The sequence below is a fragment of the Aulonocara sp. 'chitande type north' Nkhata Bay genome, linkage group LG6 (genome assembly GCF_057382095.1).
Source record: "Aulonocara sp. 'chitande type north' Nkhata Bay isolate Kocher_YH1m ecotype deep benthic linkage group LG6, A_spYH_male_GT1.1, whole genome shotgun sequence".
Lineage (NCBI taxonomy): Eukaryota > Metazoa > Chordata > Actinopteri > Cichliformes > Cichlidae > Aulonocara > Aulonocara sp. 'chitande type north' Nkhata Bay.
This window is the reverse complement of record NC_141349.1, coordinates 11,366,702-11,426,432: the sequence shown is the minus strand read 5'-3', so window position 1 is coordinate 11,426,432 and position 59,731 is coordinate 11,366,702. Positions and strand designations below refer to the sequence as shown.

The window sequence follows — 59,731 nt, the reverse complement described above, 5'->3', positions numbered from 1 at the left end:
TTCTCCAGAAGCCTGGTAATGAACAAATCACTTGATTCAGGTGTGCTGATCCAGAGTGATATCTAAAACCTGCAGGACACCGGCCTTGAGGCCTGGAGTTCCCCTTTATGGAGATCTGCAAACATAAATGAAAATGCAGTAAAGCTTCAAAGTCAATGTTTTTATTCTCCAATGCAGCCTGAACTCTCTTTGGCAAAAGCTATCTTCTCATTTCGTTGGGTAGTCTTCAGGAATAGTTGTCCAGGCTTCTTGAAAGACATTTAAAGCTTTTCTTTGGATGTTGGCTGCCTGTTGTTGCATCTCTATCAAGATACTATATCAGCAGTGTGTTTGGGATCATTGTCATGCTGAACAGTGAAGCCAGTGCCAATCTACACTCTCCTTTGCATAGTGGATCAAATTAGACGATACATTTCTGTGTTTATAATCATCTCTGACAAACCATGACAGAGACTCCATCATGTTTTATAGATGGATGCAGATGCACCGCTGTACCTCTCTCCTGACCTGCTCTGTACATATTGACAGATAAACCAAAAATTTCAAATTTGGATTCATCACTCCATGAGACTTGCTGCCACTGATTTTCAGTCCAGGTTTTGGTGTAATTTTCTCCAGGTTTCTTAGAAAGCGCTTCTTCACAGCTTCCCTTCCACTGAGCCTGTTTCTGACGAGGCTTCAGTGAACAGTAGATGCACATCTCAGGTGCTGTTTTAGGTCTTTGCTAGATTTTTCCTTTTTCTTACAAAAATGACTTTCAGATACTGTACTCAATCCATCCATCCATTCTCTTCCACTTATCTGGAGCCTATCCTAGATGCCATAGGGCGAGGCGCAGAGTACATCTGGACATGTTTGCCAGTCAGTTTGCTCTCTGCTGTAAATACTTTTTTTTGACCGGCCACTTCTCTTGTCCTCAACTTGGAGTTTTCTCAAATATTTTTAAGGACTCACCACATAACGTGCTGAAATGTGGCAGGTTTTGACTGACAGCTCTTTCTTTTTCACAGTGTAGTGTGAAAATACCGTTGTATGTCTGTCAAACTGTTACCTTTAGCATTTTTCATAGATTCACCTGGAGAAATGGGAAAAAGTGATTCTTTTTTGCAATATTTTTCTAGCAATAAAGTTCCTAAAGCTACAATTTCAAGTTGGTCATGTGTAAACAAATGTGAAAAAGCAATCAATGTCCAAATAAACCCTGTGAACAATCTTCAGAAAGCCTGGAGTGCCAAAGACCACGTTAGAAAAGTGTCTCCTTGGAAACAAAACAAAATCAAAGAGAATTTTGCACATCTCTGAGTTTTTGATGAATTTGCTTAAATGAAAAGAAATTCAGTCTTTAAAACATCTGTATTTAAAATATTGAAATCCATTTTTCACATTTTCTCATAAAACCTCCCAAAATTTTTATGAAATAAACTCATTTCTGCACAAGTATTTTTCAAAAATGTGCATCCATGTGCCTTATTTGTAAACACCAAATTGAGACTAATGCAGCCACCTTCTTTCCTCTCTTTCCATCTCTCATTGCACTTTTTTCTCCTTTTTAACACACATTTTATACATTTCTTTTTGGCCACGTCCCCAAAGATTTCCACTATCCCATCTCCTGCTTTTCTTTCCCCCTGCCCTTCACCTCTTTCCCTTCTGCCTCTCGTTGCCCAAGGCTGATCCAGGGTGTCCTGTTCCTCTCGTTCTCATCACAAGCTTCCAGTTTGCATGAATGACTCTGCGTTACCTGCTGCAACCTGGCCTACTTTGAAAGTTCCTCCTCTGCTCTGTTCCAGCGCCACGAGCAAAGTCACAGGCAGACAGAGGGAGGCGGTGGGCTGGTGAATTAGCAATGTGGAGGGAGGAAGAGAGCGAAGAAGAGAGGAGAAAGGAAATAAAATGACACAAAACCTGGGTGAACTTCTCCCCAGAGCCGATGTAAGGAGCTTCATGCAGCAGCGACAAAGAAAAAAGAAAGGCAGAGGAAAGTTTCTTATCCACATCTGTTTGTCCATCTGTTCTTCTTTTTGACCTCTTCTTCGTGTTTTGGGGAGTAAAAAGGGCATAACATTATTATCATTGTTATCATTTACAGGGGAAACATCCAGAGTCCAATCATTTAAATAAACCATACTCTGTTTCATTTTCAGACATTCACACATTAAACCATCATTAAGATCACAGGAAGTCCTGCACGCTGAATTAAAATGGGTCGAAAACTGTGTGGAATCTGCTGCAGATCCCCAAAGTTTGCCTGAATTTAATATTTTAATCTCATCAGTGTTTTCTAACTTTACAGATGATGGGTGACTCATAACCTATAAAAAGCCTCGCATCCGCAGTCGGGGCTGTGGGTCAAAAAGCTAATCACCGGAGAACATGTATGCCATCCATCCTTAAGCCACGGGTGCTTTTTGAATAATCAGATAAGTGCAGGGATGGGCGTGATGAAGGGAAAAAAGGGAGAGACGGGCTAATTGCTGTGGATCTTCAGTCCTCTGAGGTATTGTCTCGGCAGACCCTGCTGTTAGTGAGGTGAAACTTCTCTCTCCTCTCATCTCCTGGGTGAAGGAGGAAGGTCCCAGGGTGGCTCTCTCTCTGCAGAAGTCATCATTAACGGTGCAGAGGAGAACAGAAAGAGAGCATTTTGGCCCCTCTTTCTCTTTCTTAATTTTCCACTCTTACTTCTGATTTCCTGTTGGAGTGTGTTTGTTTTTGCGGTGTGGTGGCGTGTTGGCGAGTCCTCGAGAGTGTGGATGATACTGACAAAACAGCACGCTCGTCCAAGAACACGAGCCTACACGGAGATTACGGTGCCTCATCCGCTGTCACCTGTTCATCCTTCGCTTTAATCACAGTTATTGTGCAGGAATGCGAGCATTTAAAAAGAAAGAAAGAAAACAGCCCGTCCTTTAAAGTTGCATAGCGGGTTATTTTGGGCTCCCTCGGTTCCATGAAATTCATTTTCGATTCATTTTCTGCATGAACAATGTTAGGTGACTAGCAGCTGGAGCGCATCCAAAGCTTGGCTGGGTACAAAGCTGTCCCCGCTGATTTATCAGCACAAATAATCAGCAGCTTTGCTAGAAAAATATCTAAGACACGGCTTAAGCAAAAGTACTAAGATGTGCACCGAGTACAAACATCAAAGAATCACAAGGCTAAAAATTCCTTATTAATGGAGGTATATGTATCTGGCAATCATTAGCAACGTGCAACTGTGAAGTGTTTAGGAAACACTACATTTCCATGATTCGCAGTTTTTGGCCGGCTTTGTCTTTACAGCAAGTGCAAACATGCAACACAAGACGGGAATAAATACAGTGGGGACAAATACATCTCAGATGTGTGGTGTTGTTTCTGTAGCGAGCGCCTGAATGCAAACCATTACAAATGATGGACGAGACATGGTGTAAATCAAAATACACAGTTTATTATTGCCATATTTTTGTGTCACCCCATAGGAAGAAGATCCTGGGGTTTGACTCCACCATCTGGCCCTTCTGTATGGAGTTTGCATGTTCTCCCTGTGTCTCCTGGGTTCTCTCTCTGAGTACTCTGACTTCCTCCCACAGTCCAAAGATATGCAATTAATGGGGTTAGGTTAACTGTTGATTCTAAATTGGTCATAGATGGTTGAAGGTCTTTGTGCGTTAGTCCTGCAACAGACTAGCGACCTGTCCAGGGTGTACCCACCTCTCACCCTATGGCAGCTGTAGGTTCCAGCCACCCTGAACTGGATAAGAAGATGGATGGCTATAAGGATGGAGGTTTGAGTTTTGGCCTTTGTTGATAGATTTCCTCTTTATTTCGATGCACAATGGGTGCAAACGAGACCCTTAATTGGAACAGCTGAAGAAAATGGATGGATTGATATTCTTACCGGTATGTCAGCAGTTGCATTAAGTAGAAAGATGCAAAGACAGCCAGTGATGAAGGTTGAGCAACATGACTGATATCAGTTTAACTGACCGACTGACCAACTTTGGGTCGATGCTGAATAAAGTTGTAAATGTTACATTGTTCCTCATTATTCCACAATGCTGAGTGGATTTGTAGAGGTTTAAGGGGAGATGAAAGACAAGAGTGAGAAATCACACCTTAGACAGCCTGGATTTGTCCACCTCGTGTGGTCTGCAATGAAACTGCAAAGACATGTTTCGCAGATTTTTCGTAGCTGCATATAGAAATCTTTAGCTGAAGTCCACGTTTACCCGCTTCTTCTTCTTCTTCCTCTCTCTGCTTCTTCCTCTGTCTCTCTCTGGAAGTTAAAGGGCCAGCGGAGGCTGATTAGAATGCAGAGGACGAAGGCTCTGCTGCAAATTGAAAACATATTGATTCTCCTCATGCTTCCGGGGAGAGAGAGACAGAGGGAGAGAGACAGAGGGAGATGGGAGCAAAGGGAGAGAAAAGAAGGATAAAAGCTGGTGAAGAAACGGAGGGAGCAAGACATGCTCCCACACCACCCCCCACCCCACCATGCCTGTAGCAACTTGTGTGTCTGGTGTCTATCTTTCTCACACTCCCTCTCTGTTTCACACTCAAACAAATATGAACTGTTTCACATGGGCTACCAAGATAACATCTCACACAGGCTGAGGTCTCTGTCGCTATGGCAATCAGGTCAGGGCAAGCAGTCGTACATGACTGCATGTGTGTGTTTGCGTGTGTTTGCGTGTCTTCTACATGCGAGCGCGCGCTGTCATGTCCAGCTGTGTTGGCGAGAGGCCGCGGGATGCCAATGAGAGAGGACAGCACACAACACGTACAGATGTGCTGACTGCACAGTTTCTATGGGAACCAGCCCCCACCCACCCCTCCCCTTCCCACTACCACCAACATATCCCTCCTCCTTCCATCGCTCCTCATTGCTCCTGCAAGAGCTTGACAAGCTCCTCTAATGCCTCTCGCTTCGTCTTTATGCGAGTCCAAGCATTCCTGGTGGAGCTCTCACATCAGCTACAGCTCAATCTGTCTCCCCCGCTTCCCCCCAAGTGTGCATGTCAAGTGCGTGTGCATGGGTAAGAGCCTGCGTGTGTGGATATTCAGTGGACACGTGCGACAGGCTTGTCTTCTTCTTTAATCAAGAATGGGGGTGAAGGCAGGCGAAGTGTGAAGTAGGTGGTGAATATTATCAAAGAGACTGGCCCTTCTGTCATCCGCACAGAAACAACGCACAAGCACAAATAACACACACATGGAGCAAACACAATTTGTGTGCACAATCGCAGACATTGCTGGCACCCTGTTGACAGGGCTTGATTTATTGTGCGTGTGTGTGTGTGTTATAACTACCAGAGCTGATCATAAACAATACCGCTGTCTGCTGAATAAAAGCTGCCATCATATGGCTGCCTGCTGCCATTGCATGTCTGATCGTTTCACACAAGTCTAGATTTCGGAATATTTGTGTGTGTGTATGTTACATACATGAGCAGCTGCTTAGAATTTCATGTTTCCGTCTGATGTTTTAAAAAAAGACACAAATCATGAAAAATTGGAAATTTTACAGCAAAGTAAAATAAATTACACCTTCCCAAAAAATTACATCTAAATTAAAGGTAATGAAAAAACTGCACATAAAAATGACATATGCTTTATGTGTGATTAAAAAATAGAAATGTCATTGACTTAAACATGCTTTTTGCCAATTTCAGATAATCTGGCAGGTTTTTTTTTTGTTTGTTTGTTTGTTTGCCAAATCCCAAAGTTAAGTTATTGAAGTTTAAGTCCAGGTATTTTTTAAAATAAAAAGTCCATATGTGATTGCCTTTTGCAGTTTCCTGATTGACTGACTTTTGTTGCGGGGCACTTCCTGTACTTTAGCGTTTTAGCATGATATGCACTTAAGCAAACAATGCAAAACCATGGAACTATAAAATGAGCTTAGTGTAAATTTAGCTCTATGAGGATTTTTGACAAATACACAATTTTTGCAGTGTTGAATCTACACATCACCACAGTGGATTTTAAATGAAACAATCAATTGCAGATTGCAGATGTTCAGCATTAATTCAAGGGTCTAACAAAAGTATTGCTTTAAGAGTTTAGGAATTACATCTGCTTTTTGAAACCAGGTTTTCAGAGGTTCAGATGCAACTGGCCAAACGAACATAATTTTAAATGTGATTGTTTTTTATATATACTTAAATAAAAATCAATCAATCAAACATCATCACATGCTGTGTTTCCTACCTTGTGATGCTCTGCCAGGCCTTGACATATTTGAGGGTCTCTCTGCTTCTCTTCTGTCTTCAGTGTGTGAATGTGTGTGTGAATGGGTGGATGACAGGTTGTGTAAAGCGCTTTGGGGTCCTTAGGGACTAGAAAAGCGCTATACAAATACAGGCCATTTACCATTTACCATTCAGTGACTGTAACTCTGTTGGGTTGAGACCAAGTGACTGACTTAAGATAAGATAAGAGATAAGATAGAACTTTATTAATCCCTCGGGTGGGTTCCTCTGGGAAATTCGACTTCCAAAAAGCACAGCAACGACCGAAGTTACAGTTACAGAATTGTTATATATATATATATATATACACACACACACACACACACACACACACACACACACACACACACACATATATAAATACAGAGACAAATATAAATAAAATATACAAAGGGGATAAATAGAATAAATAGGAATAAAAAATAAAAATACAAGTGAATTGCACATTTCAAGTATTGAGTCTATTGCACTGTTGACTATTTACAAAAAGTATTGCACAAGGTATTGTACAGTGAGGTGAAGAGGCACTACAGCTTAGTTGTTCCCCCCTCCTTTGTCCTCCTGTTTCCCCTCCCTCTCCCCTCCAGAGAGGAGTTAAACAGTTTGATGGCGTGTGGGACAAAGGAGTTTTTAAGTCTGTTAGTTCTTGTCTTGGGGAGAAGCAACCTGTCACTGAACAGACTCTTCTGATTGTTTATGGCCGTGTGCAGAGGATGCCCAGCATTGTTCATAATGTCCATCAGTTTCTTTAATGTCCTTTTCTCTGCCACTGTCACCAGAGTGTCCAGCTTCATGCCGACCACAGAGCTAGCCTTCCTGATCAGTTTTGACACTGAAGAATACTCAGTTTCTTTGCCTTAAAAAACTCTTCTATTGCTTTTGCAGTATTCTTTGGGTCATTATCCATTTGAACTGTGAAACAGCATCTACATGAATCTGAGCAGAGTATAGCCCTGTTCATAAAGCTACTTCTGTGAGCAGTCAAATCATCAATAAACACTATTATTTCATGGAACAAAACCTGAACAGCCATCATCTGACAGTTAAACTGCTTGCCATGCAACAGTCATGTGGATATAATACATACATATTCAAGGTCAGGTACAACTATTAAATACAATATATTTAATATATATGGGGAATATTATAAGCTACAAGATTTGTTTTAGTTGTTGTTAAGTGTGTTTTCTGTCAGACGTAGGGGCTGTTGTGGCTCATTTGGCTGAGCACGTGGCCTACCTATGAGAAGGTTTCTTCCAGTGCATTCACTGGGGTAAATGCTTGTGTGTGAGTGTTAGATAAAACCAATGTGTGTGTAAATGATGAAATTAAACTTATAAGATAGTAGAAATTATAGAAAAGTAACTAATTAGAAATTATTATTTATTTATTTTCCCGAAATTCAGAAAAAAAAATTAATAAATGCAGAAATGTGAATTTGAATTCCAATTCCGTCTAGTCCGCTGTCACGCAACATGCATGTCAGGGGCTTTTATTTTGAAAGGTAGGGACAGGAAGGTTTACAGGAGGTTTCCTGTAGGGGTTGGGCAGTGACAGACTGCGGTTAGAAGGTAAGTTGCAAGGAATTTACATTATAGCAACACTTTGCAATCCAGCTGAACAACTTATCAGAGCGTTTTAGTGAGTCTGTTAGTCTTTAGTGTTGCTCTTTCACACACTCACGAGCTTCTGCCGACGCCCAGCAGCTAACAGCTAACTGTGGTTACTAGCAGTGCAATGCTAAACACAACTCACCTGCAAGTTCAAACCCTAAGCATGCAACCCGGCTGCAGCATTTCTACAGCCCGTTCTCTTAAATTATGGTCTGCTTTGTTGAGTGGAGCGTGTTGAATGCAAAAGTGGGGAAGTTAACAGAGACTTTCATGGTGTTTGCATGGTGTGACAAGCTGCTTCAAGTACTAACCCTTATGTAACTCTGTTTAGACACATTACAACAAAGGGGGGAAAAGCCTAAGCTTCGTGTGTCTCACCTGCTCAGGCAATGCGCATTGGTTTGCCCACAGCAGAGACACTACAGGGTGGATCCTTAAAAGCTTTGCTTTTGGTGAGTGTGCGATTTCCTCTAACACTTGGCTCATCAAGTTAGGTAAAATGAAAAAAGAAAACATGCTTTGCTCTAACGTTTATTCATTTCTCTTGTCAGACAGTGCTCCTGAGCCTGTTTATGTTCCAGCTGCTGAGGACCGTGGGACTGAGGGCCTTCTCCATGGCTTCTGAGACGTACACATCAGGCACACACTCTGCTGCCTTTGTCACCTGTCCTAATGACACAGTTGCTAGAGATTTAGCCAGGTGATTCAAATGGCACAATAACAGTTCTGTTTATAATATATGCACACTAGACACTTTGTTAGGTACACCTTACAACTACTCGGTTGGACCTGTTTTTTTGGCAATAATTGAACAAGCTGCTGGAAACATTCTTCAGAGATTTTGGCCTGTGTTGACGAGATGGTTGCTGCAGAACATTCATGCAAATTTCCTGGTCCACCACTTTCCAAAGGTGTTCTACTGGATCGATAGCTTGTGAATGTGGAGGCCTCTTGTGTACATTGAACTCACCGTCACCTGTTCAGTAAAACCATCTTGAGATGATTTGAGGTTTGTGATGCAGTTTGTTGCCATCAGGTGTCATGAAGGGTCTGAAATGGTCAGCTGCAATATTCAGGCAGGCTGTGATGTTTAAACCATTTCTTTTTGAAGCTAAGTGCTCCAGAGTATATCCCCCACACTATTAGACCACCACTAGTCTGAACCATTGATACAAGGCAGGATGGATCCTTGCACAAATGTGCACGTTCAAGTAAAAACTCTCTGTCTTCATTAGCTGGATACAAGGACCATGAGATGTTTTTCATCTGTGCTCATTTCATTCTTTTATTCTTTCTCACAGGGGTATTGTGGAAAAGAAGCTAGCAGCTTGTGTCAACATTGTCCCAGCGATCAAATCTATGTATGTTTCACATTAGCTATTCTTTAGTATCATGTTGCACTGAGCTTTCTTTGCCAGTGTTGTTTTTTGTAAATTATAGACTATATTTATACTGTTCTAACTAGCAGAAGTCTTCCTGACTCTGAAGCTAGTACTTAATAACCAAAAATAATTGTGTGCTGTTCCTTCAGATATGAATGGCAGGGGAAGATTGAGGAGGACAATGAGGTGCTTCTGGTGAGTGCTTTCTGGGTATATATTGCTTAGATGCAGCTAAAATCCATTTGTATGTCTTGGGGGCAAAATGTAATGCAAGACTGTTATTATTTCAGATCCTATTATTGATATAGTTTAATTTATTAGTGAAATATTTAAAAGAAAAAATTCCTAATTTACAGAAGTATTTAGACCCTTTGATGTGATACTCCAAGTTGTTGTCCGATTTCTAAAGTCTTGAGTGCTCCCCACAGCAAGCAGCATCAGTAATTGTGAGATGGAAGACGTTAAGAACCACAGAGACTCTTCCAAGAGTGAAATCAGTCACAAAATCATGTTGGTACTTGGTTACAGGGGCGATCAAGACTCTGTCCCTCCAACAGAGTTTCAGAAGACCTCAGGAGAGAATTGTGAAACCTTTTGAAAGGTGGCTCAACTGAGCTCCAACAGTTAGTTGTTGTTGTTTTTTTTGGTTGAGTAGTTCAATGGAAAACAATATAAGTAAATGCTATTATCTAAACTTCAACCAAATGATTTGTAAGAGCAAAACCAAAAAAGACAAACTCTAATATTTTTTGCATTTAAGTCCAAATTCTGTTACCGGTGAACACAAAGCACTGATTATTGGCTACGGTATCATCCCTGCGATGTAGCATGGTGGTGGTAGCATCATGCTCCGGGAATACTTCACAGCAAACAGGGATGGGAAATGTATCACAATCGGGGGGAGAATGAAAGCTACTAAATAAACAGAGGTCCTTGAAGTAAACCTGCTGCAGAATGGGACGTGAAGGAGGGCAATGGTTCAAAAAAGTAGTGCGAGACACTTCTAGAGTAACTTGAGGACAGAAAATTGAACCTGGAAATAAGATTATTCTATAGAAGAGCTATAGTTTTTAAGCTTAGGTTGTGACTAAATGACTGTCAATATGAGCTGTTAGTAGATAGACTCAGTCCTACTTTCTGTAGTCACTGTTAGAGGGAACAGCACTGATAACCATTCTCAGCTGTGGGCAACATTTCAGTATTTAATATAAAGGCAAGTTTCAGGATAGATCCCATTATTTGTCTGCTTACTGTGACATATTAGGTCATGGTCTCTTAGAACATGGCAAACTATATTTTAAACTGTTCAGCATGAGCTTTCTCCTTCATGAAGTTGATTAAATGGAAAGGTAGTATGTCTGAAGTCCTGTTTGACACAGTGTCTTTCCAAATCTAGATGATCAAAACAAGAAGTTCCAAGGTACCCGCTCTTGCTGAATATGTCCGGTAAGTTTGTTTTAATATTCAACACATAAAACAGATTGCACTAGAACATTGCGTTCATCATTTGCTCCATTATGTCATGATTCATGCAGTCGCAGTTTTAAGTACTGGCTTTTCTCTGTTTATTTGACTCATAATGGATTGTCCTCCACAGCTCTAACCATCCCTATGAGGTGGCTGAGGTCATCAGCCTGCCTATTGACCAGGGTAACCCGCCTTACCTTAAGTGGATTGGAGACATTGTTCCTGAGTAAAGGTGGACAGTTAGATTAGTGGAAGAATTTTGGGATAATTGATGGATGTAAAAAAAATTATATAATACAAAAGTTCATTCTTTTCAAACACACCCCCGTTACAAAAAAAACCTGTCCAGATTTGTAATTATTATTACAAACTGCATTAAATGTTGGGATTAAAAACATGTTCTGAAATATTTGCAATGCTTCTTTCTCCTAGCAATGAGCTGAGGCTTGTAAATAACTGCCTTCCCTCTAGTATGTGGACCTCTAGAGGGCAGCAATGTTTTGTCCTTTTTCAAAGTTAAACTGGTGCAGAATTTAACTTTGTCTCGGTGAACCCTGAAATGTTTAATGTGAACAGACATCTGTTACATCTGTTATGTCTTTAATTAATTTTGCATTGTGAAATAAAGCCAACGGTTTTTCATTGGTTTTAAGCATTTTTTTGGTGAGCACGTTATGACGGCGTGACACTTACATACATGCTACATACATATGTTAGGCACATACTATATACATGTCCATATGTTGTGAAGTAGGTTACATGACTTTTTTTTCATACAATACCTTTTCTTTCTTTCTTTTTTTAAACATTCTAGTTGGTTACAGTAAACATTTATTTAGCCTACTGTCACTACTTGGCTTTAATACTTCACCATAGCATTAAAAACATCACTGATAATACAAAGTTTTGATAGTGGAAAAAAGACTTAAACAAGACGTAAAACACCAAGATCACAATAAATGACAAAACGTCCTAATTTTTCAATGTGACTCAGTTTCTTTACACTGACTAACACTGTGTAATGCTGAAAACTATGCTGCTCATTATGCTAAAGTTAAAGGAACACTTTAATCAAAGTACAAAATAAGGTTTTAAACTTGTGGGCTATTGATCTGGTTAGTTAAGCAACAGAGGGGGTTGTTCATCAGTTTCAGCTGCTTTGGTGTTAATAAAATTAACAACAGGTGCACTAGAGGGGTAACAATGAGGCAGGCACAAAAACAGGAATCTTGTCTTTGCGGACTGTTTTTCACTGGTTTTGCACCTGGAAAGTGTCAGTGTCACTACTGGTAGCATGAGGTGATACCAGGACCTAACAGAGATGCAGTCCAGCTCCTTCATGATGGCACAGTGGGTGTGGGGAGACATAACCATGGAGGGATGCACAGACCTCTACAGACTAAGCAACAGCACCCTGACTGCCTTTAGGTATCAGGATGAAATCCTTGGACCCACTGTCAGCCCCCACGCTGCTGCAGTAGGACCTGGGTTCCTCTTGCAGTGAGAGTATGCAGGCAGTTTCCTGACAGAATTAATACTCTTGACTGGTCCTATGCTTGGCAGAGCCTTTGAATTCAGTCCTCTGTAGGCTGATAATTTCCATCAATTGATATGGTATTCTTTATCTCTAACACGTTACCCAGTCCTTATCAGCTGAGATCTGATGTGCTTTCAAAGTGTTCCTTTATTTTTGAGCACTCTAAATATATAGCTTTACAAAATTAACAAAAATTGCACTTCGACTTATTAAACTCATTAAACATTCAAAGTTGAATAAAAATCACAATTAATGTAGAGATTTTTAACAACAGTCTATTTAGGTCACTAGCAAGTACATTTATTATTACACTTGTTCTTAAGCTGCGACCTAAAGCATGGTTTTAGTTAACCTTAAAAAAGAAAAGTAATTGGTTGATCTCCACACATGTACACTAATTCAGGTGAAAATGATGCACACAAGCCTGACTGAGACGCGTGTTTTCTGAAAACAGTGCTAATTATCTTTGTGGGCTGCTCTCAAAAGCCAACGCAATAAAAGTAAACAGCTGACATTTTTTCATTCCACAGTGGGTCATTAGTCATGTGGTTTCCCACTGGGGCATGATTCATTTAGTGCATTAGCCATTTCAGCACAAGAAGTTTCAGAAGTAACAGTCTGGTTCAAAATAACAGCGATACTTACAAACAGTGGTCATTCAGGCATCTTTGTGTGTTTGTTGTGTCCTTCAGGTTTCATTGTGCCTGCCGCTATAGTTTCTCATGGTTAGATTAAGTTGTTACCCTTTTATTTTGTGGCAAAACACTTGCATTAATGATGCCAGACTGTTACCATAAACTGGCATTAAAACCAACTTCAAAGACGCTGTAATACAGCAGGTACCCAAATCCACTGAAAATGGGCAAATTTCTGTTACAGGTAGCTGATATCAAGCACAGAGTTTTGGTCCAGGAATTCTTCAGGTGACCTACTTCTCTTACTGGCCAAAGAGGACACTCCCTCAGCAGGATTAAAGCTTGCACCCTGGTCACGTGTACCCCTCTGTGTGACCTGTGTCCTTGAGTCCTCTTTCACTCCGTTCTGATTCCCATTCTGTGATGTCTTACAGATTTCTCTCATCTGTATAGCACCTTCTATCCCACCTATTTCCTCCTCTTCTTCATTTCTACTACTTTCTTTCCCATGCACGTGAGTGATTCCCTCACTTATTTGTTGTCGGAGAACAATGCCGCCCCACTCCTCCGTGGGCCTCTGGGCCTCGATGCCGGTTCTGTCGTTGCTGTTCACTCTGCGCGACGTGCGGCACAGCGCCTTCCTGAAGCCCCTCTTGAAGTTGTCAGACAGAAATCCGTAGAGTATGGGGTTGGCGCAGCTGTTGGCATATGAAAGAACAACAACAAAGAAGTAGAGGCCCCTGAAGTCTCCAGGCAGGACCACAAGGAGGTTGAGAATGTTGAGAACATAGAACGGCAGCCAGCAGAAGATGAACACCGCCACAACAACAACTACCATCCGGGTGATTTTACGCTCTGACTTCTTGCGTCTGGAGGATGTGGCCTGTGCCCGTTTTCCAACACTTCTTACCTTTAAAGGAGAGGAAAGCAAATACCCTCAATTTAAAAACAGGTTAATGAGAAAGTCTGTCCAAAATGTATGCAGGCTCAAATGAAACTGATAACACAAATGTTTGCAGACACAGATGTTTTTTTTACAGAAAGAAAGAGACTAGTGTACCAGATTAATCCTGTTTTCTGGCCTGTCCGAGGTCTACCCCGCCCTTTGCCTAATGACAGCTGGGATAGGCTTCAGCCTCCTTAATGACCCAGTAGTTAAAAAGATGGATGGATGGATGGAGGAATGGATGGATGAATAGATGGATGGATTTCCTGAAATAGAAAAGTCACTGAAATAACGTAAACTGTCAAACATAGAACAACTATGACAAACAGTCAACACTATCTGAGATCCTGCTGGTGGTTAGAGAGGATAAATGGTAAATGGCCTGTATTTGTATAGTGCTTTACTAGTCCCTAAGGACCCCAAAGCGCTTTACACATTCAGTCATCCACCCATTCACACACACTGTTGATGGCAAGCCACAGCCACCCTGGGGTGCACTGACAGAGGCGAGGCTGCCGGACACTGGCGCCACCAGGCCCTCTGACCAGTAGGCAATGGGTGAAGTGTCTTGCCCAAAGACACAACGACTGAGACTGTCCAAGCCGGGGCTCAAACCGGAAACCTTATGGCGAACTCCCAACTCTTGAGACACGATCGCCCCATATACATGATTCTGTTTGTTGTTTAAACATATTTATAGAGTTAAGAGTTCAGATTGCTGGAAGAACAACATTCACGCAGTCTGATTGCTGTTTTTCTCCCAAAATGTAGAAACACCTGCTAACCATGGCACACTCTGCTTTTCCATTAGGTCTGTGCAAATACTACTTAAGTACACTCATCCTCCTGTGCCATTAGTGATATTAACAGAGTGTAGTCCATTTACGTTGGACTTCAGCATCTACGCACATGTTGGCAGATTTTCTGAGTAATGTAAGTTTAGGAGGACGTCACTGTGGAGAGGAGTGAGGTTCTTTTTTTTAAACAAAAATAACCGAGACAGAGTTTTAGTGTGGAAGGAGCCATTATGTTCCCAAAGTTCATTTATGTTTCCCACAGATGCAGCAACATGATTCACAATGAGTCAACATGAGCAATGTTAATCATGACTGCAAAAAGATTAGCAACTGTGAAAGTGGAAGATGAAAAGTTATAACCTTGTTTACATATAAACAAGTTACAGTAACAGTGTATACACACACTCATGCAGATACCGATCAGGGATAACATTATGACCACAGGCCACAGGTCCCCCTTTTGATACCAAAACAGCCCTGAAGCATGGACTCCACTGGAGCCCTGAAGGTATGCTGTATCTGCAACAAGATTCTAGCAACAGATCCTTTAAGTTCTGGAAGTTGCGAGGTGGGGCCTCGGAGCTTCTCAACCTTAAACATGTTGTTGTACTCTTTAAACCAGTCCTGAAACATGTTTGCTTTGCTGAAAGACGGCACAGCTTTAGAGGCCATGTATTTCTGTTGCTCCATGGTTCAGTTCTGATGCTCATGTGCCCATTTTTGGTGCTTTCATGAATGGACAGAGGTCAGCACGGGCACCCTGACTGGTCTGCAGCTATGCTGCCTCATGCGCTGCACATGACCCTGTTGCTGGTTCACCACTGCGCCTTCCTTGGACCACTTTTGATAGATACTACTGCAAGCCGGGAACCCCCCACAAGAGCTGCAGTTTTGGAGATGATCCAGCCATCACAATATTAATATTATTAAGCAGGCCCTAGCAGGGCCTCCTCCTGAAGGTGCCTGTGTGGGCGTGTCCCACCACCTCTTCTGCCTGAGGTGCCACCTTTCCCTCCTGTACAGCTGACTCCCATCAGCAATTAAGGGTATTTAAGCCCAGAGCAGGGTGAGCTCTGGGCCAGAGTGCCATTTTGTGTGGGTACAGCTAGTGAGCTGTGTAGTGTGTTGTCCAGCTAGTGAGCTGTGTAGTGTGTTGTCCAGCTAGTGAGCTGTGTAGTGTGTTGTCCAGCTAGTGAGCTGTGTAGTGTGTTGTCCAGCTAGTGAGCTGCGCTTTCCTTTTGACTTTTTGCTTTATTTGACCAACGCCTGAGTTTTGTTTGTGTTTTGTTGGTGTTTTATGGTGATAACGGCTTGTCCGTCTCTTTTAGTTGACTTACTTCAATAAAACTGTTTTATTTAAACTGTTTCGCCTCCTTGACTCCTTTTTCTGACCCGGTCACTTTTGTTACTTCCCCCTCACCGCCTAGACCCCCCCCCAGGGGAACGTAACACAGACTCACTCAAATCCCTGTGCTCGCCGATTTTTCTGCTTCTAACTCATAAACTTTGACTACAAAATGTTCAGTTGCTCTGTAATACATCCCACCCACTAACAGGTGCCCCGATAAAGAAATAATCAGTGTTATTCACTTCACCTATCAGTGATCATAATATTAAGCCTCATTGGTGTATACTGTTAAAATTAGATACTCATGTAAAACATGGCCCAAATTTGTAAACCTTGTGGCCAATGCATGTGCAAGTAATCGCTGTGCACAGTGAGGTTTAGGACAGTGTTTACTGCTTGTTTATCTGTGTAATATGTGGGGACATCGTTAATATGGTCATCTCATGCTCACAGCTCTGGCTGTGAACACAGCCACCGCCTGCTTTTTCAACCTGTTTATAATGAACAGAAGAAAGCTGGCTTAAAGTGAGGGTGGCTGTTATAACCCTAGCAGGCTCCCACAGGTTCAGCTGCCACCCATTTCTCCTGAGGAGCTAGTGTATAGCTGGATACAAGCTTGTGAAGAGCTCCTCGGTGTACGCCAGTGTCAGTACTGTGGTGACCTTAGGTGTTTGTTTCCCAGCCTGCAGAGGCTTCTGTAGTGATGTGCTTTGACGTATTTGACGATGAGTTTAGCGCTGTGTTTGAGCTAGTAGTGAGCAGCCAGTGCCCTATGTGAGAGTGAAGTTTTTCTTTGATTAACCATTTCTTGTCTTTTCAGCAGATTCTAGTCTGTTGACATCCTTTGTTGGAGTGATATAACAGTATAGTTGACTCGTTATCTGTCCCCTGAGCTTATCATTGTTAATCCCCTCATCCCCTAGCCCTTTCCTGAGGGTGTAAGAGTGGCCTTAAAGGAAATGGCTTTTTTTAGACAGTGGATGAACAGTTAAATGTCAATCATAAAATGTCAATCAAGTACATCAACATTAGTTGACTGAAGCCACAATACTCTTAAAACAGTTTGCAGCTGAAATCGGTTTACTTGTGGACTCTAGTTTGATTTAAGGTGACCACGACACTAATGCTGCGGTGTTTTAATCAACAATAAAAGGCTCCTACTTCACTATTGCTCATCTGAGTCAGACTATGTAATATTTTTAGAAAAGAGTATTGAATAGACTACACTTTTTCAAAAATGTCTCCAACTTCCTCCTCTAGGCAAGGCAAGTTTATTTGTATAGCACAATTCAACAACAAGGTGATTCAAAGTGCTTTACAGAGACATTAGAAACAAAAACAAATAAAAAGCATGATTTAAAATTGAATAAAACAAGCAAATAAACTAACTAACTAATTAACAAACAAACAAACAAACAAACAAACAAACAAACAACAGTATATAAAATCAAAACAGATAAAATCAGAACAGTAGATAAAATCAGTAGTTAAATGTAAGTTTTGAAATTTAAGCTTAAAGTGTGGATTTGGTGCTTTATTCAAATGCAGCTGAGAACAGGTGAGTCTTCAACCTGGATTTAAATAAACAGTGTTTCAGCTGATCTGAGGCTTTCTGGGAGTTTGTTCCAGATATAAGGAGCATAAAAGCTGAATGCAGCTTCTCCGTGTCTGGTTCTGACTCTGGGAACTGATAAAAGACCGGATCCAGATGACCTGAGGGATCTGGAAGGTTCATACTGGGTCAGGAGGTCTATCTTAAAAACTCAAATTATTTCAGTGTTACTCTAAAAGTCATACCTTGATGACGATCAGCAGGTAGCACAAACAGATGACCAGCAGGGGGCAGAAGAATCCAACAGTGCACGTGTAGACAATAAACGATGTCTTCCACACTTCTGCTGGTTCAGGCCACACGATGCTGCAGTTCCCATCATCCTTCAGCACATCCGCGAACACCACTACCGGCAGCACCACCACAAAGGACCCCGCCCAAACGGTGCCACTGATAGCCTTAGCCACGTGGGGGCGCCGCCACCAAGAAGAGCGGATGGGATGCACCACAGCCAGGTATCGGTCCACTGACATCACAGTTAGACAAAAGATGCTGGTAAACTGGTTGATGGCATCCACTGTCATAACCACTCGGCACATCAGAGAGCCGAAAGGCCACGAGAGCAAAGCGTTCTGTACCGCCAAGAAGGGTAGGCCCAGCATGAAAAGCTCATCTGCAATGGCTAGATTGAGGATGTAGATGTTTGTGACTGACTCGTGTTTTGTGTAGTTGACAACAACATGGATGACCAGAGTGTTTCCCACCAAGCCAACGACACAAACGATGCCATAAATGAGTGGGATGAAGATTCCAGCCAAGCCAGGGAGGGATCCTGGTTTACTTTTGGTGCAATTTTGACAGGAGCTGTTAAGGAGAAACGAAGTGTCATCTTGGTTGAAGCTGTGAAGCGGTTCGGAGGGAGTAGAAAGGAGCAGGAAATGAGAGTAGGAGGGGGCAGAGGTGTTGCTCCAGGTAGCTGTAGGGACTTCCTGAGGCAGCAAAGCAAACTGGACGAGCTCCATCGAGGCGTTAACGACTATCAGGCAACAGTTGTTGGTAAGCTCACATCAGTAGAAGATCAGCAGCCCTACAGAAAGCAAAGTTAATTAATTTAGCACACTTCATGTTGACATGAAATATAAAGCAATTAATGCATTAAAGGTGTATTCTAACATTTTGGAGATGTCCAGTTAATCAACTCTTCCAACAAATCAGCCGTGTTGGTTGTTCGTCCACTGAAATGTGTCTGTAAAGCTATAAAGTTTCTTCTGGGACCTTTTCTGAGTTCTGTTTTCAGTTTCTGTTCGAGCAGATCTGTTGTTGGAGAAAATGCTTCATCCTTTGTAGCATCCTTTACATCAGGGGTCCCCAATCCCAGTCCACGAGGGCCGGTGTCCCTGCAGGTTTTAGATGTGTCCTTGATCCATCACAGCTGATTTAAATGGATAAATTACCTTCTTAACATGTCTTGAAGTTCTCCAGAGGCCTGGTAATGAACTAATCATGTGATTCAGGTGTGTTGACCCAGAGTGAGATCTAAAACCTGCAGGGACACCGGCCCCCGTGGACTGGGATTGGGGAACCCTGCTTTACATGGTGGAATAGACACAGCACACAGTTTGCATGCAATTATACACACTGCAGCAAACTTGTTGCTTAACTTTAAAATATAAATATAGTACATAATAATAAGTATAGAATTTATGTAAAACCCTTAGGAGTAAGAAAGGTGCTCGGTGTTATTTAGCACCTGGATTATCATTAATGTAACGTTAATCCAGGTCCATGAAACTTCAACTAAACTGCATTATAATTGTGTTTTAGAGTTTTAGAGGAAACATCTAGGCTGACTGTGTAAAGGTAACAGATTTCCCATCACGTCTTAGATTGTTCTTTGCTAGTATGGACTTTGAATTATTATTGGATAGACAGCAACTTGGGAAGTCTTGTTACCTTGAGGTTGCCTGGAGACAGCCGGCACTCAAGTGCTGTATTGTTCTTGGTTTCAAGTGGGCAGGAGACTTTTGCTGCATGTTTAGTGTTTATGTCTTCTCTGTAAAACTCACAAGTGACATTTTTTTGCATCTAGACAACAATACTATATAACTAGCTAATGTGAGCTTTAGGGGTATTTAAATGTTTTAACAGGCTTCTGTCAAAAATAGACGTGCAAGCACTATTACATTTTTCATCTTACTATTGGCAAGAGAATGAGTGAGCCAGTTTAATAAAATATAAAACTGTGTCTCTAAAAGATATGTAGCAAAGAAAGATAAAACATAGAAAACAATGGCATACACAGCAGTAAGAGAGAATGAACAGGCAACAACATGTATTGACAAAGACACACTTTTCTATGTACACATAACGTTGACTGCTGCTGATGTTGGACAACACCTAAAAGTTTCAAAAGTTTGGCCATATCTGCCCAGTGGCTTGATGAATACTAAGCTATTAATAAACATAACAACCTTCCTTCCGTCACAACAAAGCAAGCGAGCACCAGAACACAGACATAAGGTATTTAGTTTTATTAGTACGAGACTTGTTTATGAAGCCATCCCAGCTTCTTAATCACCACTGTTCCACACACAGGCACACCCTCATCCCTCACAGCGATGGTTAATAATTGGTGGAACAAAATGCACTGACCTATGGGGGAAAAATAGCAGAGGCATATCTTCTGCGACCTCAACTGAGTAAAGTACATTAATGCAGATGTGAAGATGAGCGGAAGAGCGGGGAAGGTAAGGTGAATTATATACACCACTAAAGAATCCCCCAGAGACAGTTACTTTAGATTAAAATAAGTACAAATATTGGCAGCACACAGGAAATGTACACACTTTGAAGCATGACTGAATTCTCTTTCAGTGTTTGGAGATTTTTTTTGCTTTGCTTTAATTACATTTCATTCATTACAACCTAAAGGGCACCAGTACCACCAGTGGAGAATAAGACCACAGTGTTCACTGGTCAAACACGTGATCAAATCATGGTGAATGTCAATCTTTATGTACAGTTTTTAGACCAAACCTAAGAGCCATCCATAGGTCATGACCTCAGTTACTAAATGTGAATGCCAGAGGATGGTATATGCCGTGGATCTCAACTGCTTAATGCTGCTACTGCTTTTATGAAGCAACAGGGTAAAGACAAGAAGTCGATAAATATAGAAATATTAACTTGTACCTAATATCGAATTACACTTATACTTGGGGTTATTTAGGCTTTTAAAACCTCATGTTTAAATCAGAAATTATTCAAATGAAAGAAGGCTAAGATGGATTTTTTTATAATGTGTGCACATTGTGTAAGGAGTCTTTAGTGAAGAGATCCTATTGTGACATCATCATATAAGGGAGTAGTGATATATTGAGCTGTACTGGAAAAATCCTCTGGAGGGAGTCTAGACGGTGGTGATAGCAGCGCAGGGGTGAAGGATGATGCTGGAGATCTGGATGGATGTGATGTGGAGCATGACAAATGGTGAGATTAATGGATGGACCTGAGGACAGAGGTCCTGATTAAAAGTGAGGATGAATGGGGTGGAAGAGTTTTCCATCAATCTGACAAGGAAATGACCACAGAGAGCAGCAGAGGCTTAGACATTTTTTAAATGACCACAGTGCAAAAAATTGGATAAGAGACAGAAACTATGATAAACACAGAGAGGAACATCATCAGTCAGTCGCCTTTATAAACTAGGTGCTGTGTGAGAGGGAACATGAATGGGTGGTATAAACGTGAGACAGTCTTCTTGACTAACCTTTGACAGGCTTCGTATCACAAACAGTGCTGTGATTGTGAATATGGAGTTGTACAACGTTCAGGTGTCACACTGTACAAAGACACGGAGCTAAAATGGTTCAACAGATTAAATCGAGGCACCAATTATTTCTCTGGCCTCAGTCATTGATTTTTTTTTTCCAGTCAGCGAACTTGAGTGACGTATAAAGTCTCAATAAGTCCTTTTCAATAAAGCGTATCAGGAGTACACAAAAGAAAAGAATGTTGTAATGCAGTAAAAGTGGTTCAGCAAAATATTAGAAATCAGCTGAGGCACAAGAGCCAGTGTTCACTCTTAAATCCTGTCTCCTTAAATAAAAAATATAAAAAAAAATTATCGTTCTGGTTTTTATGGTTCCAAAATTTATTAAAAAAACAGTTTTGGATAGATAATGAACAAATAGTAGGAAACCAAAACCTTTCTGTGGTTACACATTGTGACTATTTGAAGTGCATTCTCTTTGTAATCCAACCTTGTGGCTAGTATGTGCATCATTTATTAAGCTTAAAAAAATTCACAATTACCTTTAAGTTCTGTCCTTGTCTCTCTATGCTCCCTTTTCCTCCTTCTCTTTCCTCTCATTCAGCAGCCAGTCACAGCACAAGGCTGCCCCTTCCTGAGCCTGGTTCTGCCACATGTTGCCTCTTATTAAAATGAGTTCTTCCTCCCCTCTGTTGCCATGTGGTTGCTCACAGTGAATTGCTGGGTTTTTCTCTATGATTTTGTAGGATCTTTGTCTTGTGATAGAAAGCGCCTTGAGGCAACTGTGGCTGTGAATTGGCACTATAATAATAAAATGGAATTGAACATATAAAAACGATAGTAATGCAATTCACATCCATGGTTAGTGAAGACAAATGATTTTCTAACATATCACAGGCTTCACATCACTGTCATAACGAGAATATCTGTTAATTAATATATAAAAGGGGAAATAAGAAGTTTAATGGTTCCATAACATAAACTGGAGTGGTTGCAGGTATCTTTTGTTTTTTTTACTCACACCATACATTAGATAGTCACTGAATGTCCCACTGAGATGTGAACAGTCAGCAAGGCTAACCTAATCACACACACACTCCCCTACACTCTCCTCATTTTGCCTTTGCTATTGCCTCCCACCCTAATCTCTGATAAACACAATAAGAGCAGACTGACAATTTTTCTTCCTGAAGTGCATCACTTCTCTTGTCTGCCATTGCACGAGCAGCTCTGTGAAAACCCTCCCAGGAGGTGTTGCTATGGTAACATAAGGTCAAGACAAGGCTTAAAGGTCCCTGCATGGAGCAAATTGACGAGATAAGTGAGAGTCTGAATGACTGCTGATTGAAGAGTCCTTGCATTTACATTCAAATACAAAGAGTATTGTGTGTGAGAGGCCAGGTGTGTGACAAATGCATTTGTGCATGTGTGTACACAAAACCTGCCCTCTGTGCATCTGCAGAGTGAAGATAATATAGTCTTAGAGATCTCAGGGTAAATTTATGTTAACTGGTTGTTATTTAAAGTCTGATGCTAGCTGAAGTGATGATTACAATTCTAAATGTTCACTTGTTTGCTATACATATCTATATTTATGTGCCATTTGTGGCATAGAATGGAATATGTATAGTTTTCAAAACAAATCTTAAAATAATAGGTTCAACACAAAATATGATTGAGCTGCTGCTTTGGCAAATTTTGCATAGTCTGTTCTCTCCTAATGCAGACATCCGGAGAAACAGAAGCTAGAAAGTTTGTTAAAAATAGGAAGGTACTTACTTTTTTATTATTTCACATCTCAAGGATTACTCTATCATTCTGGCAAACAAGGTTATCCAGTCATATGGCTTACTAATTCAGTGTTCTGGTTCACTTTCCCCACTTTTTACCTCATTTTGTGGCTGCAGCAGGGAAAAGCAAATGCCAAGCATACAAATTTGAATATCAAACACATTTGGAAAAGACTCAAGACTGGATCGAGAGCGTGAAACGGTAATCTTCTGTGGTTTCGTAACCTTATCATTCTGTGCAAGCAGGAAAAAACTTAAATGACGTTGAAGCTGTGCTGAAAAAAATAAATATAGAAAAAAATCTCATGTGTAACTGAAATATGTATTTTGCCTGATCATTAAACTTTAATGGTAACTTACTGGTTGTCATTTACAGTAATTTAACTATTAATAATAAGTGAATGCCATATGCCACATATGAGACTGAATAAAAAATATAATATATATTAATTTTACAAAGTGACACAATGAAAAAGAATAAAAAATTAAATTTAAAACCTTGATTTCTGATTTTTTAAAATTAATAAATTGAATGTAAATATATTTAAAGAAAAAAACCCTGTTTAAGTGAGACAGCACAGGGTTTACAAATGAACTGGTGAAATTGTACCTATTTGCTGAGGCAGTACAATGAGAGGCCTGGGTGGGGTGACTGCAGCTCCGGAGGTAGAGCGGGTCACCTACTGATCGGAAGGTTGGTGGTTCGATCCCTGGCTCATGTATCCTTGGGCAAGATACTAACCCCAGGTTGCTCTCGATGCATCCATTGGAGTATGAATGTGTGTGAATGTCAATAGAAAGCACTCAGTTTAGAGACAGTGCTTGTGAGATTGGGTGATTGTGGCATGTTGTATAGAGCGCTTTGAGTACTCCGGGAGAGTAGAAAAGTGAAAGCTATGTAAGAATCAGTCCATTTGTACAGTATAATTTGAGGCAGCAGTTCATAACTTACCGAAATTATGCAACGCTTTCAAACTGTCGGTGGTCTAAGCAGCAGTCCTTTCTATCCACTTGTTCACTACACACTTTAACGACATTACAGTTCAATGTGTTTTTTCTTAATCTCATCAGTCCCATGTTTTCCTGTGCTGGCTTGAACACCTTTAGGCTTTCACGTCAGAGACTTTCTCACTGCTCTAATTCAACTCTGACTAAACTCAATGCTGCAAACTCAGTTTGTGATTACCAACAAATGCATGTCACTTTGTTCCTCATGAATCAGTAGAAAATAAAATCCACTTTCACTGAAGCCTCAGTGTATTTCAGCATAGGCTTTACAGTTAGCCTTTGAATTAGCTGAAGCCAAGATGTCATCTTGAGATTTTCAGAGCCTTTTCCAGAGGAAAGACTATTATACTGAGTCATGCACCACCTCAGCAGTTATTGTCCCTCGATGGAATTCACTGAAGGTGTGTGTACTCATAACTGGATGCCACGGCTGACACTGCAGGACAACACACTTCTCTACTCCCATATCGATCATTCCAGCTGTTCATCCACAACATCACTGAATCCCAAATTCAGTTCGCATACCGCCACAACAGGTCCACTGATGATGCCATAGCCCTGACACTACATACTGCCCTGTGACACCTGGAGAAGAGAGACACGTATGTGAGAATGCTGTTTGTAGATTACAGCTCAGCATTCAATGCCATCGTTCCCTCGAAGCTGGACAGGAAACTGCAGGATCTAGGACTGAGCAGCTCCCTCTGCAGCTGGATCCTTAGCTTCCTGTCTGACAGACGCCAAGTGGTCAGACTGGGCAGCATCACCTCATCCCCCATCACACTGAACACTGGTGCTCCACAGGGGTGTGTACTGAGCCCTCTCCTGTACTCACTCTACACCTACGACTGCACAGCCACTAACAACTCCAACATCATTGTGAAGTTTGCGGACGACACTACAGTGGTGGGTCTTATCACCAACGGTGATGAGACGGCCTACAGGGAGGAGGTCAGCGCCCTGACCCACTGGTGTCAAGACAACCATCTCACACTCAACGTCGCAAAGACAAAGGAGTTGATAGTGGACTTCCGGAAGTGCAGAGAAGTACACACCCCCATCACCATCAACAGCGCTGCTGTGGGGAGAGTGAGCAGCTTCCGGTTCCTTGGAGTACATCTGGCTGAGGATCTTACGTGGTCAGTACACATAAACAAAACAGTGAAGAAGGCGCAACAGCGCCTCTTCTTTCTCAGGAGACTGAAAAGATTTGGCATGAACCTCCGCATCCTCAGGACCTTCTATCACTGTGCCATTGAGAGCATCCTCACTGGATGCATCACCACCTGGTATGGCAACAGCACCGCCTACAACTGCAAAGCTCTCCAGCGAGTAGTGCGACGCTCTGAACGGATAATTGGAGGTGAGCTTCCCTCCCTCCAAGACATCTACAGGAAGCGCTGCCTGAGGAAAGCGGGGAGGATCATCAAGGACTCCAGTCACCCCAGCCATAAACTGTTCAGACTGCTTCCATCAGGAAGGAGGTTCTGCAGCATCCGGTCCCGTACCAGCAGACTGAGAGACAGCTTTTTCCATCAGGCCATCAGACTGCTGAACACGTCATAGACACCTCAGCTTCACTACTAGAACTTCAACATTATGCACTCCATACGGTACAGTAATGCCACTGTTTTGCACATGTCTCAACTCTGTATATTTTTATATATTTTATTTTATTGTTTACTCTATTTAATTGTAAAATATGTGTATACACACACACACACACACGTAGAAAAACATTTAGTATACACATCCAGAAATGCATATACGATTATATATTGTACATACAGTGGGGCAAAAAAGTATTTAGTCAGCCACCGATTGTGCAAGTTCCCCCACCTAAAATGATGACAGAGGTCAGTAATTTGCACCAGAGGTACACTTCAACTGTGAGAGACAGAATGTGAAGAAAAAATCCATGAATCCACATGGTAGGATTTGTAAAGAATTTATTCGTAAATTAGGGTGGAAAATAAGTATTTGGTCAATAACAAAAATACAACTCAATACTTTGTAACATAACCTTTGTTGGCAATAACAGAGGTCAAACGTTTACTATAGGTCTTTACCAGGTTTGCACACACAGTAGCTGGTATTTTGGCCCATTCCTCCATGCAGATCTTCTCGAGAGCAGTGATGTTTTGGGGCTGTCGCCGAGCAACACGGACTTTCAAATCCCGCCACAGATTTTCTATGGGGTTGAGGTCTGGAGACTGGCTAGGCCACTCCAGGACTTTCAAATGCTTCTTACGGAGCCACTCCTTTGTTGCCCGGGCGGTGTGTTTTGGATCATTGTCATGTTGGAAGACCCAGCCTCGTTTCATCTTCAAAGTTCTCACTGATGGAAGGAGGTTTTGGCTCAAAATCTCACGATACATGGCCCCATTCATTCTGTCCTTAACACGGATCAGTCGTCCTGTCCCCTTGGCAGAAAAACAGCCCCATAGCATGATGTTTCCACCCCCATGCTTCACAGTAGGTATGGTGTTCTTGGGATGCAACTCAGTATTCTTCTTCCTCCAAACACGACGAGTTGAGTTTATACCAAAAAGTTCTACTTTGGTTTCATCTGACCACATGACATTCTCCCAATCCTCTGCTGTATCATCCATGTGCTCTCTGGCAAACTTCAGACGGGCCTGGACATGCACTGGCTTCAGCAGTGGAACACGTCTGGCACTGCGGGATTTGATTCCCTGCCGTTGTAGTGTGTTACTGATGGTGACCTTTGTTACTTTGGTCCCAGCTCTCTGCAGGTCATTCACCAGGTCCCCCCGTGTGGTTCTGGGATCTTTGCTCACCGTTCTCATGATCATTTTGACCCCACGGGATGAGATCTTGCGTGGAGCCCCAGATCGAGGGAGACTATCAGTGGTCTTGTATGTCTTCCATTTTCTGATGATTGCTCCCACAGTTGATTTTTTCACACCAAGCTGCTTGCCTATTGTAGATTCACTCTTCCCAGTCTGGTGCAGGTCTACAATACTTTTCCTGGTGTCCTTCGAAAGCTCTTTGGTCTTGGCCATGGTGGAGTTTGGAGTCTGACTGTTTGAGGCTGTGGACAGGTGTCTTTTATACAGATGATGAGTTCAAACAGGTGCCATTCATACAGGTAACGAGTGGGGGACAGAAAAGCTTCTTACAGAAGACGTTACAGGTCTGTGAGAGCCAGAGATTTTCCTTGTTTGAGGTGACCAAATACTTATTTTCCACCCTAATTTACCAATAAATTCTTTACAAATCCTACCATGTGGATTCATGGATTTTTTTTTCACATTCTGTCTCTCACAGTTGAAGTGTACCTCTGGTGCAAATTACTGACCTCTGTCATCATTTTAAGTGGGGGAACTTGCACAATCGGTGGCTGACTAAATACTTTTTTGCCCCACTGTATATTTATTAGTTTCAGATTTAGCCATTCTTGTATTTTGCTTGTTTACATTATTGTATTTGCACAACTCTGTTGCTTGTGAAGCTCGCACACAAGAATTTCACTCACATGTACTGTACCAATGTACCTGCACATGTGATGTGACAATAAAAGTGATTTGATTTGAGTTATTTCCATAATGATGCTTGCTCATAACTGCAAAGCGACACTAGCAGTATTGTACTTAGAGATTAGCTGGTGAAGCGACAATTGCTTGGCACATAATAACCCTGGATACTATTGTTGTGGTTTCTGCTAATGAAAATAGCTTGCACCTGCTGTGAGCTTCAGCTGTTGTGTCTTTCAAAGGAACAAGCTGAAAACTTTAAAAAATCCACATTCATGCTGACAGCGGTTTGGTGCACGATGCTTTAATAAACACTTTTAACATCAGTTTCCATGTTTTTTTTTTAATGTTTTTGTTTTTTTCCTATCACCATTACGTGTTGTACAACCATCAATTTGGCTTTAACCTCTCGTATTTCTGGTGTGATTAACCTCTCTTAAAGACAAAAGAGAGCATATGAGACAGAAAAGAGATGTCCTTGAATAAATTTCAATAGTTGAATTTTTGGAAAGCATTTATACTAACATTAATGGTGACTCTCTTTATAAGAGGCCTGGTGATGATTACATGGTTGATACTGGTGGTAAATACATGTTTCCTCCTCACTGAAAACTCTGTTGACGCCTGCGTAATACCTTGTAATTGTTCAATCCACAGCTTGGAACAAACAACCTCCTGATGCAATCTAGAGGCCACAAGGTACCCATTAACACAGACGCCTGTCTGGCAACTGTTTCGTTGGGGAAGTGAATGCCTGCTGATTGCCCAAAGGGCCGCTCATTATTGTTACATTCACTAAGTGCATTTTAGGGCATTTCTATTGTTTCTTTTAATGTCAGTCTGGTCTTTTCTTTTTTTTGCCACCCTTATTCCTAGCATATAAAAAATAGGACAGGAAAAAGCAAAGACTGTTGGTGGTGAGGCCACCAGGCTGCAGAGGGTATCTCATAAAGGGTCATGGGAAATGGGGAAGAGTAACCATCACTCACTGCACAAAATAGATTTCAAAGCCTTACTTATCACGCTGTCATTAAGAAGGTCCCAAGGAATTGCAGCATAAACTATATACATTTATGTGCATCTGTCCATTTATTTCATATGGTTTATAATGTTAGTTATAATTGTGGATACAACTGATCATCACACGACGATGATGCTGCACAAAATCATCACTTGAATTCCTTGCTGCGACGCTTTGAGCTTGGACATGAACACACCTAAGTATATGTACACTTCGTGTAGACAAAACATTTAGAGACTGGAGCTTGAAACACACTCCTGCATCTGTGAATTTGCATTATATGCCTATAAAATACAACAATAATGCTAATGACACAACATTTAAAAAAAGCTTACCAAAGTCAGTACATTCTAGGTTGGCAGCAGTCTCCAGGGTTAGGGTCGCTAAAGCTGCTAGCAAATGCTAGGTAACGCCTCAGCTAGTTAAAAATCACTGAAACATGTTTGTGCTCTTTTGGACCATTTTAACGAGTTTATCCGGCAAATTATATGTCTTCTGTCACAAAAAGGTCTGTGACTTAAATTGTAATACTGTATGAATATGCTTCAGTCTATGTATGCAAGTTGCTAATCAAGATAAACCACATTAGCTGCTAACTAGCTGCTAGCACTACAGCCTCTCATCCAAATATGGCCATTGTTTACTTCCAAAGAAAAACAATGGTGACAGCCAAAATGCCAAACTTGAAGCTTCAAAGCAGTAGTCCACAAAAGAGTATGTGCTCTTGTTGTGATTGGGTCCAAATTTTATATAGAGTGTTTGACTTTAGGTAACATTTAAATAGTGATAATATTATCAGTGTGAAATATTGTACTTTTTGTTTACTAAATTTAGCCTATTCAATATCTACAGTTACTAAAGCCCCATCTTTGCAAGATAGACCAGTAAACATTTGTGAGTTACTTTAGCCCAAAGTACAAAGATCCTAAGCTTGTATTTTCACAAAAACACATATATGCTTTCAGCAAGGCAAATATTTGGACTATAAATATTCATTTGTCATATTTCTTTGGGGAAAATAGTGGGTTTGTGATGTGTGTACACTGTTTATGACATGTAATACACAGTAATGTTCTTTTTTTTTTTTTTAAAGCAATTTCACTCGAAGCAGGAGAGCATAGATTGAGCAGAGATACACCATCAGCTAATTGGCTATCCATTAGTCCTACTCCCTCAGGGAATCTACTTCCTCTGTTGCGGTTTAATTAACAGATTTGGACTGGATCCAGTCACCTCCACACCGCTGCCCGCCTCCACACTTTTTATTACAAAGCTGACAAGTGCTCACAGATTGCACAGAGTGTGATCAATAATCTTACAAGCATGTCATGTGGATCAAAGATCTGCAAATGCAAACATGGTCACAGAATGGTTTTGGTTGTATTTTAGTTTTTCCGAACGACACATATGGAAGGACTTATCTATGGATAGATAAACACGCAGGGAGGTGTTCGTGTGCACACATGAGTCATTTGGCCCTAAGGCAGTGACTGAAGTTAAAAAACACAGGAGACTCTGCAGCACCCACAGTGTCACACTGCTTGTGCAGGGTAGATTTTTGGGAAGGTATACAGGAATTTGTGGGGGGGTGCATTAATGCTTACATGCATTGCCACAGTTCTGCTAAAACCAATATCAGCAACACTTTTATCCTCTTCCTACACAGCGTGCAGGACACATGCAGTTTATGAAAAAAAAAACGCACCACAGGTGAACAGACGAGAATGAAAAGCTTTAAAAGCTAAAGAGTGGTGACCAATTAAATTAAAAGCTCTGTTTCCTCGGACAGCGAAAGAAAGAGAAAACAAAGGGTCACGTAGAGGTTAATTATTTTTTTTACCTGTTTCACAGCAGTCCATTAATTCAAGCAGCAGGGCTTCAATAACAGTGTTCTAAACCTTATCAGTGATAGTGGAGCAGATTTCATATTCCTTCCTCTTCTTTCCTCTTTCTTTTATTTCCTCTCTACCCTGTTGTTGTTTTCCCCTCATCTCTTCTTCTATCTCCTACACTGCATGTCACCCTTCTTCATCTCACTTGGTTTCTCCTCATCTCTTCTCTCGTGACTCCTATTCCTCTTAATTCTGCATTTTTTGTTTTTAGTTTGAGTTCAATTTCTATTCCAGTCCCCTTTTTGTATGTGTGACCCTTTAGAGCAAATCAAGGCCTCCACTTCCACCTGTATCGTTTTTAAAAGCCACATACACAAAAATCCTCATTTTTACAGTAATTCCAGGAGTTCTGTATCAGCAGCAGACAGATCAGCACCGTGACTGATAATGTTTTTGGCTTGCTGCACCTCCAGAGACACGGCGCGAAATGTATCTCACATTAATAAAGAGTATTAGAGATTAAAATAAATCCCACCAATACACAGCAACAACTAGGACAAAACAGAAAGACACGAGCAACACACAAAGCACAGACTGCTGAAGTGAACCTAAACACGACACCAGCCACCTTCACCTGATGTATTTACATGTAAGCACGAGTTTATGGCTGTGTGCTGTCCGCTATCACAGGTGAATTCTGCAAATAAAAATGTATCCAGCTGACGGCAATGGCTGCTGTTGTTTGGACGAGCCATCAAGTTTATGTTACTAAGTAAGACAAACTTAACGACGCTTCATTTTCACAGGCTTGTGTTAGCGGCAGTGTGGATTAAAAAGGCTGTCCTGCACACTCTAAACAGAGACTAAAGACATGACGAAGGGAAAAAAATACTTACAACTATCCGCTCACTGTGTTTCACCGGTCTGCACTTCAGCTGAGAACAGACTCACTCGGAGCCGTGAACAGCGGAGACTGTCTCAGAGCTCTGAGAGCTGAGGGGGTTTGTAAGAACAGCCTCCACCTACAATACCCACGCGCGCACACACGCGCCCGTGTTTCTTTTTTTTTCTTTCTCTCTGTTTTTTGTTGGAATTTCGAGGACCCTGCAGACACGACGTATTAGCAACACTCTTAACCAATAGAAACCACAACCCTAGTTCTAGAAACAGTTTTAGATGTTTTATATATACATTATATTATAATGGTTATGCTCGGCTTAATCACATCCTGTATTATCCTCTCTCGTAGCTGAGAGCAAATGTTGTGGAAATCTGAAATAAATCAGGTTTTCTCTGCGACTTTAATTTGACTTTGCATTGGTTCAAATTACCAGCAGGTCCATGTGCTTTTTTACAAAGCACCTCCAATATTTACACATCACTGCCACGATCACACAATACGGTCAGAACACTGTGTGCGAAAGATAACTGATGCATGAGCGTGTGGTATACCTGAGAGATTATTCTTTGCCCTCATAACAATAAATAAAATCTGTTTATTTATTCAAATTATTAGGAAGATATGCTCATAATAAATTGAATACATACCAGTCAAGTACATTTCTTTTGGCCAGATTCCATTAAACTTTTTTCATGGACTTAAAAAAACAAAGACACAGAAAGTTGACATGTAATTAAATTAAAATCAGCATTTTGAGCATAAATATTTTCTGAGTGCATGAAGACAGAATGACAAAACATGGAGCCTTTCACTGAGTCAGGTCAGCTTCACACAGTCTTAAAATTTCCCATTACACTAATCAGTTGTTAATACCTTTGCGGGGAGTGCACAAATGAACAAACAGCTAAGCACCTGAATCTCTGGAGCCATTACTCATAGCAGCAGCTTTGGAAAACCATCACTTTATGCTTTTTAAACAAGTGCCATTAACATAGGTTCATTTTTTACTTTTTGTGCACTTAAATTTGAGTCCTCAAGACAAATTGGCGGTAAGAAGTACTGTATAACAAAGTACAGGGATAGTGCAATCACAGTGTCACATATTTTACACAAAGCAATTTTAAAATGCTGTGTTTGTTTAGACATTTAATTCTGATTCAGAAATGCAAACAAAGTGTTCAAAAATAGAGATTCATACGAACATATCAGGCACTTTGCTTTGCTCTCTCGTCTTTCTGCCTCTGTGAATAGCTGTAAGTAAAAATGGAGGGGCCATTGACTAACAGTCCATGTTCAGACCAGACTTTTTAACTGAACGAGGCAGTCACTTTACGACCGTCAGCCAGTGCATTTCACCTTCCTCCTTAGCAATAACTAAGGCAAAAATGCAGTTCAACCCAAGGCATAGTGAGAATGGGCTTCATGAACATGGCTGAAGCAAATGTCATGTTCACAGTGTGAGATATGCTGAGTGGTGCATAAGTAGTTTGGGTCTCCTTAGAGAGTACTCTGAAGGTGTGCCTGCATGTGTGTGTTCTTCTATTGTCTGTCATTCCAGCACACAGTTCCAACATTGTTACTTTTCAAGCACCTACACCTGTGCGGCAGACTCACACCCAAGCTCCTGCAGTGGGAACTCTAACCTTTAGTACGTGTGTCCCCACTCAGCCAGGTGAGATATAGCAGAACCATCAATTCAGAGTCTGACAGTAAGGGTGAAGACGAGCCTGACTGTTGGTCTGCTCCAAACAAGCCCATAAGCAAGCTTTGAAATATTATGTTACAAAATTGTGAAACTGGGACATGAAATTTGATTTGAAAATGAAATTCATCCTGATCAGGAGCTGTTATGATCTAAATGGTGTTCTAGATCCAGTAAGCAAACAGGAAGAGCTGCAATGTGTGTGCTTTTTCATTAATGAATAAATAATACAAAGCTATAGTGCAGACTACAGCGCCATCCAGCTGGTGTTCGCTCTCTCTGCGGTAGAGTATCACTTCCTGTTCCAACACATAGTGGTGTTTTTGTGTAGCTTATCTGCGTAGCAGTTTAATTATAACCTTATAGATAACTTCTTATTTCATAGGGTTAGGGTTAATCGTCCTGCTTGACAATGACGTGCCCAAAGTGAATTGACTATTTCGCTTTGGACGTCTGCTTTCAGCACCTGACGGCATGTCCGGGTGAATGAGCCGCGCTTTGTGTTTACATCTTTTTGCGGATTCTGTTTACACATTCAAAATAAAGAGAGAGAAGTTTGTTTGTTAATTTCCCCCAGGGATCAATAAAGTATTCTGATTCTGATTCTGATTGTTTGTTTTTTGTTTCTTTAACTTTCATCAAAGTCAGAAGTATGCATACACTTCCTTATTATTTGGTAAAATTGCCCCAAAACTGTTTCACTTGGGCCACACGCTTCAGGTGTCCTTCCACAAGCTTTCTGCAACAGTTTGCTGGAATCTTGGCCCACTGCTCTTGACAGAACTGGTGTAACTGGGTCAGGTTTGTAGGTCTCCTTCCTGAGCGGTATGATGGTTGTACGTTCCTGTACTTTTTATTCTCTCGTATTATTGTCTGAATGGATGAATGTGGGACCTTCAGGCATCTGAAAATTGCACCTAAAGATGAGCCACACTTGTGGAGTCTACAATTCATTTCCTGATGTCTTGGTTGATTTTCCTATGATGTCAAAGAAAGAGGCTCTGTGTTTGGGGGTGTGGTTTTACATGCATCCACAAGTGTGCCACAAATGAACTCAAATGGACTTAATTAACCGATCGAATCATCTTAAGCTCAAAATAGAAAATATCTGGAGTTTAGCTTTTGTTTAAAGACACTTGCTTTTACTTTACTTGAGAGATACTGACCTCAACAAACAGCTTGGGTTCTTCAACTGTATCTTATGGACACTCAGGTGAAGAACAGAGCTGAGCTATGAACTGATGGTCACCTGATGGTGAGTTGGGTCAGGTGGTGGGGGAGGATGCTGGACACCCCTTTAACTGCCAGTTCGACAGCATTCTGAGGGAGGCTTTGGACACTGAGTCAGAATGGACAATGTTCTGCTCCTCCATAGCTGAGCCTGCTGCAAGGAGCTGTGGCAGCAAGGTGCTTGGTGCCTGTCGTGGTGGTAACCTCCCAGAAAGGAGCCATTAAACTGAAGGCGGAGTTCTATCGGGCTTGGTTGGCCATCACTCAGCGGCCTCCAGCTCACACTGGAGGGGTTCACAGCAGGGCTGTGCGATATACTGAATATACTCAATGTATCGCAAGTTTTTCCACAAAAAGTGAAACACTGCCTGGACTGACAAACAAACCATCCTTAAAGATATTAGAACACACCAAGCTTCTGTGTTATTTGAGCCAGAGACTGCACTTGTGGATGAACAATAAAACCATTTTATATTTATTATATCAGTAATGTAACTTGCAATACAAAGTTATGAGAAGCTTAAACTTAGTTTCAGAATAATTAAGTCTGAGACTTTGTTTTATTGTAAGGTTAATAAAGTTTTTGATTGTGTGACAAATAAAAATATGAACTTTAATTTTGAAAATATTTAACTATTATTAAATAACACCGGGTACAATATTGGTAATATGTGTGTTGTTCAGCAGAACAGTGACCAGTATGTTGGCTGATATACTTTATTTATATTTTAAAATAAAAGTTTGGCTGATTTTAACGTATTAAAAGGAGTGTTTTTAATAATTATTTTTTGAATAAAAGTACAGTGTTTATATTAAATGTTGTACTAGAAATAAGTTCAAGGATGATAAAAGGTCATGTGACTTTGTTGGATTCAACTTGTCTGCAGCAAAATTAAAAATAAGTTACCACATGTTGTTTTTTTAATTTGGTAAATAATTGATAAAGTGTTAAAAGTACTGGTTGTGTTTGACCTCATCACCAGGATGAGTTGGAAATACCTCAAATTCCCTCAGGTGGCCTTTTGCTGGTTGGATTGCCACTACAGTCTGTAAACTGTAGAGGTAATTTTGTGAGCTCATTGGATGAGCAGTTTCTGAAATACTCAGACCAGCCCATCTGGCACCAACAACCACGCAATCTCTTTCCCCCATTCTGATACTTGCTTTGACCTTCAGCAGGTCATCATGAACATGTCTGTATGCTTAAATACTTTAATTTGCTGACGTCTGATTGGTTCACTAGATATTTGTGTTTACCGAGCAGGTGAACAGGTGTACCTGGCAAAGTGTGTGTAACCCTCAGTGTAAATAAATCCTAAGTAAATAAATCCTTTTACGAGTCCACAAGAAACACCACAAATCACAGGGCAGTCTGTGATCTTTCAGGACAGAGACATCAACAACAGTGACAGGACCCTCAGCGTCTTTCTACTGAAGCTGTCAGGCCCTGCTCAAATTTGAGCCACAAGCCTTTGGATGAAATTTAATTCAGGTCTTGACCAAAGTACATTTATGGTCAGTTCATACTGTAGATCTTCTATAATAAATCGACGGTTTACACAATACTCAACGTTTCATTTCTCAGCTTCATTTCCCTCCCAGCACTTTATGAAAGGCAAAAGCAAAAACTGCTGATGAGTAACTTTGCATCAATGTGTGGAGTATTGCAGCTTTTCATGCAGCATGATAAGGCTTCATCATGACACTGGTGACTATACAATGGTCACCATTCAGACAGAAAGGCAGTTGTTAGAGGGTGAATGGCAGGAACACTGTGTCTGCTGCCTCTTCTCTTGCCTCTGTGTATCAGTGAGTATTCAACAAAGGTTTCTATATTTAACTGCTGGTTCTTACTGCATAATTCTGTCTGTATAATATAAAAATGATTCAATGCATCGAGTTATGCCAAACCTCACAGAAACTGTGCACGGTGGGTATTCTGAATTGCTGCTCGGCACATATATGCAGACCACAGTCAGAGCCTTACCCTCTGCTGCTTGAAGTCACACAGAGGTAACCCACTCGCTCTCTGTCAGCACGCAGTCGCAGACTCGTGAGTGAGGTTGTTTTTTTCTTTTGTTTTGCTCTTCTACTCTTAAGAGCTCCATTAGCCACACAGAGGGCACAATATGTTCTGCATTGCTTCTCAAAGTTAGCATTGGTTAGTGATCATGAGCTGTTTTAGGTTTATAAATCATTGGTTTACACCATATTCCTCTGAATTAATGTCACAAATTGACAAACTGACAGTGAGATACAGTGAAGTGTGTAGAACATGTAATTCAAATCAGAGCACGAGCAGAACAAGAGCATGAAGCTGAGATCAAACTTCATTTGCTTCCATCTATAAGGTGCAGGTCACTGAGGTCTTCTGACAGAAACCTGCTGGTGGTTCCTCGTTCTAGGCTGAAAACTAAAAGAGACTAAGTGTGTCTTCAAGGCTGTTGGCTGATAATCTATGGAATGCACTAATATTACATTTGATCTCTGCGGTCTGAACATTTGAAAGAGCAGCTCTACTCATTTGTACACGCTTAATTTTAGGTAGTGGATATTATTATTGTCTTTTAATGTTTGTATTTATTTTTATTGATTATTATTGTGAAGCACTTTCTCTATAGAAACATTTTACCTTCATTTCCCTTCTGTCACTTTATGAAAGCCAAAAGCCAAAAGAGACGATAAGTAACTTTGCATAAATGTGTGGAGCTTTGCAGCTTTGCAGTTGATAAAGCTTCATAATGACACTATGTGACTATGCAGTGTCCAATATTCAAACTGAAATGCAGTCATTAGAGAGTGAATGGCAGCAACACTATGTGTGGTGCCTCTTCTCTTTTCTCTGTGTATCAGCGAGTGTTCAGCTACAGTATCTATATTTAATGGCTCTGGTGTTCACTGCGTGGTTCTGCCTTACTTCTGAGAGCAGATATTTTACAGGTACAAAGAAAAACTGGCAGTGACCTGGTGGGGCGGGGGATTCCTCTTTCAGGTGTGATGGCGAACACAGAGGTCGCTCTGCAAAAGAGAGTCATTGGAGGTGATGAATGTGAGCGACAGTATCATGCACAGCTCAGAGCAGTTTATCCACATGGACCTTCCAGCTTGTGTGGAGGCTCTTTGATCAGCGACCGCTGGATTCTGACTGCAGCTCACCGTCTGAAGCCAGGAGGGTGAGGAGATCAGAGCAGCAACTAAAACTTGTTTTTGCTATTCAGTAAAAAGTAAAATACATTCAGACAAGATGAGAAATAAAATATGGTGACCATCAGTAATCATGTTTTATGTTTGCTGTGCACATGCAGGACCATGTTTGCAAATCTAAGTGTGCATCAAGGGGGTCCGGAACAAGAAGTGCAGATAACAGCAGAAGCTGAGATCTATACAGACAAAGACACCAGCACAGGCAGAGTTCATGACATCATGCTGCTGCAGCTACTAGCAGCTCTGATATCCAACCTATAAAACTACCTGACTGTGAGTTGTGGATGTTTCTGCTTCAGGTTCATGTGTTCTGACAGATACTGACACGTCGTGCTAACTTCAGTTTTAGATTCAAATGATACATTTATGTTCCTGTGGCTCAAAGTTTCTTGCTTTGAAGTTTTTTTTCTTAAAGTTTCTTCTTGACCTGAGCTCTGTGCTGTGAAGTGAGTTCAGCATATGTAGAATATATTTCCTTTATCTTATCCCAACAGTGGGAATCAGGATAAGTACTCACAGGAAGCTGCTTATCAATTGAAAGCCCTGGTTATCAAGTTAACCAGGGCTTTCAATCCTAATGGATGTGGATAAACTATACTGGCAGTGCAGGTTTTAAAAAGGAAGATAAAACTGTAATATTAGAAAAATATGAAGGGTTTAAATGCATAATACAGACTGAAGGTAACAGCTGCTGCAGAAAAATCAGTGTTGTGTGTGTGTGTGTGTGTGTGTGTGTGTGTGTGTGTGTGTGTGTGTGTGTGTGTGTGTGTGTGTGTGTGTGTGTGTGTGTGTGTAAAATTGCTGTAGGGTAGCTTAGTAGTAAAAGCACTATATGAATGTGCAAGCACTTCAGATGCGTTGTTCAATAAGACTGGATGAAATCTATATCAATAAAGTCTAGCCCATTTGGAGACAAGCAAGAAAGACAGCAAAAATCCTGACTGACATCACGACCTATCATTGCACAGGAGAATCTGATGGATCATTAATCAAGTATTTCATTTAATTAATGTTTGAAAGACAGTTTCAGCTTTTATTCTGTCAGCTACAAACTTTCTGCTGTTTATTAGTTTAAGAGAAAATAAAACTTAATATAACAACAGAATTTAAACATAGGCTGCAAACTGAAAAATGTCTATGAAAAAATGCTATTGAAGAATTTTAGCCCCTCCCACTGACCATGTAGTACAGTAGGAGGGTCTAAAGTTGAAAGTTTCAAGGGATCTTCCAGGAATGGTGATGCTGCTTTTCTGGACAAATGATCTCTAAGCTTGAACTTAACCAGAGGGATATAGTACAAAGAAAATTCAACAAGGCTTGGCTTACTTTGCGTTAGCTGGCTTGAGAAAACGTAAAACACCAGTCAGTGTCACGCCGCCGGGTATATCAACTTCTCTTTTAAGCTGTGCTTTCTGCTTCATGCTCCGTGCCCACGCATGTAACAAGGGCTGCTACAAGGCCCTTTAAAACAGGAAGTAGCATGTGCTGCAGTGAGCTTGAATGGTTTCCCAATGCGTTGAGCAAGCACAGTGCAAGCATGCTAGCCAGGTGTGGTGCGTGATGATAAAGTGGTGACTAAAACTCTATAAAGGACATAACTAATATAACAGCAGGTCAGGGTTACTCTTACAATTTTCTCTGGTAAGAAGTCAAAATCCTTCATATAGAACTCTGAAGTTACCTGGAGAGATGAGATCCTGCTTCATAGTACAGGCCTCAGGGCAACATTTCAAAGTTAACGTGCAAAACAATCAATATATGTATTTGTATGTAACTGACAAAAAAAGGAGAGAAAAGTGTCCAAACACTTCTTGTGCCATTCCAGAGTTGAGGTCGCAGGTTATGGTGCCACCACTGGACTAGCTAATGAGAAAAGGAGTAAGATGATTTTTAACAAATTTGTTGTATTAAGAAAAAAGAAAACAAACCATCCAAACTGTTACTTTATTAGTAAAGAGATGTTGCAGATATTTGTATTGAAATTGTATTTTTCTTCATTTCTAATGTGTTCAAAGCAAAAACAAGCTTTTCCTGTGAGCTCAGACCATTTTATTTCTTTCTGCTGCATTTCTGCATAAAATACAAATCTGCATCATTTTTTAAAAAGTGCTTTAAGCTGAACTAATTGTCCCTTTATTTCTAGAACCTGGTGAATCACCCTCTCTTCACTGTGCAGAGACTGAGGTTGTCAGCTGTACAGAGCTCAATGATATTTTACAGAAATAATTCCCCGAGGTCCACCGAGTCAGGAGCTATCAGCACTGGTTCTGTGGACAAAGTCCTGGGAAAGATATATGTCGAGTGAGTTTGCATGATCCCTCAGCTCACAGCTGCATTTATTAAACATTCAAAATACAGAAAGATTTTATAAAACTGGGAAACTGTATTTCTGTCTTGCAGGGAGACTCTGGTGGAGGAGTGGTTCATAATGGCAGGATTTATGGTGTCTCTTCTTTTGTGGGAGATCCAGACTTTGTATGCAGAGCACCGGCTGCCTTCATGGACCTCTGTGATCCTGAGTATGCAGATTGGATCAGGAAAACTATCAACCCATAAAAAGCTGTGAGGTGTGGATAACTGTAAACAAGCTGAAATAAATAATCTTTTAGAGTTTAGCTTTGGTTTCTTTTATTCTCTTTGATATAAGCAGTAGAGGATTTCAGAATTTCTGTGTTATTTGCCAAAAGACGTTTTTTCAGCTGCACCCACACACAGTTTCTTTAGATAACTTCAACTGCAGAAAGTAAAAACTCAGCATTAAGTTTCAAATGCAGTTTTAAAGATAATGATAATATGGTGGCCCTGAATACTGAAACTGCAAAAGTTTTTTCTATTGACGGATGAATAAAAGTTGTGTTTTATTAAAAGTTGAATAAAACACAACATAAATAGAAAAAAACATTCTCATCCTAAAACTTGGTGACAAAGTGGAATATGGTAAGGAAACACTCACTTAAGTGCTGTCATTACTCAAAGGTTCCTGATAATCATGCATGAAGTGATTTCTGGAGGGGAATGAAACTTAACTGAACTGCTCCCTGTGACATTTTGACCTGTCAAACGCAGGCGTAACTCCTGTTATTCATCGTTGTATTGCAGGTCTGCTGTGCACGACGTCTGTGAATCTGAGTAATTTGGTACAGATGAAGGAATAAGACTGCTCAGATGCTTTGGGTGTCACGTAATGATCCCTCAGGTTTGGGTGTCTTTGGTGCCCTTTGATTTCAATCTACCTGCACATTGAACAGAAATCCTGCCATGACAGAACACACTAATGCCTTTTCAAGGGAGAACCGATCCTAATCGGAGCTGTCAGCCCCAAGTTCTCTGCAGTCATCAAATCAAGCATAATCTGGTTTGAACAGGCTCCCTGCCTCACTGCAAAAGCCTTTTTACCAGCTGCTGTTTGACAAATTGCAAAGCCTCTGAAGAGACTTTAGAAAGGGGGAAAAAGGATACGAAGAAAAAGCTGAACAAAAAGCTATCCATGCACTGTTTAACATTTCACTTGGAGTTTATTGACTGTATTCTATCTGTGGATTGCATTATAGCTTCTCTGAGAGCTTTGCTCCCTGAAGATTTTATGATCTGTGAACACTGAGTCTCTCTTGTGGCTGTAAACCAGTCTGCTCAGCATGGCACTGCATGGCAGAGTTTCTCTCCATTTTTTTGAATCACCTTTGCTCAGTTGTGCTCCTAACTGATCTCCTGAGTTTGGCTGTATTCCTGGACTTTGCCCTTTAGTTACTCTTCAGTCTCTTTGACACACAGGCTGCCAAATTTGAAATAACATTTTTAGTTTTGGAAAAAGAAGAGCGTGTCTAGCAAATTCTTGCACATCCTTGTTCTTAAATAGCACTTTTCTACTCAAGCACTCAAAGTACTTTATACACCTCATTCACCCATTCATACAAGCACTTTTCTGTACCTAAGTTCTTTCTATCTAACATTCATACTCTGATGGACACATGAAAGAGCAGTTTGGGGTTCAGTATCGTGTCCAAGGATACTTTGAGATACAGATCAGATCAGGCAGCGATCGAACCTCCAACCTTCTGATCGGTACTAATTGGACGTTTGCTGCTGCACATGTAGCATCACAGCTTAGAAGATGGTGGTGTGGAAATGTGTTTCCCATTAACAATTGACTAAGAAACTCTTAGTCAAGGGTTAACGTCACTAATGTCAGTATTTTCACTGATCTTCATTAGATTAGATAAACATTGTGCCTTAAACCTGAGCTGTACAGGAAAATAGATTTCTGATACACATGTACATAAACAAATAAAGAGAGATGTTTCCCACCTGCTGAGAAGACAACAAATGCATAACCTGATTACCACCATTAATCTCACATCCTCTGATTTCTGGCACCTATAAGTGAGATTGAGTTCACTGTCCTGCTGTCTTGGCCTTTAGGAGAACACAGTGAGACAGATGAAGCTTGCACCAGATGGTGGGAACACAATGATCGTGGTCTTAGACACAGCATCCACACTCTGTACATGATAGTGTGTGTGTGGTGCTGTTTGCAGGAACTTGATGAGGCTTTGCTTAAGTGGAAATCCACTGATGTTCAAGCCCCAGGGAAGTGGGCGGGGGGGATAGGACCTCTGGGGCCCTCTTCCTGATGGAGCCCTACTTGACTCCTTTCACTGCTAAAGCAAGAATGGTGCCACAACTCATTGAAACAATACTTCATTTCATCAGAATCATCAAATGATTCTGTTAAAAACAACCGCCCAGTGTACTTGCATGGCAAACATCGTGATTAGATATTCAAGAAGAGCCTCTTAAAGATGAAGGTCTGTGTCTCTTGACCTAAACACATAATCCAGTTAAATCTGATTTATGTTCATTAATGCCCCTCACACTGTAACTTAAAGTAATAAATCGGTCACTGATTAATTACAGAAGTACGTCTGTGAGCATAAAGATTTAAGCCTTGGACCATCAGGATAAAATGTGGTTGGGAAACTTAACAAGCTTTGATAAAACTTCATCAGTAGCTCAAGCAAGACCTCAAAACCTTCGATCACCACGGGTGGTTAGCAGACTGTGGTTGTACCATGCAGCCTAACAACATGCAGTAAATTGCAGGTTAAAGCAGTCTGCTTACACATTGTTAAACGAGGGAAGGGAACTAATGTGGCTGTCACATTACCCTTTTGTCCCATTTCATCCCAGGACTTGATTCAATTGCTGCTCATTTTCTACAATACTTAAAACTGATCAGTAGGACCTGAAACTGCAAACATTCAAACATTCAGGCCAACAATCAGTTGGTGAACATATTAATCTACTACAATTAGCAAAAATGAATAAATAAACAGAAGAAAGTTAGAGTGATATCAGAGTCATGCAAGTTTTTGACCAGCAGGTTAAACTCATGCAAATTAGCTTCATCCAGGCTCATGAAAACACTGTCCTGCTTATAAACAGCAGATCATTTGTGTCAGTGTCAGGATGGTTTATATTTGAGCTTTTAGTTCACACAGAACAATTTTTATTAATTGTTTTTAGCGATTACGAAAGTCTGTGAATCCCCAAATTGTTCAGTTGTTCTCTTTGCTCCCCATGAGGTCACTTTCACCATGTGACAAAAACAACACCCCACTCTACACACTCGGGCCACCAGCAACTTTCTAAATCCTCAATAAAAAGCTGACAGGTTGCAATGATGTTCCAAATAACTTATTAAGAAAACCACTAAATACACAGAAAATGTTATGAAAATTGGTTTATTTTATATCTCATAGTTTTAAATGATGCAATAAAAATATGTACAAAACATCACAAACTGTAATATTTTACAAATGCTTACGTCCTGCTGATGCAATGGAGACATCTTCCAGTGACAGTCTTCATCAGTGTGAGTGTGAGGAGGATCCTAAACCCACCAACACAGAAGTGCATGTTCACAACTCCCTCTGTGCAGGCGGGGTCAGGACCCTCCTCACCCAGGGTGAGGAGGGTTGGTGCTGTGGCCAGTCAGGTATGAAGTGCTGAGAGTGGATCTTTGGTCCTCTGTGCAGCTCTGTCCACTCTCAGCTGCCCTGCAAAGTAATAACACAAGAAAGACGTCATTTTAACACAAAACAGCATTTTCATTGTTGGTAGCTGCAGTATGTTGTTAAAAAAACTATTTTAAACCCAACGTATACACATGAAAAATATAAATAAAGCTAAACCTACAGTGCTGCTGACATAGGATGATGATTTATACCAACTATTGGAAGAATTTTGTCTTCAATACAGTTTGTTGTCAATGTGAGGTGATAACTTACATAGTTGGAACACAGCACCACTCTCCCGTTTTTCACTTGGTCATCCATCCTTCTCATCGGGTTGGTTGGGGTAAGGCTGTCTTCTGGGTGGGGTGTTTGCTCCATCTTGGACGTAACTGGAAGTAATAACAACTAAAAAACTACCTTTAATTCACAATGTAATATTAATATTAATGTCACATATCAAGAAAAAAAGCAATACATTTCACATGTGCGAGTCACATGTTCTTATATCTGTAAAAACAAAGTTTAAAAACACATTCTAACATAAACTAATCAGAGTCACTGTCATCCATGGAAAGGCTAAAAGGCCTCTCCCAGAAACGTCTGACTCCAAAACTACCTGAGGATGTTGAAGGGGCATCAAACTGGTCACTCACCTTGCACCTCTTTGCACTTACCTCTTCGGTGCAGATGTCTTCTCTGCTTCTCTTTTCTGAGGAAGGAGCAGCAGAGAGATCAGCTGAGGAAGAAGCAGCAGAGGGAGCAGCTGAGGGAGGAGCAGCTGAGGAAGAAGCAGCAGAGAGAGCAGCTGAGGAAGAAGCAGCAGAGGGAGCAGCTGAGGAAGAAGCAGCAGAGGGAGCAGCTGAAGAAGGAGCAGCAGAGGGAGCAGCTGAGGAAGGAGCAGCAGAGGGAGCAGCTGAAGAAGGAGCAGCAGAGGGAGCAGCTGAGGAAGGAGCAGCAGAGGGAGCAGCAGAGAGAGCAACTGAGGAAGGAGCAGCTGAGGAAGAAGCAGCAGAGGGAGCAGCTGAGGAAGGAGCAGCAGAGGGAGCAGCTGAGGGAGGAGCAGCAGAGGGAGCAGCAGAGGGAGCAGCTGAGGGAGGAGCAGCTGGCGGATCACCAACTGGGGCAACAACTCGAGGGAAGAGTGGGGCATTGGCCTGGCCGAAAGGCGGCATGGCGATGGGGGCAGCACCTGGAGCAATAGGACGTTGCCAATCGTGCCAAAACGGCTCTGGAGGGTGCTCCCGGATGAGAGGGGAATCATCTCTCTCATCCATGGTGTCATACCCAGAGTCATCGCTAAGCCAATCCCCCCACTCTTCTGAGTCGTTCCAGTCAGATGAATTGTCAGTCTGTTCACTCACCTCTTCATCGTCTACAGGTAGGTAGGGGGGGTACTCACCATACTCACCTTGCTGTTCACCGACATCAGCATCTGGTGCTTCATCAGAAGAGGGTGAGGGTGAGAGAGGGATAAAATACTCACCATACTCACCTTCGCTGATACGCTGGGTATCAGTGTCCTGAGCTTCACCAGAAGAGGTGGTGCTCTGGAGACTGTCATCCAGGATCCTGATGACTTCAGGAAGGCCTTCTTCTGCAGGGCGTTCAACCACATAGTCAAGACGCCCTGTGAGGAAACAATTTTTAAAATAACATTAGGAATGTAATAGACACCCAGTGTTAAAGCAACAGACCTACATCTGTTAGTTTGAGCAGAGGATGAGAGAAAAGCATTTTATGTCAGACTGAATGACACTTCTACTTGTTCAATCTTTAAGTCAAGTTTTTTAATAGAAGACCACCAAACCTCCACCAAGGCAGCTCACTCTGTGTACTTTTAAGGTGACACTATATTGACACTATATATGACACTGTATTTTGTGTACATTCAATTTGTTTTATTTGTTCCTTGTAAGCCTTTATGCAAACACTATGTTGGAATAGGTAATGGATAATAGGTATTGATTTGTAAATAGCCGGACATGAGTAACTTATTATATAAATATACTACAGTACATTTATAACTAACCATGCAGCTCATTCTCCTGTTTTATTTACAATTCACGATGTCACACATTTTGAAAAAAGCTCATAGGTTAAATATGTGGATGCAAACCATAATGTAACATTTAGACCACATGTACCAATTGCATGTCCTAAATATATATATATATATATATATATATATATATATATATATATATATATATATATATATATATATATATATTTTTTTTTTTTTTTTTTTTTTTTTTTAAATAAAAACACAACCTTCTTGGCAAGAGTTGGCAAGAATTGCACACACAAAGCTCTGCAGGTATGTCTGAAAATGATGGTCAAGTGAAAAACAAACAAACAAACAAGCAAACAAACAAACAAACAAACAGAAACTCTTAACTCAGAATCCACATTTTTAGAAATGTGCACAAGGACTGTATCTGCCATAAGGACAGATACATCTAATCTGTGGTAAACATGCTATCCCTGTGTAAATATCCCTGTGTACAATATCTCTCTCTGCTATCTAATAAGGTTAAAAGCATTACCGTAACAGAAGATAGGTCTTAATGCCATTATTACTACTGTTTTCATATTCTTTTGATATTATTTTATTTGTATTTTTTTATCTTTGTGTTTTGCAGCAGAGAAAAAATATAGTTTATGTCAATAAAGCCTTTGATCCGGAGAAGAAAAGGATGTCAGGAGGGGACCTGGATCTGTGTGTTTACGCCTGCGTGTTCTGAGGCCATGACATCTTGAAGATGCCGTTACCACAGAAACTGATTTTTGGGCATTTTACAAATTTTAGTCCATTAAGCTATTTTTAACCATTTCATTTTAAAGAAAAGTGTCAAATTTGAAGCCTTCAAATCAAAGTAACACCTTTTTTTCATATTCATACATCAGTCGTTAATAATTTCTACACCTCTCCTGGAAAATTTAAAACATACAAACAATTTACGGGAAACAATCTTGAATACACATATTTGATCACGTTAAAACTTGATATTCACACTGGAACTTGTTAAATTATTACAGTAATTTACATTTAAAGAAATTTTCAAACGTACCTGCAGCGAAGTCCAGGTGACAGTCGGGGAGTCCGGGTCCACGGCGAGCCATCTTCAAACTTGAAAAACAAAAACAAGTACAAACGATCCACAGATGAAGTACTTGTTATGCGTTCAAGTTATATCCGCTTTTAGTAAAATGGTTTGCAAAACTTAGCTTTCCACAGGCTGAGGTTGGAGCAGGTCGAAACAAGTCCACGAGCAAGTGTAAACGGACGTTTGGAACCTTGTGCAGCATTTATATACCCTCGGCGGCCATGGTTACGGTTGTCAACGTGTACACGTGCACGGGATAGAAGTATAGGAATGGAGCTCACCACAGTGTAATTACAGTTAATTTATGGTCATTTACTGTCAGGGGTGGAAGTAATGAATTACAAATACTCACGTTACTGTAATTAAGTAGATTTTTTTGGGTACTTGTACTTTTATGAGTAATTTTTCAAGTGTGTAATTTTACTCATACTTGAGTACAACTTACACCATGTAATCTACTGAGTACTACTGAGTACGCCCACAATTTGAATTAATATTCAAACCTTTCGTCTGCATTTTTGCAGCCAATAAGGCCGTGCAATCCCGACCGGCCAATTTAAGACATAAGCAAAGATAAACTCTGCTGCAGCAGCAGGCACAGGTGTCTGGAGGTGCTACATGGTGGAGTACAAACTACTTTATAGACGGAAGATTTGGAGACAAAGAAGCCAAAATGGAGACAGAGGACAACACTGTCAACCATGAAAACGACGTAGAAAAGACGGAGGACGCGTGCCCGTGGCCATACCTGGAGGAATTTTTCATGTGCAGAGGGAGAAAAGGAGACAGCGTCCAGATGCAGTGCAAACTTTGTTTGACCTCTACAGTCATTTCAGCTTACAAGACTTCAGCGTCTAATCTTAAAAAAACACATTGAGGTAAGAGGTTTTACAACTATACGTGTACAATATTGCCTTCTTATTTTTCATGTGTGTTAAGGTTATTAGTTTGGCTAAGATATTGTCACCGCCATTGGTTAGCCTGATATTAAAATAAGACGGAGCTAGCTAATCTGCGTGTGTGTGCATAATTGAGCTAAATTCGTAGGAATGTTTTAGCTTATTATTTGGATAACCACCGTCATTACAATAAATTAAATTTGTAGTCATTTAAAACTCACAGGCCTACAATCAGCTGGCCTATATAAAAAACAAAAACAAAATTTGAACACAGTGCTGAGCTGCATCTCAAATGAATCTTCCAGCTCTCAGCTGACATGTATCAGAGCCCGATGGATCAGTTGATCAGGATCATTGGCCTGATATAGGTCTATCATAGTGACGTGGCTCTTAATCAGTAGGGTTATATGTTTCCCAATATGATTTTTTTTTTTAAAGAACATAATGTGGATTGTTTTTATTTGTTAGCTGTATGGGCAGCATTTTTGTGTATGTGATCCCTTTTCTTAAATTACATTTGCTATATACACATATTTTGCTCTCTTAGTATTTTTAGAACCCGACTAATATTGAAAACTTTAGGGTGATACTGATAAAAAGGAGTTAAAAATTTAGATACTGATACATTGGTCGATACTCTTTTTACAGATAGTATACAGATTACAGAACTTAGAATGTATACAGAAATTCATGTTTTTTGCAATGATCGTTCAAAATTGGTTTACATTTGTAAATAAATACAGCAATATATCTGCAAGATTTGACCAAATTCACCACTCTTTTATACTATGCTAAACAATCAAAGATTAGCTCATGTCTAGTTGAATGATGTTTTAAAAATGTGTTTTCCTGTAGTGTTAATCACAGTGATGTTATGAAGTAATGTATGAACCTGACGTATGATAATATTTATCTCTACAGAGGAAACATCCATCGAAGATTGAGCAGTACAATATCACTGTGGCATCAACATCTCGTCAGCGAAAGACCACAGCCACACCAAACAAGCTCTCAGCAAATACACAAGCCAAGTTACCAGACCTGATGTTGAGAGCTGCAAACAAACATGTTCCACAAGCAACTGTTGACATGCTTGTCATCAATTTCACATGTGAGGGTCTACAGCCATTTGCAGTGGTAGAACAGCCATCTTTCAAAGAATTGGTTACCACATTACAACCTCAAGCCAAAGTCATCTCCAGACCCACTGTCCGTGCCAGAATCTGTGAAGCTGCTGATCACATGAAGATGACTTTGGTTGCAGCATTGGATAAAGTCAAATTGGTTGCTACCACTACTGATTGTTGGTCAGCTCATCAGAAAAATTACCTTGGAGTCACATGCCATTGGAGGAAGAGTCCCTGGAAAGAAGATCTGCAGCACCAGCATGCAAAAGATTGAGAGGGTCTCACACATTTGACATGCTTGCTGGTGCGCTTGATGATATCCATTGCCAATACAAGATTAGAGGCAAAGTTGTAAGAACCACAACTGATAGTGGATCCAACTTTGTCAAGGCCTTCCACATGTTTGGGGCACAAAATGATGCAGATGAAGCTGAAGATGAAGCAGACCCAGAAACTATTGACCTGACTGACCATATTGACTACCATGAGGCAAGTGCAATTCTTGATGAAGACTCTGGTTTGGAGTATCAACTCCCGCCTCATCAGCGATGTGCATGTCACCTGCTAAACCTTGTGGCAACATCTGATGCTGCCCTAGCAGAGAGCATGAATGAAACCTACAAGAGGCTCTCCCGTGCAAGCTTTGCAAAATGCCAGGCCATTTGGAACAAAACTCATTTGGCTAATGAAGTGGTAGAGGACAAGTGTGAACTACAGATCATTCGTCCCAATGCAACACAATGGAATTCAACCTACCTTGCCATTGAAAGGATAATACGCATCATTGATGAGAAGGGGGAAAATGCCATCAGGAGCATTTGTGAGGAGTTCAAGGTGAAAATGTGAGTAAAATTGGACACCTACCAATATGGTTGCAAATTTTGTGAATTTTCCTTAATGGATGGTTAAAAACGTGAGCAGACTCTTAATATTAAATCAGAAGATCCCTATTATAGTCATGGTGGGTTTTGTTGTTGTGTCTTACAGGTTGAGTCCTGCAGAAGTTGCATTCCTTAGGGAGTACTGTACCACCATGAAGCCACTGGTGAAAGCTTCAAACATTCTTCAGTCTGAGTCCACTTCCTTTATGGGATGGCTCCTGCCAGTAATCCAACAACTACTGTCCAAACTTAGCAGGCTGGAGACATCAAGCAAGACATGTGTGCCACTCATCAGGGTGATCCGAAGGGCCAGCTCTGTTCTAGGATGCCCTCTGGACCCAGTGGAGGTGGTGAGTGACAGGAGAATGGCGGCTAAGCTGTCATCCCTGTTGGACAACATCTCCCACCCCATGCAGCAGACTGTGACAGCACTGAGCAGCTCCTTCAGTGGGAGACTGCGGCACCCACGGTGTGGGACGGAGAGATTTCGCAGGTCTTTCCTCCCCACTGCTGTCAGACTCCACAACAAAGACTTTAACTGAACAAACACACACATCCACACATGTGCAATAACACTAAGTGCAATAATCTTTTCTGGCATCGTTGTATTTTACTCAGTTGTATATAGCATTCGTATTCTATTTTTATCTTATTGTATATTTTTATTCTATTTTATTCTACTGTATATAGTATATTATTTTATTCTATTCTGTACAGCTGTGTACTGTATTTATTCTTATTGTATTCTAATTTTTGCGTCATAACTTTTGCACTGTCCACTTCCTGCTGTGACAAAACAAATTTCCCACATGTGGGACTAATAAAGGTTATCTTATCTTATCTTATCTTATCTTATCTTATCTTATCTTATCTTATCTTATCTTATCTTATCAGAGCCCTGCAAAATGGCCTTCAAAAGCGTTTTGGAGCGATGATGGAGGATCCAGAGTTGGCTGCAGCTGCAGTCCTCTTACCCAAGTTCAAGACTTCCTGGACTGACAGAGCAGATGTAACAGAGGCTGGTAAGGATTCATGTGATCCCATTTTTGTGTATTTTTACATTTGAACACATGCTTAAGTGAGTATTTCACCTAATACATTGTAAGTTATTGATGGTCTGTCCTGAATACTAAACAATCCTTTTTGAGAATTTGCCGTTTTTAAATTTGTGTTCAGGAATAATCACTGAAATGTAAATAACAAAATTGTGTTATCTACTTACAATTACAGCCTTGACATACATCAAACAACATCTTGAAACGACAGAGCATGAGAGTGAGGATCAGCAAAGAGAGTCATCTGATGAAGATGAATTCTTCTCCAGACCAATCTCCAGAAGGCTGCAAAGTGCAGTTGAGCTTGATGGTTACCTTGCTTGTGCCACAGACACCATGGAGCTGCTGCACTCCTTCTCAGGTATCAAAAACCTCTCTCTTAAACTGAACACAGCTCTGCCTGCTTCTGCTGCGTGTGAACGACTTTTTAGCTGTGCTGGTCTACTCTTCACAGCCAAACAAAGTCGGATTGCCTCTGTTAATTTAGAAAACCAGCTCTTGCTGAAACTGAACAAAAGGTTCAAGTGTGACAGAAATGCTAAGAGTTTAAGACACTCACCTGCCTGTTGTTCATTGTATGGGGAAAAGTTTAAATGGTTCTACGCATGTTCAGAAACATATTTGTCATTGTTTTAACAAACAAAATTCCTTCTTTTATATCTACATTTATTTACAAAACAAGTTACCTTTCTATACCTTGTTCATCTGAGAAATGTGCTTTGAACATAAATATTTATACTGGTGAATCGAGTTGAATGCCTGCTATTGACGACAGAATAAAACATCAGTCTGTTAAAAAGTAATTAATACTCTGAGTAGTTTTTGAGAAGAGTACTTTGTACTTTTACTCAAGTATTTTTTTAACACCAGTACTTTTACTTGTAATTGAGTACAATTTAAGCAGTGTAACAGTACTTGTACTTGAGTACAAATTTTGAGTACAGCAGGTGGATGAGGGAAAGGGGAGGAAGGAGGAGGAGAGACCCGCGGACCGGCCGCGTCTCGTATTGAAAAGGAACCCGATTTGTCCCGGACTTCAGCTTGAATGAAAAACAAATACACAAAGCTGGAGTTCTTCTGTGTCTTTACGTGGCCAGCTGCCTCTTCTTCTCCCATTCTCTCTCCCTCTCTCTCCTGTTGCTACTTAAATCATGAAACTGATCAATGATCAGCTGATCGCTTTTCTCTTGGAGATACTATATAGCTCATGCTTACGGAGCCCCTCTGATGACATCCTCCAAAAAATTAATAGATTGTGGCGACAAAATACTACTTCCTGCCCTCGAAATAGTATAAGTGCCCACGAAATACTTATTTGTGGCCACAAAATACTATTTCGAGGGCACGAAATAACGTGCGCACGAAATGCTAATTTGTGGGCACGAATTGGGTATAACGTGGCAACGAATTACGCATTTGTGGCAACAAATAGATGACGTGCGCACATCATATTGATACATTGGACAGCTGTGTAGAGACATAAGCATAAGAGTAGGCTAAACCTGTACAACATGGCCAGAGACAGTATGATTGAGTTTTATATTTGTCATGGTCTGCGTGGCAGACCTTGGGTGTGTGGGGAAGGAGGACCCAAAATGCGTTTATTTACAGTGGAGTAAACAATACACAATAATAGGTCTAGGTCCCTCAGACCCAGATCCCTGACAATTTTAGGCTGGGAATGAGCTACACATGCATTTTGAAAAGCCTGGCACTGAAAGGAACCATTATTATGGAGAGACAGTTAAACAGGATATTAAGAGCCCAGTTGCATTGCAGACGTAAGTACGACCCGGACGTTGGGATAGATTCTATTGTCAACCAACTGCAAGGGCCTGGGAAGGATCACGGTTATTGGTCAAGTGTTTCGTGCTCACAAATAAGCATTTCGTGCACACGTTATACCCATTTCGTGGCCACGAAGTAGTATTTTGTGGCCACAATTTATTTATTTTTTGGACCATGTCATCAGAGGGGCTCCGTACATGCTAATATCACATCTTCACATTTTTTTTAGAGGTAACAATAACTTTGCATTCTCGCTACTCAGCATGCTCTAAAACAGGTATATGTTAGTAATGACAACATTTAACAAATGTTTTTAAAATTCTAGCCGTGCTAATTAGCCTTAGGATTGGTTGAGGTCTGTGAAAGCCTTTGGAACAAAATCAGTCTTGTAAAGCTCACTATTTTCCAGCTGAGCCTATAGCACATTTGTTAAAGTCAGTCCGGATTGTACAGCTTCTAATCAGAAACAATTAAAGTTTGTTTCTTTTTTTCTGCTCATCAATCTTTTTCTGTAACCAGGATACCTGGAAAGTCTTAAATAACTCATGTTAAAATGTTGCAGTGCTGTAGAGTGGGGTCATGTTAACAATCCATTCAAACTTGTGGTCTTCAAGGTCAACTTTATGATTTATTGGTTGAAAATTGACAAAAGGCTTTAGAACTTAGAAACTATCATTCCTACAACTGTGCTGTGTATATGTCACAACATATAGCAGGAACCTATAAAGGTAACTGACCTTTGACCTCTCCTCTAAGAAGGTACATGTAATGTCCACAGTGATTAGACATACTTAATAAAACAGTGTGGGGCACAGAGTATTGTTGTGCATCAGTGTGGAACATGTCAGTAACACTGAGGGTTACACACACTTTGCCAGGTACACCTGTTCACCTGCTCGTTAAACACAAATGTCTAGTGAACCAATCAGACGTCAGCAAATTAAAGTATTTTAGCATACAGACATGTTCATGATGACCTGCTGAAGGTCAAAGCAAGTATCAGAATGGGGGAAAGAGATTGCGTGGTTGTTGGTGCCAGATGGGCTGGTCTGAGTATTTCAGAAACTGCTCATCCAATGAGCTCACAAAATTATCTCTACAGTTTACAGACTGTAGTGGCAATCCAACCAGCAAAAGGCCACCTGAGGGAATTTGAAGTATTTCCAACTCATCCTGGTGATGAGGTCAAACACAACCAGTACTTTTAACATTTTATCAATTATTTACCAAATTAAAAAACAACTTGTGGTAACTTATTTTTAATTTTGCTGCATACAAGTTGAATGAATGCTTACTGGATCTAGAACACCATTTAGATCATAACAGCTCCTGATCAGGATGAATTTCATTTTCAAATCAAATTTCATGTCGCAGTTTCACAATTTTGTAACATATTATTTCAAAGCTTGCTTATGGGCTTGTTTTGGAGCAGACCAACAGTCAGGCTCGTCTTCACCCTTACTGTCAGACTCTGAATTGATGGTTCTGCTATATCTCACCTGGCTGAGCTCTTGTAATTATTTTGTGATAAAACCTTTTCTATTTTGAGATCAAGATTCAAGTGGAAATCTTTGTGTGTCTGTCTCTCTCCCTTGGTTTCTGTAGAGGTACAGTGTGGGGGCGCCTGGATAAATGTTAAACAGAAGCTAGATGTAGTGTTCCTCCACTGTCCATTAAGGATATGAGGAAAAGAAATGGTCAAGAACAAAGTGTATGGTGTATTTATAAAAGAAAATGGCTTTTAAATTGTATACCAAAACCACCACCAGAAAGTCAACTACAACTTGTTACATAATCATCATGACTGTTGTATCAGTTTAACAGTTTATGGGTTGACTTCTTTCAGTTCATTCACTGTTTACATCATGAAGGGAAAAGAAGGCAACAGGCTGAGAAATGAAGCTGTTGTGTGTGTTTGTGGCCACACGGGGGCAGTGCTGCATAAATAGTAGAATCTCTTCCTGGACACTTTTTCTAGACCTTTTTAAATGACTAATAAAGACAACAACAAAATGAATTACATCAGGATCTGATATGGTTTTGTTTTTTTTTTTTTTTGTTTTTTTTTTTTTGAAACGATGATTTATTGATTTTGTCAGAACAACACGAACAGCAACAAGTCAGCACAGCCAAGCACAAAAAAAAAAAAAAACAAAGCAAATGCAGGTATATGAGTTACCAGTACACACGCCTGGGACAAAATATGTAAAGCGTTTCACATTCGAAGTCAAGGGAAACAATAAAAAAAAAAAAAAAAAAAAAAAAAGGGGGGGAAAACACAGACATTAATCAGTGTGTTTAAAAACAAACTGCGAGTCCCCTTTATGTAATAGCACAGTAAGGTCATGAGGTAGGTGATCAAGCAGAGGCTGCCATATGCTACAGAATGCATTACAATTGCCCTTTATGATGGCACTGAGGCGCTCCATCGGCAGCACCCTGAGCAGTTCTCTGTACCACTGTGTAACAGTAGGGGGCCGTCTCTGAATCCATTGAAACAGTACACATCGCCTCGCCAAATGTAAAAGTTTACTTAACAAAAGCATCTGTACAGAAGACAGAGAGAGCCCTTCTATAGATAGACCCAGAACGAACAGCATAGGGTTCAGTGGGATCGTTCGGTGGAAAATAGAGCAAAGCTCTATAGCAATATTCTTCCAAAATCTAGTAATTAAAGGACATTGCCATATGCAGTGGTAATAGGTCCCTACAGCCGTATTGCACTTCACACAAAGAGCAGAAATCTGAGGGTGAATTTTATTTAGGAACTCCGGCGTACGCTGTAGTCTATGTAAGATTCTGTACTGGCTTTCCTTTAGTCTGTTACAGGGAAACAATTTCATGGCAGATCTGAAAGTTTTGGACCATGCTTCCGCACCAACCTGAGCTTCGAGGTCGGTTTCCCACCGAACCCTGGCCTTATCAGTGGTTATAAAGTTCAAAGACAACAATTTCCCATAACAAAGAGAAATAAATTTCTTTTTTGTAGTCATTTCCTCGTTAACTTTGAGAAGAAAGCTTTCAACAGGGTTCAAAACTGGTTGATTGGCTGGAAATTTAAGGGAGTTCACATAATGCCTTACTTGCAGGAATCCAAAGAAGTGTTTCTGTGGTAAATTATACTTAACTTGAACTTGATTAAAGGCCATAAAACTACCCCTTTCGAACAGATCACAAATAAATCTTATACCTTTAGAATACCAATCATCAAATATATTAATGCCAATACCCGGGGGGAAAGCTTTATTCCTAGTTAGAGGCTGCAGTGCACTAGAGAAACCTCTTCTTCCGACGTGGGCAGTAATATTACGCCAAACCTTTAAAGTGGGCATCAAGACGGAATTAGTTCTGACACCAAGAGGGAGGTCCGCCAGGTCAGTGGATAAGAGACTAAGAGGTGAGAGAGGGTCACAGCACCAGGCATCTACCGATGGTTCGCCCCGGTGAAGGAAGGAATGTAACCACCCTGAGATTATTTGTGCATGGCAAGCCCAGTAGTAATATAAAAAGTTAGGCAGTGCCTGACCCCCCTCATCCGTGGGCAGTTGTAAAATCTGTATCTTTAGTCTAGATTTCTTCCCACGCCATATGAATTTAGAAAGACATCCCTCAATCTCTATGAATGTTTTTCTGTTGATCCTGAGAGGCAACATTTGAATGGGGTATAATATTCTGGGTAGCACATTCATCTTGATTAAACTTATTCTACCCGTCCAAGACAGGGGGAGGTCAAACCACCTATTGAGGTCATTCTTGATTGAGGCCACAATCGGCTTGAAGTTCAACTTGTACAACTCCGCTGTGTCTGCGGACACCCTGATACCTAAATATGTGAAACCTGTGGTCGACCACCTGAAAGGGAAATTAGGAGGAGCGTCCCACCTCCCCCCGTCACCCAGTGGCAAAGCTTCAGATTTATCATAATTTATCTTATACCCTGAGAAGAGGCCAAATTGGTTGATGATATGTGTCAGTGCAGGAATAGAAGTTTCTGGCTTAGTGAGAAAGAGCAACACGTCATCTGCATAAAGGGAAATCCTGTATTCAGTATTCGACAAGGTCACCCCACAGATCTCAGGATCAGTTCTTATAGCCTCTGCCAGTGGCTCCAAAGCAAGTGCAAACAACAGGGGAGAGAGGGGGCATCCTTGCCGTGTTCCCCTACCCAGTGGGAAGACATCCGAGACCGAGCCATTAACCAAGACCCTTGCAGCTGGGGCCCCATACAGCAGTTTGACCCACTTGACAAATTCAGATCCCAAACCAAACCTGTCCAAAACATCAAATAGATACTCCCACTCCACCCGATCAAATGCTTTCTCAGCATCCAAAGAGATCGCAAGAGCCCTATAATTGGTGTTCTGAGAGAACTGCGCAACATTTATGAGTCGGTGGACATTGGAGCGGGAGTATCTATTCTTGACGAATCCCGTCTGGTCAGGCTTTATCAGAACCGGCAGAACCTCCTCCAAACGTCTGGATAAAATTTTGGACAGAATCTTACAATCCACACTAAGTAGACTTATAGGTCTGTAGGATGTACACAGATCCGCGGGTTTATCCTTCTTTAAGATCAGGGATATATGGGCAAGGTTTAGGGTGGGTGGAAGCACGCCCCTCTCAAGAGATTCTGTATACATTCCCAACAAAGGACCCGCCACATGTTTGGCCATTTTTTTATAAAACTCTGGCCCAAACCCATCAGGGCCCGGAGCCTTCCCACTCTGTAAGGATTTAATTGCATCCAAGACCTCCTGCACCCTGATAGGGCTGCATAGATCCAATCGACTTTCCTCTGACAATATAGGGAGGTTAACAGTGTCAAGAAACAGTTTCCTGGCGTCTACAGTATTTTGACACTCAGGGGAATATAAGTCTTGATAGAACTCTTTCATTATTTTGCTGATAAGTTTAGCCTCAAACTGTAAGACACCTGCCTTATCTTTTAGAGAGGGTATTGCATAAGAGCCCCGTTTCCCTTGGGCAAGTCGGGCGAGCAAGCGTCCAGGTTTGTTGCCTGATTCAAATAATCTATGCTTCGCATAGAATATTGCAGTTTCCGCTTTCTGAGTTAACAGTTGGTCCAGGGCCGATCTAGCTGCATCCAACTTCCGAAGCACAGAAATGGACGAGGATTTCTTAAACTCCCTCTCCAAGTCAGTGATATCGCGTTCAAGCACTAATTGTTTGGCTAAGTTGCTCTTCTTTTTTGCCGAGGTAAAAGAGATAACGGAGCCCCTGAGAAATGCCTTACCCGCCTCCCATAGAGTAGAAGCACTAACCCCCGGTAAGTCATTTGTAGAAAGATAGAGTTCCCACTGATCTTCTAAATACTTTACAAATTTAGGGTCACTAAGGAGAGCTGGGTTTAGCCGCCAATGTCTAGACGAAGGGTCATAATAAGGTGGTGATAGCTCCATTGAAACTGATGAGTGGTCCGAAAGCGCACATGTGTGGATCAAACAGCCCCGGGTTCTGTCAAGGACAGATCCAGAAACAAACATGTAGTCAATTCTGGAAAAGGAAAAATGGGGGCGTGAGAAAAATGTGAAGTCCTTCACATGTGGATTACAAACTCTCCAAGCATCAAAGAGACCAAGATCTGAACAGAGGTCCGTTGTAGCCTTTGCCATTTTTGAAGATGGTTGAGATTTTGGTGGATTATAATCAGTTTCAGGATTCAAGCCACAGTTAAAATCCCCACCAATTATTACGTGGTTCGGACACACAGGGGAGGCTTTTGCCAGAAAATTTGAATAGAACGATCTATCAAAAGTATTTGGTGCATAAACACTTCCCAATAGAATTAATTCCCCATATAGAAGCCCAGTAATCAAAATAAATCGTCCGTCCGTATCCCTTACAATAGTATGTAGCGTGAATGGTAGATTTTTATGGACCAATATTGCGACGCCTCTACTTTTAGAGTTAAAGGAGGAATAATAAATTTGTCCCACCCAATCACGTTTGAGTTTTAGGTGTTCGGAATCTGTGAGGTGAGTCTCTTGCAGTAATGCAATCTGCACTCTATCTTTTTTGAGTAAGGAAATTATCTTGCGCCTCTTAATGACGTGGTTAATTCCCTTGACATTAAGAGTAATAATTTTAGTGTTACTCATTGCAAAAGTAATCTGTCATTGGACAAGAATCGTCAACCCAAGGCAAACAGAAAGAGCCATCATAATAAAAGACATGTGAAAGACTTAACCCATGGCCTGAACCGGCCGTGCTGACATGAACAAAACCATCACAAAAAGATGGCAAAGGAACCTTCACCCACACAACAAATTGCATACAATAACAGAGTTAAGATAAACGTCAAGGTATCACGGACTAAAAACAGACAAACAAGAAACAATAAAAATGAAAATGCCACCCACCGGGTGGTGTCACAAGCCCAGTGCAGCCAAAAGAAGTTTCACTCCACGGGAGAGAAGGAGAGAGAAGACAAGAAAAAGAGAAAAAAAAAAAACAAAGCAAAACCCCGCCCCCGCTCCCCAAACCTGAATGGAATCGGGTTACTGTCAGTTGTGAATCAAAATTAGAGACTGAGTAAACAATTAGGCTATTTTCCCCGTTAAACCGTCTCTGCCTCCTCAAACTGCGTTAAACGCTGCGGACTCAGGCGTCCAATGACACGGTCCCAGTTAAGTCCGGCAGTGCCACAGTTTGTACGGGGCAAGCATCTATTAATCCAGCGCATTGATGAAACTTTGTGCATCTTTAGGCGATTCAAACTTGTGCTCATTGCCATTGTAAGTCAGCACAAGCGTCGCTGGATAGCGCATCCTAAAGCGGATGCCCTTGTCGTTTAAGGCACGGCAAGAAGCATTAAATCCCCGTCGTTTCTCACGGATCGCGTAGGAGAAATCCTGATGTATGAAGATCCGCTGCCCGTCGTGGTGGAGTTCGGGGGCCGCTTTCACTGCAGCCATAATCCGCTGTTTATCTCCGGAGTTGTGGAGCTTGATGATCACCGGCCTGGGGTGAGCACCCCGCGGGCCGAGGCCCCGGTGTGCGCGGTCAATTTTAATGCGGGCTTTACCCGCGGAGCTGTGTCCCAGCCCGAGTGTGGCAGGCAGCCAAGCCTCAAAAAACTGAGTAGGGCTCTCACCCTCCGCACCTTCTTTCAGGTTAATGATGCGAATATTGTCGCGCCTGCTGCGGTTCTCTAAGTCGTCCAAACCTTTTGCCATAACCTTAATCCTCCCCTCCGCTTCAGCCAGCCTCCCCGCGAGGTCAGTCACCCCATCTTCCATATCTGAGATTCTCTGCTCTGCCTCCGTGACGCGTTTGGAGACGTTTTCCAGCGAGGACGAAATTTTCTCCAGTGTCCCCGACAGTGCAGACAGTTTTTGGTCAATTACCTCACTGATGCTATCGGTCACCTCGCGGA

General features: G+C 41.1%; 3 protein-coding genes across 4 annotated transcripts; 1 reads left to right on the top strand and 2 right to left on the bottom strand.

Annotated features, from left to right (window-relative positions):
• Window positions 1-7,735: 7,735 nt before the first annotated feature.
• Window positions 7,736-11,339, top strand: LOC147327307 (protein CutA homolog). Of its 2 annotated transcripts, none has more exons than XM_086294912.1 (7): window positions 7,736-7,801; window positions 8,175-8,295; window positions 8,395-8,543; window positions 9,145-9,204; window positions 9,375-9,420; window positions 10,622-10,671; window positions 10,823-11,339. In XM_086294912.1, exons 2-7 carry the CDS (start codon window positions 8,233-8,235, stop codon window positions 10,920-10,922), a joined length of 468 nt encoding a protein of 155 aa, XP_086151038.1. In that variant the 5' UTR covers window positions 7,736-7,801; window positions 8,175-8,232; the 3' UTR covers window positions 10,923-11,339. The 2 variants fall into 2 exon arrangements, with proteins under 2 accessions (XP_086151038.1, XP_086151039.1); XM_086294913.1 differs by having other exon boundaries at window positions 7,739-7,801; window positions 8,230-8,295.
• sstr3b (somatostatin receptor 3b) lies at window positions 10,801-31,416 on the bottom strand. The gene is made up of 3 exons (XM_086294914.1): window positions 31,324-31,416; window positions 17,753-18,594; window positions 10,801-13,774 (listed from the first exon to the last, which is right to left on the bottom strand). The coding sequence occupies exons 2-3, from the start codon at window positions 18,527-18,529 to the stop codon at window positions 13,103-13,105; spliced, it is 1,449 nt and encodes a 482-aa protein (XP_086151040.1). The 5' UTR covers window positions 18,530-18,594; window positions 31,324-31,416; the 3' UTR covers window positions 10,801-13,102.
• A 12,607-nt stretch (window positions 31,417-44,023) lies between these two features.
• Window positions 44,024-46,701, bottom strand: LOC147327305 (uncharacterized). Its single transcript, XM_086297509.1, has 2 exons — window positions 46,550-46,701; window positions 44,024-45,105 (listed from the first exon to the last, which is right to left on the bottom strand). The coding sequence occupies exons 1-2, from the start codon at window positions 46,599-46,601 to the stop codon at window positions 44,024-44,026; spliced, it is 1,134 nt and encodes a 377-aa protein (XP_086153635.1). The 5' UTR covers window positions 46,602-46,701.
• Window positions 46,702-59,731: the final 13,030 nt, after the last annotated feature.

Excerpts from the sequence above, each read along its gene's own strand:
- LOC147327307 (XM_086294912.1), top strand. The coding sequence starts at position 8,233 with ATGCGCATTGGTTTGCCCACAGCAGAGACACTACAGGGTGGATCCTTA. Across the intron at positions 9,421-10,621 it reads AGGACAATGAGGTGCTTCTG|ATGATCAAAACAAGAAGTTC; the intron begins GTGAGTGCTTTC and ends TTCCAAATCTAG. Across the intron at positions 10,672-10,822 it reads GCTCTTGCTGAATATGTCCG|CTCTAACCATCCCTATGAGG; the intron begins GTAAGTTTGTTT and ends TGTCCTCCACAG.
- sstr3b (XM_086294914.1), bottom strand. The coding sequence starts at position 18,529 with ATGGAGCTCGTCCAGTTTGCTTTGCTGCCTCAGGAAGTCCCTACAGCT. Across the intron at positions 13,775-17,752 it reads ACCTGCTGATCGTCATCAAG|GTAAGAAGTGTTGGAAAACG; the intron begins GTATGACTTTTA and ends TCTCCTTTAAAG.
- LOC147327305 (XM_086297509.1), bottom strand. The coding sequence starts at position 46,601 with ATGGCTCGCCGTGGACCCGGACTCCCCGACTGTCACCTGGACTTCGCT. Across the intron at positions 45,106-46,549 it reads TCACCTGGACTTCGCTGCAG|GGCGTCTTGACTATGTGGTT; the intron begins GTACGTTTGAAA and ends GTTTCCTCACAG.